The following is a 72089-nucleotide window of genomic DNA, read 5'->3' as shown; positions in this document are numbered from 1 at the left end:
ATGTTGGCTACCTGGTCGGGGGTTAAGGGAACGGTTTGGTAAAGGTCTTGCCCTTGTTCAGCGTTTAGAGGTCCTGCTTGGGACCTGGGTCAAATTTAGTAGGATCTCCTTCAATGCCCATAGGTATTGGATGGCGGGGATCCAAACTCTTTGACCCCCTCATAAGCTAACTACTATTAATACTATAACCCGGCTATTTAGGACTGTATCCCTGCTGACTCAGACTACTTAGCCGAGGGTAACGTCACCGCCAAAAGCGGGGCCTACCATAATTTGCATTAATAACTTAATTCATTATCTTTCAATAATCCAACCCTTTAGGATTGTATCCTTGCTGACTCAAACTACTGGGTTGAGGGTAACGTCACCTCCGAAAAAGGGGCCTACTACAATAACTAAGATAATCTCTTAAACAAGTGCAAAAGTGCGAAAATAATCAAAGGTTATACTAATACACGTGTCGGATCCAAGTGATTCATCTTGTCTATCTGTTTTTATTTTATTTTATTTTTCAGCATTTAGTTAGTTTTTATTTTTCTTAGTTTAAAACATTTTTCTAACTTTTTGATTTGATTAGACGTTGAGGATAAACCGGTATTAAAAGCTCTTGTGTCCTTGGACGACCTCGGTATCTTACCAACACTATACTACGTCTACGATGGGTGCACTTGCCCATATGTGTGTTTAGTGTTAGTAAATATCGTGTTTTATAAATTTAAAACTTGGCTAAAAGTGTAAAAAGGGCTTAAAAATATATCTAAATTATATACACACCGACACGCATCAAGTTTTTGGCGCCGTTGCCGGGGACACAAGGATTTTAAGAAAGCTTAAAATCAACGGCCTAATCAGTTTTTCAAAACCTTTTCAAAACGCGCGCATTTTTCTGCATTTTAGTTTAGTTTTTGCATTTACAGTAGCCTGAACACGGGGTCGTGCTCGCTGAACACGCCCCCGTGCTGCATATTTTAGAGTAGATACCCAGATACAGAGTCTAAACACGGGGCCGTGCTCGCTGAACACGCCCCCGTGCTCAACGTGACCAGTTAATTTAATTAAAACGCCCAGATACAGTCCCTGAACACGGGGCCGTGTTCACCCAACACGGGGCCGTGTCCAGCTTCTGTTTCCGTCTTATTTTTGTTTTCTGGTCCCGAGACTCAGTTGTAGTCTGTTGAGTGATTCCTATGGATCAATACTCAAGAGATTACAACTACACCTATGATGAGGATGATTATAGAGGTAATTATTGCACTAATTGTCGTAATACACACTCGGTTCAATATAATACTTCATATCAACCATCCAATTCATACAACCATTATGAGGAGCCCAGGTACGAGCCATCAACTTCATACACATCCTATGAAGACCAAAGGTATGAACCTCCTCCCTCATACTCATATTTTGATGAACCAATGTATGAGCCTTCATACTCATACTTTGAAGATTCAACATATGAGCCACCACCTTCATACACTTATTATGAGGAACCATGGCGTGAACAACCCACCTCATATGAGTACTATGAAGAACAAAGTTTCGACCCTTATCCATCATATACTTATAATGAAGAACAATGGTGTGAACCATCTACTTCATATGAGTACTATGAGGAACCAAGGAGCGAACAACCGGATTCAAGCTTTGAGGATCCAAATTCTTTCAACCTCACCGAAGTGACCAATAGGATATTAGAACACATTAAAACTATCGAACGTTGCATAAGAGAATCTCGCGCAAGGGAAGAGGAATCCCGCGCGGGAGAAGAGTTAAAAAGTAATAATAACGTAGAGGTAGTTAAAAATGTAAAAATGGAAGAACAAGAAAGTGAAAAACAAACACATGAGTTAAACAACGAAAATGGTGAGTCCGATAATGTTAAAATTCAAGAAGAGTCTAATTTAGAGGAAATTATTCTCTTATCACCTACTTTCGAAAACCATTGTTTAATAACCCCTCATGCCAAGTTTTTAAAAGAGTTAAACACTAGTGCTAAAATCAAAGAAATGGTAAGTGTTAAGTTAACTAATGATCAAACCTCGCTAATAAAAGAAGATCCTTTTGAAATTAACATCACACCGGTTCCATGTTTCTTTCAAAATTCGTTTATTAGTAATGTCACTATTGATAAAGATCTTTGTGTTAACATAATGCCTAACTACATTTTTGAAAAGTTAAGTATTAGTGATTTTACTCCACTTCAAATACCCATTTTTCTATCCGACCGAAAAGTAATGAAATCAATCGGTGTAGTCGAAGATATTTTGATTCAAACAAATCAAATGGTAATCCCAACCGACTTCGTCATCTTAGATGATGCCCCCTAGTCTTGGGAAAACCTTTTGTACAAACTCACAAAGCTTTGAAAAACCGGAAATTCAACACTCTAACTCTTCAATTAGGGGCATTCAAAAGGAGCATAGATCTTGAGCGCTCAATGAAATATCCTTTTGGCAACAATGACCCCCTAATTGAAGATGAAGCTGAACCACCTGATACAAACCACGAGGAAGACCACTTTGTCGATGAAGAGGTAGCCATAGAACAAACTTTTAAGGTTCTTGATCTAAATGAGCCACAAAATAAGGTGTCTCCTAAAGACCCACCTATCGAGCTCAAAGAACTCCCTAAGGGTTTGGAATATGCTTTTCTAGGCAAAGATGGTAGTCTACCTGTAATTATTTCGTCTAAATTAACTAGCTTAGAAAAAGAAAAATTAGTTAACCTACTTAAAAAACACAAAAATGCGATCGCTTGGAAGCTTGTAGATATTAAGGGAATAAGTCCTTCCATGTGCACGCACAAAATTTTAATGAATGATGACTACAAAACGGTGATTCAACCACAACGAAGAGTGAACCCCAATGTTCAAGAAGTGGTTAAAAATGAAGTCATCAAACTACTCGACGCCGGACTAATCTACCCTATCTCCGATAGCCCGTGGGTAAGTCCCGTCCAAGTAGTCCCAAAGAAAGGAGGTATGACGGTAATAACTAACGAGAAAAATGAATTAATACCCACAAGAACCGTCACAGGATGGAGAGTCTGTATAGACTACAGGAGATTAAATGAAGCAACAAGGAAAGACCACTTTCCTTTGCCCTTCATTGATCAAATGTTAGAAAGATTATCCGGTCATAAATTTTATTGTTTCTTAGATGGTTTTTCAGGTTACTTTCAAATACCGATAGCACCAGAAGACCAAGAGAAAACAACTTTCACATGCCCCTACGGAACTTTTGCATATCGACGCATGCCATTCGGTCTATGTAATGCGCCTGCAACATTCCAACGTTGTATGGTCGCCATTTTCCATGATATGATTGAAAAAACCATGGAAGTCTTCATGGATGACTTTTCCATCTTCGGAGACTCATATGATCAATGCCTCGATAATCTTGAACGAATGCTATCCCGATGTGAGGAAACTAACCTCGCCCTTAACTGGGAAAAATGCCATTTCATGGTAACAGAGGGAATAGTACTCGGACATAAAATCTCAAGCGAAGGAATGGAAGTTGATCGAGCAAAAATCGAGACCATATCTCGATTACCTCCTCCATCCTCCGTGCGAGCAATCAGAAGTTTCCTAGGGCATGCCGGATTCTATAGAAGGTTTATCAAAGACTTTTCGAAAATTTCAAGACCTCTAACAAAATTGCTTGAAAAAGATGCACCCTTCATCTTTGACAAGGAATGCAATCAAGCATTTCTGACCCTCAAGGAAATGCTAGTCAATGCACCTATCATGATAGCACCAGATTGGAAATTTCCTTTCGAAATCATGTGCGATGCAAGCGACTTTGCTGTTGGAGCAGTCTTGGGACAAAGAAAAGAAAAACATTTCCACCCAATTTATTATGCTAGTAAAACTCTAAATGATGCACAAGAAAATTATACAACTACAGAAAAAGAGCTACTAGCGGTGGTGTTTGCTTTTGATAAATTTCGTTCTTATCTTGTTCTTTCTAAAACAATAGTTTATACAGACCATGCAGCCATCAGGTACCTCTTCAAGAAGCAAGACGCAAAACCCCGTTTGATAAGGTGGATTCTACTCCTCCAAGAATTCGACATCGAAATCAAGGACAAAAGAGGAGCAGAAAACACTGCTGCAGATCACCTCTCACGCTTAGAAGACCCAGCTTTGGAGACAACCAGGGACGAGCAAATCAACGAAAAATTTCCCACGGAGTCCCTGGAAATGATGGAAAGCAGACAAGAACCATGGTATGCCGACTACGCTAATTTCTTAGCCAGCGGTATAGTCACCAAAGGATGGCCACATCATCAAAGAAAGAAATTCTTTGCTGATGTAAAGCATTACTTTTGGGAAGACCCCTATCTTTTCAAAATGTGTGCCGATCAACTCATCCGAAGGTGTGTCCATGGTAATGAAGCACGAAGAATACTCCGTCATTGTCATGAAGGTCCATACGGAGGACATCATGGTGCCTCAAGTACCGCGAGAAAGGTATTTGATTCTGGATTTTACTGGCCAACCATTTACAAGGATGCACAAAACCTTGTAAAGACATGTGATGCCTGCCAAAGATCGGGTAATATTTCTTCCAAAAATGAAATGCCTCAAAATGGCATTCTCGTTTGTGAAATCTTTGATGTGTGGGGACTCGATTTCATGGGACCTTTCCCGCCTTCAAAAGGAAACAAATATATACTCGTGGCGGTCGATTACTTGTCTAAATGGGCAGAGGCCGAAGCTCTTCCAACAAATGATGGAAGAGTAGTAGTAAAATTCCTAAAAAAATTGTTCTCACGTTTCGGCACACCAAAGGCATTAATAAGTGATAGAGGTACCCATTTTTGTAATCATCAACTCGAAAAAATCTTAACAAGATATGGGGTCTATCACCGGGTCTCAACAGCATATCATCCTCAAACAAATGGGCAAGCCGAAGTGACTAATCGAGGTTTAAAACGAATACTTGAGAAAACCGTAGGGATAAATAAAAAAGAATGGGCTGACAAACTAGATGACGCTTTATGGGCTTTTCGAACCGCTTATAAAACCACTATAGGCACAACCCCATATAAACTAGTCTATGGAAAAAGTTGTCACTTGCCAGTAGAAATCGCTCACAAAGCCTACTGGGCAATAAAAAACGTAAACTTAGATTTAGAAGTTGCCGGTAAGAATCGATTTTGTCAAATAAATGAATTAGAAGAACTTAGGAATTATGCATATTCTAACTCCGAAATTTATAAGGAAAGAATGAAAAATTTGCATGATAAATATATTAAATCTAATGAATTTCGGATTGGAGATCAAGTTCTACTGTTCAACTCGCGACTTCGATTGTTTCCGGGTAAATTAAAATCTAGGTGGTCGGGACCTTTTTCAGTCACCCATGTTTTTCCACACGGTGCAGTAGAAATTAAAACTCGAAATGGAACACCATTCAAAGTCAATGGCCAACGGCTGAAACTCTACAGGGGATCCATTGAGGATGAGGAAGAGGAAATCGCACTTCAAACGGTCAACGAATAAACTCATACCCGACATGTTACAGGTAAGTATACATTCGAAATTGGTAAAATCATCTAACCATTATTCGGAGATAAGGGGCATGCACACAAGCACGTTAAAAAAAAAAAAAAAAAAAAAAAAAAAATTAAAAATTTTCACCCGGCATGGGGCCGTGTTCGCTGAACACGGGGCCGTGTCGAGGCGACTGTCGGGATAAAACCCTCTTTTTCTATCAGTTACACCATTCCACACGCCCCGTTTCGCCGAGAACTCTCTGGTTTAGAGCGATTTTCTGCCGATTTCGAACGTTACCACCAAGCCTAACAACGTCAAGGTATGATTCTATCCTTCTTAGTAGTTAGATTAGTTACTTGCATGTAGTTAAAACATCAAAAATTGGGGGAAATCTAGGGTTCTTCATGTTCATCCGGATCGAACTCAAAATTTTTGATGAAAATTGTTAGTAGTAGTTTAGAGTAGAGTAATAGGAAGTAAATAGCCATGTATTGTTGATAGATTTGTCCGATTACCAACTAAAAACACAAACCCTTGTTCTTGAACCGAAAAACTCAAAATTGAAGGGGTAAATGGTTTGATTTTGGAAAAATGACACTTAGGGTTTCATTTTCGGGGGAAACCGCTGCTATTAGGCTAAAAATTTTCAGATTTTCGAAACCGGGACGAAAAAATGAAAAATAGGTGTTACAGACGCCTGAACACGGGGCCGTGTTCGCTGAACACGGGGCCGTGTCCAGCCCACTGTTTGCAGTTTTCAACCCGAATTTCCATGTTTCGCACTAACTTTTGTTGTATTCTTTTCAGATGTCCAAATTCACACGGTTCAATGCCAGCGAACTTGACGCTAGGGCTCGCTATGAGGTCCTACAAACAAGGCCCGAAGAATATCCAAGGCGGGCATGTACCGATCTTCTGACAATGGTAAACCAACTGGACCGCTTCAACAACATAGTGACGGGTCCACTGCACGTTGCATTGACTACCCGACTTCGGTCGGTCCACCAATGCACATTGGAGTTCTATAGCACGTTCATCTTCAGCTCGAGACGCGAACCGTTTGATCACGAGGCGGTCGAGTTTCGATGTGGGGGTGTGATGCGTGTTAGTGTGTATATATTTTTGATGTATTTTTAAGCCCTTTTTACACTTTTAGCCAAGTTTTAAATTTATAAAACACGATATTTACTAACACTAAACACACATATGGGCAAGTGCACCCATCGTGGACGTAGTATAGTGTTGGTAAGATACCGAGGTCGTCCAAGGACACAAGAGCTTTTAATACCGGTTTATCCTCAACGTCTAATCAAATCAAAAAGTTAGAAAAATGTTTTAAACTAAGAAAAATAAAAACTAACTAAATGCTGAAAAATAAAATAAAATAAAAAACAGATAGACAAGATGAATCACTTGGATCCGACAAGTGTATTAGTATAACCTTTGATTATTTTCGCACTTTTGCACTTGTTTAAGAGATTATCTTAGTTATTGTAGTAGGCCCCTTTTTCGGAGGTGACGTTACCCTCAACCCAGTAGTTTGAGTCAGCAAGGATACAATCCTAAAGGGTTGGATTATTGAAAGATAATGAATTAAGTTATTAATGCAAATTATGGTAGGCCCCGCTTTTGGCGGTGACGTTACCCTCGGCTAAGTAGTCTGAGTCAGCAGGGATACAGTCCTAAATAGCCGGGTTATAGTATTAATAGTAGTTAGCTTATGAGGGGGTCAAAGAGTTTGGATCCCCGCCATCCAATACCTATGGGCATTGAAGGAGATCCTACTAAATTTGACCCAGGTCCCAAGCAGGACCTCTAAACGCTGAACAAGGGCAAGACCTTTACCAAACCGTTCCCTTAACCCCCGACCAGGTAGCCAACATACCTCCATATAGACCGTGGAGATATGAATGGTGAAAATCTTTTATTTTATATAGACAGTAAAATAATGCCAAGACACCACGGACAAACGATAAGGAAAGATCACCTTCAACATAAGTAACTAGTTATTAAAGTCATTAATACAAAACCAAATAAAAAGTGCAAAAGATTAAAAATAAAAAGTATTATACTAAACACTTGTCTTCACCAAGTGATGTAAGAGACTTAGGCAAACATGGCCTTGATTGTCAAGAACTCTTACGATCAATCTTGGATCCCGAGACGACTCACACACTCTATGATGGACAATGGATGATGGTGGTGGATGATGGTGTTATGGTGGTGGTGGGTGGTGGATGAAGTGTGAGAGAGGTGGTGTGCCAAGGGATGAGAGAGAATGAAACCAAGCTCCTCTATTTATAGGCTGAACAGAACGCTGGACACGGCCCCGTGTTCGCTGAACACGGCCCCGTGCCCGTCTGACATTCTCTCTCTTCATTAATTGTAATTGCGAATTACAATTAATGCGCCTGCTGTACTTTCAACACGCCCCCGTGTCCGCTGGGCACGGCCCCGTGGTGAGCAATGGAAGCTTCTACTGGTTTGTCTTTTCTGCTGCTTCCTGGGCACGCCCCCGTGTTCGCTGGACACGGGGCGTGTTCAGGCTCTGTTCTCTTCTCTTTGTCTTGGGAGGTGCCGTGGAGGGTCCGGGCAGTCCACTTTTGTTCCTTTTCTTGTATTTATGGTAGAATTAGTGGTCTTTTTGCTTCTTTTGTGATTTTGAGCTCATTTCATCCTGAAAATACAAAAGGAAGACAAAAACACTCTTTTTCCAACATTAGTACTTAAAAAGGGTTAGTTTTATGCCTTAATTGATGTGTTTTATATGTTGCATTTTACACACATCAGGGTGTGACCTATAGGACCTCCATGGCGCAGTTCGGATCAATCATTGGGCTGTACAAAGACGAAGAAGCGGGGAACGAAGAGAATACCGGGGGATTGCGAGATTTGGACGCAACAGAACGCCAAGCCGCATGGGCTCAAATCGGTGAGGGGATCTACAACTCCAGCAGCACAAAGAGTACCAAACTGAGAGACCCGTTATACCGCTACATCCACAGGCTCCTCACGTACTCGCTGAACCAACGCCATGACAGTAGTGGCGTTGTTGGGGTTAGAGATTTGGTTGTCCTTCACTGCATCCACAACCGGAAGCCTCTCGATGTTCCTTACCTCCTACTGCGGAACATGCACTTGAACCGCCTTGCCTCTGCTCCTACACCAATCTTCTTCGGGGGATGGGTGTACCGTCTTTTCAAGCACTTCGCGAACATCCCGAAGTCCTTCGAAAGGGGCCCATGGTCGGGACGGGTTGATTACCATATCTGTCGGGCCATGAACTTGCTCTATGAAGCGGAGGACGGGACGGTGAGCTTTCAAAGGACGCAAGGCTACGCATGGAACCCGCAAGAGGCTCTAGTTCTTCATGCACCACCTCCACAGTACCAATTCCCTCCCCAAGGCGAACAGGGTCAATCCTCCTCTCAAGGAGGCGGTTTTCCTAATTTCCAAAGTTTGCATGATCTTTTGCAGGAAAACCTCATGTGCACCCGGAACACCTACAACCTCGCCAACAACACACACCTCCGGGTAGGAGCTATCGAACGAAGCGTCAACGACATACAAGATGACATCGGTAGCATCCGGGAGTACATGGCGAGGCAGGGAGGCGGAGGTGAAGACAGTGATGAAGATATGGAGTAGGAGGCCGGGAGGAGCAAAGGGCTAGCTGGTTATGAGCCCACAGGTTTGATTACCCTTCCTATCGAACAATTCATGGCCTGCGTGCCATTTGTCAAGACAATTTACTTTCCTTAACTCTTTTCTTTTTATTTTTACTTTGTTTTTACTTTGTGTTGGATAATGTTTAACTATGGTAAGATTAGGATGTTTGGTGCTTGGTTGGATGGTATTGAATGCTTGAACAGGTGCAATGCAAGGGTTAGAATGCTAAACATTAGCACTCGCAGCCCTAGGAGGAAGAAACCGGGAGAAAACCATATTTTTCTGGCTAACAGACTATCCACACGGGGACGTGTTCAGCCGACACGCCCCCGTGTTCATCTCCCAGTACTGCTGTTTGGCTACTGACCTGCAGATTTTTGTCGGACACGTGGCCGTGTTCACCCAACACGCCCCCGTGTTCACCCTCTGTAAGTTTTTCGTTACTGGCAGTTCAACACGGGGCCGTGTTCAATAAACACGGGGCCGTGTCCAGAGCGCCAGTAACACAAATCTTTGTTTTTAAACACACTTTTACATATTCTAATCAACCAAAAACTCTATTTTTGGACACATTGAGGACAATGTGTAATTTAAGTGTGGGGGGGATGCTAAAACCTTGGAATTTTGCAAAATCCTAAAACAAGCCTTACACAAAACTCTATTGGAACCGCTAAACACCCCAAATTTTTTTTCAAAAACTTTTTCATTTTTTTTTATTTACTTGTCTTAGTTTAAGTTGGGAATAACAAGTCATAAAAGGGTTATATTTTTACAAACTTACAACCGATAGCGTCGTGATAAAAAGAACTAACAAAAGAAAATTATGAAACGGTATAACAAGTCTAGCTAAAATTCGATTATATATGCTTGGTCACATTAAAAACCCATTCCCACAAAAAGTGAGTTTTGAGCCTTTATTGAGCATAAAAATACACATATTTAGATTAAATGCTCATTTTTCGTTTCTTGTGTGAATAGCCGCTCGGTCTTTACAAATCTAGAACTTGCCACGACGATACATTCCCGGTCCTTACCAACTTAAACCCAAGTAAGTAAATGATGGAGGCATTAGGACTAACTATTTTTCTTTCAAAACCATTATTTTTCATTTTTTTTACCTACCCAAAATCCCCCTAGAAAACCCCTTTGAGCCTAAACCTTTCATTTCATTACCCCCAAAACAATTTTCTACCCACCAAAAACCTTTTTCATTTTTTCACTTTTATTTTAGTAACAAACTCGGTTTTTCATAAACATACCTTTACGTGATCAAAAAAAAAAAAAAAAAAAAAAAAAATATGATGAAGTCAAAAACAAACATAAGCTACAAAAAGCTTGTTTGGAGAAATACTTCAAAAATAAATGTCACCAAAAATAAGGTATTTTACGAAAACCGACACTTGTTACGATTTTCGCCCTTTTTACTAACCACTAACCAACCACCCACCTTTAAACCCAAGCCTTCACCCCAAAAGACCTCTTGATATTTACAAAGGTAAAAAGTTAAAAAGGAGGAGGATTGATCGCTTGGCAAGCATATGGAAAATGTAAATCCGTGCCGCTCTCGAGCGATTCACTTAAATATACACCTTCGGCCGAGTGATTGAGTGATCTCCCGTGAGGTATGTGAACTTGTATATAAATGGAATTTTAATAAGGCATGCTATGCCAAATTTAGTAATTTATCTTATGAAAAGTTCAAAATAAACCATGACGAATAAGATTGTAAATAAAATAAAAATAGAACCTATACAAACCTTAGATTCCCGACACTCTAGGACAAGTTAAAAAACTTCTCTTCTACCTATTCCATTTGGGAGTGTAAGCCACATTAAAAGAGTTTTGCTTGAGGACAAGCAAAAGTTCAAGTGTGGGGGTATTTGATGTGTGTAAAATGCAACATATAAAACACATCAATTAAGGCATAAAACTAACCCTTTTTAAGTACTAATGTTGGAAAAAGAGTGTTTTTGTCTTCCTTTTGTATTTTCAGGATGAAATGAGCTCAAAATCACAAAAGAAGCAAAAAGACTACTAAATCTACCATAAATACAAGAAAAGGAACAAAAGTGAACTGCCCGGACCCTCAACGGCACCTCCCAAGACAAAGAGAAGAGAAACAGAGCCTGAACACGCCCCGTGTCCAGTGAACACGGGGGCGTGCCCAGGAAGCAGCAGAAAAGACAAACCAGTAGAAGCTTCCATTGCTCACCACGGGGCCGTGCCCAGCGGACACGGGGGCGTGTTGAAAGTACAGCAGGCGCATTAATTGTAATTCGCAATTACAATTAATGAAGAGAGAGAATGTCAGACGGGCACGGGGCCGTGTTCAGCGAACACGGGGCCGTGTCCAGCGTTCTGTTCAGCCTATAAATAGAGGAGCTTGGCTTCATTCTCTCTCATCCCTTGGCACACCACCTCTTGTCACACCCCAACCAATGGCGGAAACATCGGGATGAGACGAAGTGTGAAGATTGCTCGAGACATCATAACGCTATTTGTGACAATAATTTAATAATCCAAATTTCATTTCCAAAATAAATGTCAAAACATTACAAGAAAAGCAAATAACAACATTGTTCAACATAACATAAACAAAATTGATACAACACTTTAAACCTAAACGTCTAAGTGAGTATTTAGGCATCCTTGCTATCCGTTTTCATTTCATCATCATCAACCTGTAACATGTTTAAAAATACAATTCAATGCAAAAGCAAAGGCGAGTATACAAGTTTGGTACGTACATAGCATAAGATAAAAAGTGTGAACAATTCCTCATGGCAAGCATATGATTCAAGATAAACATTAAATATGGCATGTGTCTAACATATCAAACCAAGAAAACGCAATATGCTCAAGACATAACCTCAAGTTTACGGGCGGGTCGTTAATCCTATAGCGCTTCATATGTCAAGGTTTGGCTCGTACGAAGTTAATGATAAGTTCAACACATAAGAATAACCCAAGTTTAAAGTATCAAGTCATCACGTATACAAGCATGTTATAGGAACGTTCATGTGTTTAACAAAGTGTTCATGTGTAAGTTAATAGGTAAACATGTTACACCCCAAAAGTGGTAAAAGTAAAAAGGGGGAAATACGAGTATACTCACAAATTTGCATAAGCTTTCCGATTATCCAATATGACGAAGTTGATAAGGTTAGGAGGTTGAATGTGTTTGTGTAGAGATTTAGGAAGTTAAAACACAAGAATATAGGTATTCGAAAATAATCATTCTTTACACCAAGTACTTGTTCTTGACACTATGAAACCTCAAGGGTTAATGTTTTCATGAGTAATATACTCATTAGAATCGTGACAAGTCTTATGTCTTAGATGATGTTATTCTAATATCTTGACGAATGAACACAAGTCCACCATCAAGGGTTCGAATAGTATATATATGTATAAGTATTATATGTATTATTTAGTCCAATAATCAAGCATGAGGTAGAAGGTTAATCTTCATTTAGGTACCTCTATTGTGTCATAGAAATCATGTAGGAGGTAGGAAGAACAAGCTTCCATTTAGGTACCTCTTATGGTTCACCACTACACTTGATGTAAAAACATACAAGGAGGGTCATGAACTAATATTAATACAAGAATAAGAAACAACTACACTATGAGAAATCATCAAATCATGTGGGGATTCTATGTTGGATAACCCAAGTTGATCCATAATCACTCCTTCATCAAGCTTGAAGCTTGAACATGACTTGTAGGTCAAAAACCCTAAACAAAACAGAAAGTATTTGAGGATTATCCTCTGATTTTGTATGTCTCAACCTTGTTTTTAAGCCTAACTAACCATAGGAGTGGTTATAAGCATAAGGACATAGGTTTGAGTGAGTTAAACTCATGTCTAAACAAAGATTAATGAAAACAAACTTAAACAGTGGACTTTGAAGCCTTTTTGCCGGAGTTCCAGGGACTTGTTTGCTGTGAAACACCCCTAGAATCAAGGCCAAGGTCAAGCCAAGCGTTCTGGAAAAAGAATGGACCAAAACGGATAAGAAATGAAGAAGTTATGCCCACTTTAGTGAAGGCTGCACAATCTGGACGAACCTGTGATTTCAGCTGCGTTTTTTTTTAGTTTTATAGTGATTAGAGTGTTGCAAAAGTGGGAAAGTGCTTGGAGGAAGTTTGGTTTATATAGAGGATGGATTAGGGTTAGTGTTAAGGGTGTAATAAATGCAAGTGGTTGGAAGATTGAAGCCAAAAATATGGACCAAAGAAATTGGCCAGCCGTGTATGGGCTGGGAGTGGTCTTCGGCCACAATCCTCCCACTATTTTTTTTTAATGATGTTTTTTATATATTAGTGTATAATGTATTAATTAATGTATTAAAGAAATGTGAACATATGATTATGTAAAGAATCAGGGACCACAAAAGTTGATATGCCCAAAATGGGCTACGGTTTACATACGGCCACCAGGCCCTTTTTTTTGTTTTTGTTATTATCTTTTTTTTTTTGTTTTTGGCACAATAGGTTTGGTTATAATAATCTATATCATGTATCATTTAGATATATAATTAAGTATTAAAACATTAAATTAAATAAGTTTGAATAAAATAAAGTATGGGTTGCGTATGGTGAACGTATAATCAAGTGTGTGTAGGAAATAAACGTCTAAAGTCATGTATTTCTTTACGAGAAGCACAGATATGTATTGAATGAATGTATGTATCAAATGTATAAACGAATTTAAATGTGCAAGCATGGATAAATAAACAAAGTGTAATTTGTATGAAATAAATAAATTTTATTACGATCGAATTTACGAATTACGAAAATGTAAGTTTCCAAAAGTAGGTATATGAACAATCTTTCCAATTAAAGTAAGTTTCAAAAAGCGAGGCGTTACACCTCTCTCACACTTCATCCACCACCCACCACCACCATAACACCATCATCCACCACCATCATCCATTGTCCATCATAGAGTGTGTGAGTCGTCTCGGGATCCAAGATTGATCGTAAGAGTTCTTGACAATCAAGGCCATGTTTGCCTAAGTCTCTTACATCACTTGGTGAAGACAAGTGTTTAGTATAACACTTTTTATTTTTAATCTTTTGCACTTTTTATTTGGTTTTGTATTAATGACTTTAATAACTAGTTATTTATGTTGAAGGTGATCTTTCCTTATCGTTTGTCCGTGGTGTCTTGGCATTATTTTACTGTCTATATAAAATAAAAGATTTTCACCATTCATATCTCCACGGTCTATATGGAGGTATGTTGGCTACCTGGTCGGGGGTTAAGGGAACGGTTTGGTAAAGGTCTTGCCCTTGTTCAGCGTTTAGAGGTCCTGCTTGGGACCTGGGTCAAATTTAGTAGGATCTCCTTCAATGCCCATAGGTATTGGATGGCGGGGATCCAAACTCTTTGACCCCCTCATAAGCTAACTACTATTAATACTATAACCCGGCTATTTAGGACTGTATCCCTGCTGACTCAGACTACTTAGCCGAGGGTAACGTCACCGCCAAAAGCGGGGCCTACCATAATTTGCATTAATAACTTAATTCATTATCTTTCAATAATCCAACCCTTTAGGATTGTATCCTTGCTGACTCAAACTACTGGGTTGAGGGTAACGTCACCTCCGAAAAAGGGGCCTACTACAATAACTAAGATAATCTCTTAAACAAGTGCAAAAGTGCGAAAATAATCAAAGGTTATACTAATACACGTGTCGGATCCAAGTGATTCATCTTGTCTATCTGTTTTTATTTTATTTTATTTTTCAGCATTTAGTTAGTTTTTATTTTTCTTAGTTTAAAACATTTTTCTAACTTTTTGATTTGATTAGACGTTGAGGATAAACCGGTATTAAAAGCTCTTGTGTCCTTGGACGACCTCGGTATCTTACCAACACTATACTACGTCTACGATGGGTGCACTTGCCCATATGTGTGTTTAGTGTTAGTAAATATCGTGTTTTATAAATTTAAAACTTGGCTAAAAGTGTAAAAAGGGCTTAAAAATATATCTAAATTATATACACACCGACACGCATCATATTCTGTGGAGTACTTATTAATAATCGAGGTTTAATCGCATGTTTAATCGCTAATCGACTTATCGCTAATCGCATCGCTATCGCATTCGCAACTCGAATTATGTGTTCTGGATATTGTTTTACGTGTGTGTGCCATTATGTGTTACTTGTGCATGTTATGTTTATGTTGAGGTGTTAACTGCAATCGCAATTCTATCGCTTCTCAATCAAATCGCAACGCTAAACGCAAGTAATTATAGTGATTGTATGTTAGATATAGTAGTTAGGTTATTTGTCTAACTAAGGGGTAATACTATCGCGTCGCTCACTCGAATCGCATCGCAATGCTCAACACGCGAATCGAAACGACAAAACTCAAACACGCCGAACACCTGGAACGAATGGCCAACCGATCGAGTGGCCATCTGATCGGATTGCCATCCGATCGAACCGCCATCCGATCGGTGTCCAATCGGACACTTGTGCACTTTCCTCTTTTGGAAACCCTATAAATACCCGACAGCTCTCCCATTCGACCAACAACACTCAAGCCCTCTTTCTCCCGATTTCTCGCGATTCTTATAAGTTTTCAACTCAAATCTTGTACTTCTATGATCTACACGTACTTCTTCATCATTTTAATCTTTGAATCTTAACTTTTAACCATGAAATCAACGGATTTGAGGTGTTCTAGGGTGATGTCATCATGGAGTTGTTATGAACTTTAAGATTTGGCTTCATTCCACCAAGAACAACTTAGATCTGAAAGATTTCCACATGAATAAACAATGATTTTGCATAGATCTAAACATTTTCAAAGTTGAAAGGATTTAAAGTTAGTTTTCCAACTTTCTTTCAACTCTTTTACACTCAATGCACTTAAAACCGGTAGAACCGGAGCTCGTTCTGATCTTCTACTCTTTCTTATTGATGAGTTGGTTCAAGATCTGGTTACTATCAAGGAGACAACCGATTTCGGGTTAAACAAGAACAACCTTCACGAACCAGTAAAATGATCGGATTTGGGTGATTCCTGTTCGATCGGACGACTTGGGACTTGACGAGGTTCTGTTGTTTAGTACGTCGTCAAACCGTCTCGAACAAACCACAAACTTTCAAAATAATCAAGTTCAAAACGATCAGATGCGTTGGGACGGATTGTCGTCTGATCGGATTGCACTTGAGGATCAACACTTAAACAATTTTCAACATGTTCAACGGATTGCTATCCGATTGGATTGCTATCGATCGAGTGACCATCCTGCTGTGAACTTGTTCTCACTTAGTGTCCTGCCAATCGGATCGCTATCCGATCGAACGACCGTTCGATCGATCGACCTGAATGGTAGATGTCACACCCTCAAATAAATACGGAGTATTACCGCGAGGCGTGTGACGACCAGGATCTTAGCCACTAATTATTTTGAACGGATTAGTTATTGTTTAAAACATTAGCATAATTAGTGACCTAATTTAAATTTCTCAAAACATAGTTTAAGTTCACAGCGGAAAGGGGAAGGAAACGCATCATAATTGAAACCACAAGTTTATTAACATGTTACTTACGAACCACGCACTCCATCCGATTGCAACATCCGTCCAAATCTGTATCGAGCAACATGCAAAGCATGCAGTAGAGTGTCAACATAACGTTGGCGAGTTCACGTGTTTGCAGTTTTCCAGTTTTAATTCCAAAAACTTGTTTTAACCAGTTAATTTACCCGTTTATACATGCCATGGGGAGCTACCCCATATGTAAGCGACTAAACTGTTTTTCCAATACCGAATACTAGGTAACCGTACGTTTCTGCAGAATGCCCCGATGTCAATGTTCTATCATCATTGACGGATGCCAGAGTCCATTAGTTCACTCCCGATCCCATACACGGGCACGGTGTGAGGTTGGTAAGACCTAAATAGCGCTATCAACTAATAACCCGTTCGCCTGGCCCCGGCGACTAATCGGTATTAAGTAGTAGGGACTTAAGTGATAGAGTTTCGTTTAGTGTTGCTTGTTGCATTCCGTATAAACCGTAAATAACCAAAAGTTCCCAGTAACAAGGGAAGAAAAGTAAGTTTGTATCCCTCACAGGGGGATAGTGTTGTTACCCTTATCCCACACAAGGAGATAGAAATACCGTATCCCGCATAAGGAGATAGTAAGCAATTCCAAACCAGGAATAGAAATACCGTATCCCGCACAAGGAGATAGTAAGCAATTCCAAACCAGGAATAGTTGTTTCGTTCCGTTTCCCAACCACCGGGAACGCATGCTTTAAGTAAAAGTAGTGAACTCACCTTTGCCTTGCTCGGTAGTCAATTTACTTGTGTTACGTTGGTCAATCATACCCTATTATGGTTATTAAATATTTATTAGGTTCGTATGCAAGTAGTGTCATGTAAAATCCTACACGTATCTAACACATAGCATGCATGTCATACAAGCATACACAACATTGGGCCTATTCTAGCATGTAAACAGTTGAATAGTAACAATTAGACATTAATACTAGCACACAGTCCACAACATCAGTTACCACATAGTACATAAGGCACACCAATGTTATTGAGCCTGTCCTAATCACCTAACCAGTCAACCAGTAGCGGCATGTAGTAAAGTTAAACACACAGTCCAAGCACGTCAATACACCTTGTGGCCCAATAACTAAGTCAAGCAGCCCAATCGAGGCCGGGTGGTCTCGACTCGGGAACAAGAGGTCTCGAGTCGCTACCACGAGTTCCTGAGTCGCAACAGCTGGTCTCGAGTTGTGCAGTTTTGAGTCGCAACCTTGAGTCGAGATCAGGAGATCTTCGAGTCGCAACCAGCTGGGTCTCGAGTCTCCTGTTGTACGTTGTTCAGTCTCGAGTTGCGAATAGAAAGGTCTCGAGTCGCAACCTTACGGTCTCGACTCGTAACCACCACCGATGCTTCTAGACCCCTTATCCAAAATGGTACTATCCAATCAGGTTCCCTTAACATGTTCCACCATACCGTACAATCATCAAATCGGATCAAACCAACATATTTCAAATATTTATGGTATCTTCAAATAGTTCATCCATATCAGCATATTATACACATTCAGCGCCCAGCTCAAGAACATAATCAGTTCACAACAATCAGCATACCTTCTATAGAACAGAAACATGTACACACCTAATCTATATAGTGAACACCCATGTATACTATCATTTAGCATAGAACAACTTCAAATCTCATTGTATAATATCAGTTAATCACCCAAAAACAACCTTAGTACAAAACGGTCAACACACCTGAGTTTCTAGAAATTGCAATGAACACTAATAATGTGAACCTCCACATATTACTGATATAATAAATAAACCACATAGAATTTCAAAAACACCTTACTGGTCACGAATCACAATTTGTAGCTCAACCCAAGATTAAGACACGAGAAACAAAATAAAAGTAAACTGACCAATGGTTCTAAACGGATGGTTGTGGGCGTGACCCGAGACACGGACTTTTCTCGAGCTGAACCGAACTCACACTCGCAACAGATCTGGCCATCATGTACAAGGTCAAGACTCGCAAATATACAATTAATTTCAGACGTATCACTTACTGACCGAGAGTTTTAGAGAGGATTAGGTGTGATGCACAGTTGTGGGGTTTTCTCCTCCACTGTTTTCACGTGACTAAGACCCGAGACAAAACTCGTAACTGTAACACCTCGAATTTTTGTGTCCAATAATGTGTTAACACGTGTCATTTGATTACACGTGGCATTGATATTAAATAAAGGACTAATATTGACAAACCTTGAAAGTATATAAGTTCGAGGGTTATAAATGTCAAACAAGGGTAAATATACTGTATAGTAACCCTAAATGGTGCTGGTACCTTCAAACGAATAAATCACGGATCGTACGGAAGCAAAACGCGGAAGAAAGTGAGAGATTACAAGCTACAGGGGTTAACTGTGTCAACATGTTTTATTATACCTCTGAGTGACCCTTTAACGCTCCCGAGGCTTTGTAACAGTATTATACGCTCACTAGAACATACTGTGTAAATTTCGCGAAGTTCCGTTTTAAAACGAGAAAGTTATAATCAAATTCGTATGAGAAGGGTTAAAAGCGTCAATAATGAAAGTTAAGACCTTCTGAATAATTAATAAACTAAATGGGGACTTAACAAAACGGGTAAATAACACAAGGTCCTTAGTTGTAATTAACCGAGGGCCAAACCGCAAAGTTACCCCTTCAAACCCGAAAGGTCAGGTAAATCATTACGAAAGATTTTGTTATTAATTACCGGATTCTGATAATCATTACAAAAGATTTTAAAAAACCTGAAATTTTAACCTCTCGCGACCCGCGTAAGGATTAGGCTTAAGTTGAGGCGGGCCGCGAGCCACCTAAGATACGCGCCTGAAGTTTGAATCTCAGGCGACCCGCGTACAAATGCATGGCAACTCCCATGCGGGCCGCATTAGACGCCCAGATGCAGAATGTTTGTAGTTTCTTGCCTTTTGAGCTTGTGAACGATCAAAACGCCAATAAATGAGGCATGGGCACCCTATACTCGACCCATAGCTCTATGGGACACCTGCCCATCATCCATGATCAGTGTAGATTGTTGTGTAATGATCTTGAAGGCTTTGTTGCACTATAAATAGCCACATTTGGCTCATAACATTCACACAACTCAAACACTCAACTACTGATCATTCTAAAGCTCCCAAGCATTCCTCTCTGCTCTCTAAGCAAGATACAACTTCTGTAAGTCGTTCAAGTCCATTTTCGTCTTATATTTCCATAGATTTAGCTTATAAACTCAACCGTCGTAACTAACGGTTGTCATAACGATAATTCACAAATGGTCCAGTGAATTGTCGGATCAAAAGTAGTTTTGAGTTGGTATTTATGTGGGTAATAAACCCCTAAAAGGGTTCCCTCTGATCATCACTCTAACTATGTTAAATGTCGAGTCAAACGTACACTTAAAAAGTCAACAGAAAGCTATTTTGCCGTTTTGTACATAATCTGTAATGTATACGTTATGAAACCTGTTTTGGCACTCATAAAACATGATATTAAGTATATAAACTTGTTTACGCTCGTTTGAATCGACCATTTGCTATATTGACCCGGTTCGGAGCCGAATGTCGCAAAAGTTTGACTTTTGCTTTGACTTCAGTTCTGACCCGTTTTAGTGAGGTATAGATATGCCTTAGGACTCTCTTAGGACCAGGTTACATGATGGTATAAACCTTTGTGATCGGTTCACGAGTTATCCGAGTCTTTTGCGCATTTCCGTTAATCGCCTAAAAGTTGACCGTAACGCCATTTTGAAAATAAAACGAGTATTTCGGACACGTGAACGGACCAGAACCTTGCTTAATAAATTATAAGCATGTCCTTAAAGTTTCACGTCAATCCGAGGTCTAGAATGAGAGTTATGCTAAATAGCGCGATTAAAATAAACTTTTGTAATAAAAGGCGCAATTAGCATAACACCTATCTAAACCAAGATTTCGTCACCAAAACTTTTACCCACTGTTATAAAATAATATTTTGGGAATTTTAGATATTTTTAATAATTTTTACCTTGCTCATAACCTGCGGTTATGGCTACGGTTCGGTAAATACCGAATATGCCCTTTTCGGCCAAAACTTGAGTTCTACAAGGTCTTTTGACCCGATTCCAGTTGCTACTGAATTTAAATAATAAATAAAGTATTTTAGACTTTATAAACTGTTCGGGAAACTCAGATTTCCTGTAGAACTCGAAAAGCTCTTTAAAAGTCTTTAAAATGACCGGAAAACCCCTACGGGGCGTAATATTAACTTAAACTCGTTACGGGCATCACGGAAGGTATCCTACTAATACCACAACCTCTTTAAGGCATATTGACTTAGGAAATAAGCGTAAGACTCTCATGGTTAACCGTTTCGCCTATTGCGCGCACGGTTCGGCTTATGAAACTAGTTTTCATAAATTAGCCGATACGGGTCAAATTATATTATTTGAACCCCAAAATCCAGAGTGTGAACCTTGAACCCATATAAAACAAGTCTCTGAACTTGTTTGGGGCAGAATCACATTCCATTCTCGGTTTTCGCCTTTTCGCGCGATTAAACCATATTTATATTCCGGAACCAACCGGTCTAGGCTACGGCCAATATAAAGACCCGTTAGGATTCTAAGAGGTTAATGAAAACCTTCGTTCCAGATTAGGAGCCCAGTAAAAGCTATCGGTGATTTAATCAAACTAAGGAATAATACTTGCAAAGGTAAATACTTTAACTTATTTCCCCTATACGGGCTTGGGTTACGGTATGTTAATACCGCTTGATTGAGCATTATATTTTTCCATCGCTTAGGTGGTTAATTAAATAATATGATCGGCTCATTTAAACAGTTTTGTTTCTTAAAAGCCTTTGGGGGGTTTAATGACCGTTGTCCCGGATATCCTTGGCATCATTTTACGAAATGGCCACGACCATCGACATCCCGGTGTAGGCGTACACCCGGTATATATTGTCGACATTAAATTAAAAGACGTAGCCGTTGGTTTTTATACTACGGCTTTACGCAATGTGGTGTGTCTATAAATCTTTAACCCGGCACGACCCGGGCTACTGAACGCATAAAAGAACATGTAATACGTTCACAAGATTTTAATAATTTTCCCAAGTTATAAAAGAGTTTGTGCCTTGTGCATTCAAATCAATTTTAATAAACATTTTCAAATGTGTCAGTTGAATGTATTTACCAGTGTAAACTGACGTATTTTCCCCAAAAAGATTAAGTGCAGGTACTATACGAAATGGGCTGGTATTAGCTTCCTAAGCATCACGAATAGTCTCGCAAACTCGATGCCGTATCTGAATGAACAATATTTTATTATTATTTTGATCCGCTGTGGATATATTCGACTCCTGTAATACATTTGATATTACAACCAGAGGTTGAAGTATATATTTATCTTTAAGCTTCCGCTGTGCATTTATATAATTGTGTGGTTTGACTATATTGTTGCCAACTACGTCACGGTAATCCCCCACCGGGCCCACCGGTGATACACGTGGAAATCGGGGTGTGACAGGTTGGTATCAGAGCCAACGTTGAGCGAATTAAACACTATCCTAATGTGTTTAATCTCAATGACACAATTGCACATACTTGAGTCTAGACAAGAACTTAGGACAAATTCGAATTGTTATTCCAATTTTGTCTTTTTCCTTTATTATTGGTATTTAAAGTCTTATAAAGCAGGAAAAATGCCGCCCGTAATATTCCGAGGAAGAGGAGGGGAAGAAGAGGCAGAGGAGATATCGTGACACATCACGATCACGAAGCTGGACCTTCTGGTACAAGACCTCCTTCAATGACAAGGAGCGAAGAACCACAACGACGAAGAGATCTTTACGAACCTGCGAGGCATTCCACCTCGCACAGCTCGACGCCATCCTACCGGCACTCCTTTGGGCCAAATTCAGAGAATGATCCCAACAACCCGCAACCTTCCTTCATACCTCTACAACGTTCGGTATCGCACCGAAATTACGACGACCCTACTCCATACTTCATAGGTCAGTTTAATCCAACTGACTACATACAGGAACCTTCAGGCTTTGTTCCATTAGGGCCACAGGATCACTTCTCCGAAGACCATATGGATGAAGATACTGATCCAACAGAACCTGCTCGTGGTACGCCCACGCATCCGATAAAAGTCTCTGATGGGTCATCCTTCCATGGCACACCCTATCAGGGACCAGATAGTTTCCAAGCGTTGTTCGACCGACATGAGTGGTACTACACACCACCTCAACAGACATCACAACAACCGCGACACCCACAGGATCCCTCTGAGGATTCACGCTTTGTGGCAGTTACGCCACCACCTCCGCCACCGGCGCAACCAGTAATGCCTGATCCGCCAAGGCGTAGGAGGACGAATGCTCGTATGTCCACACGAGGAGGAGGGGGTATCCACTTCAGCACCCCTCGACACTCTAGTAGTAGCCACTATCCGCCACTACAAGAAGAAGGACCTTCAAGTCTTATACAGGAGGCGAACTCCGCACAGCTGCACCAAATTCGCCACCATTTGGGTACGACCAACCCATACCTGCTTACACGGGTCCAACGGCTTACAACCCGTTCGAACCGTCACAAGCACAATACAACTACAATTATGAACGCGACCCATATGTGGTGTCGGCTAGATATAATGCACGCTACCCTGACGGAGCTCATGGGAACATGGGACCACCGGACTACTCAGCTCATGGGTATCCAATACCTCCCAGACCCCCAGTTCCGCAACACGCGCCCCAACCACGTTTCTCTCCTCCTGAACAGGAAGAAATACTCCATCGACTAGATCGTGTGGAGAGAGAGTTCGAGGAAGAGAAAAAGAGCCACCGAGGATTTCTCAAGGGCTTAGCGAACCTATTAAAGGGCAAAAAGAAGAAACATGACCACTAGCCCTTAATAGATGTACTAATGTAATTTCTACTTTGAAATAAGTCCCTGCGTGGACATTTATCGTATTTCAGTCCCTACGTGGACTTATCTTTTAGTCCTTGCATGGACACCTATCTTATATCAGTCCCTGCGTGGACTTGTCACTTATTTTAAACCTCTACAGAGGTATGTACTATTTGAAAGACCCGTTTAGGGCAATATGTGATTGTATTTGAGATTATAGAATGTATGTTATGAGTTTTGTTTTAATATGTATGAAATAAATCAAAACCATTCCTTTTAAATTGATCTGCCTAAATAAAGAATCTTACGAGTGAAACCTAGCCTGGTGTCTTTTAAGATCCGGCCAAGATGGTAGGGCTTAATTAAAAGATTCAGATTCCCTGTTAACCGCTGCAAGCATGTTAACAATCATGGCAGATGTGATTCGTTAAAATCACGCATGTCATTCTTATACAATAATCCTTTAAGGATTTCAAAACCCAACTAAATGATTTATAAATCGTGGGTCAAATCACCAATGAAGGTGATCAATCTTATTAAAACATCCATTAGTGATGTAGTGCCTACGGGCCAATCTTATTAAAACATCCATTAGTGATGTAGTGCCTACGGGCCAATCTTATTAAAACATCCATTAGTGATGTAGTGCCTACGGGCCAAATCTTATTAAATCATCCATTAAGTGATGTAGTGCCTACGGGTCAACCATATTAAAACATCCATTAGAGGTGTAGTGCCTATGGGCCGTAATAATTGTCTTATAAAGACAAAAGACAGTGGTGGTCTATGACTCCCTGCCAGAAAAGGGGTAAGAGAACTACGGTTCAAACCTCTATGCCTTTGATTCTCTGAAATCTCGGCTAATGTTATAAAACATCCTCGTGATTAGGCTTTATGCCGCCAATATTATTGATATAGCTAAATTAGGATGTATTCAAATCCTAAAACTAAGTGAGTAATAAGTTAACCAAATATGGTCTCTGTTACCATGGTTAACGAATTGTCATAAAAGACAATTCCATAATAAGCTTCTAAATAAATTTTTGTTATCTTCTGTAACAGATTCAAGTTACAATGGCGGATCCCAATGGAGAGAATAGCCATACTAATGAAGATGACTACGACAATGCGCCAGTGCATCTGACAGGCGCACAGCTAAAGGCTCTAATTGACAATGTTGTCCAGGCAGCTCTTGATCGTCAATACACTGAGTCTCGTAGCAGATCTGTAACAAAACCACCCTCCAAACCAAAGACACACTCCAAACCACCCTCTCAACCCAAAAAGGATGACGACAATCACTCGTCAGCTGAAAATAGTATTCGACGTGAACGAGAGTACACTGATGCATCTGGTGCCAAGGGTTGCACCTACAAGTATTTTGTATCTTGTAAGCCCCGGGAATTTACGGGGGAGAAAGGTGCTGTTGATTGTATCACCTGGCTAGATGAGATGGACACTATTGTGGACATCAGTGGGTGCGCAGAGAAGGATGTGGTGAAGTTTGTGTCCCGGTCATTTAAGGGCGAGGCCCTGGCATGGTGGAGAGCGTTGGTGCAGGCATCAGGTAAGTCTGCTTTATACAAGAATACGTGGGAGGAATTTATTGCTCTCATTAAGGAAAACTACTGCCCTCAGCATGAGGTTGAGAAGATTGAGGCTGACTTTGTGTCACTGGTGATGACGAACCTGGACTGCCAGGCTTATTTGACGAGCTTCAATACGATGTCTCGCCTGGTTCCGTACCTTGTGACACCGGAGTCTAGAAGAATTGCCCGTTTCATTGGGGGCTTGGAGCCTGCGATAAAGGCGAGTGTAAAGGCCTCCCGGCCGACGACCTTCAGGTCAGTTACTGACCTCTCCTTGTCTCTCACTTTAGACGCGGTCCGTCTGAGGACCCTAAGGAGCAAGGAGGCTGAGAAAAGGAAACGTGAGGATGATACCTCACGAAGGTCAGGGAAGAAGCACCGTGGAAACGGTGAAGGCAAAAGAGGGTCGGAGGCGAAGAAAGATGGGCAAGCTGGTGAAAGGCCCAACTGCAAAATCTGCAAGAAACCCCACTCTGGGAAGTGCAGGTTTGCATCGAATTCACAGTCACAACCAAAGACTTTTTCCTGTGGACTATGCAAGTCCAAGGATCATAAGACTGTGGATTGCAAGAAAATCAAAGACACAACCTGCTATGGTTGTAATGAAAAGGGGCATATCAAGAGCAACTGCCCTAAGAACGCCAAAAAGGCGGAGGAGACCAAGAAGTCAAATGCGAGAGTCTTTCGCATGGATGCAAAGGAGGCGGTTCAGGACGACAATGTGCTTACAGGTACTTTTCTCGTAAATAATATATTTGCAAGAATACTATTCGATTCTGGCGCCGATAAATCCTTTGTAGACCAGAAATTTTGTAAACTATTGAACATGCCGATCAAAACCCTAGATATGAAATACGAGGTAGAGTTAGCAGACGGCACGATAGAAACCGTCTCCACTATTCTAGAGGGATGTGAAATGTCCATTAGGAACCATTCTTTTCCTCTATCTCCACTTCCCTTCAAACTAGCGGGTTTCGACATAGTTCTAGGCATGGACTGGTTATCCCATAATCAGGCCCAAATCATTTGCGGCAAAAGGCATATAGTATTAAAGACTCCGAGTGGTGAATCGCTTACCATTCGAGGAGATACGCAGTACGGATTGCCCGAGGACGTATCTATGCTCAAAGCTTCTAGGTGTTTGAACAGGGGCTGTGTCATTTACATGGCTCAGGTGATAATTGAAGAACCGAAGCCGAAGATCGAGGATCTTCCTGTCATTTCTGAATACCCCGGGGTTTTTCCTGAAGAACTACCTGGTTTGCCACCAGATAGACAAGTGGAATTCAGAATAGATATCATACCAGGAGCAGCTCCTATAGCTAGAGCACCTTACAGGCTAGCTCCTACTGAAATGAAGGAACTAAGGACCCAGTTGGATGAACTGTTGGCAAAAGGTTTTATCAGACCTAGTTCGTCTCCCTGGGGAGCACCTGTCCTATTTGTAAAGAAGAAGGACGGATCGATGCGGTTGTGCATTGATTATCGAGAGCTAAACAAAGTTACCATAAAGAACAGATATCCTTTGCCAAGGATCGACGATCTGTTCGACCAGCTGCAGGGAGCAAGCTATTTTTCGAAGATCGACTTGAGGTCGGGCTATCATCAGCTAAAGGTCAGAGATGAAGATGTACACAAGACAGCATTTAGGACTCGCTATGGTCATTACGAGTTCCTAGTGATGCCTTTTGGGCTCACAAATGCACCGGCTGCGTTCATGGATCTCATGAATCGCGTCTGCAAGCCGTATTTGGACAAATTTGTCATCGTCTTCATCGACGATATTCTTATATATTCCAAAAGCCAAGCTGACCACGAGAAGCACCTCCGTTGCATTCTCGAATTACTACAGCGTGAGAAACTCTACGCCAAATTCTCGAAATGTGAATTCTGGCTACGAGAGGTTCAGTTTTTAGGTCACGTTGTGAGTGAGCGTGGTATCCAAGTGGATCCCGCTAAGGTAGAGGCAGTCATGAACTGGCAAGAGCCAAAGACGCCTACCGAAATTCGTAGTTTCCTGGGGTTAGCAGGATACTACAGGAGGTTTATTGAAAATTTTTCAAGGATTGCTGCGCCCCTGACTTCCTTAACCAAGAAGAAAGAAAAGTTTGTTTGGGGCCCAAAGCAGCAAGAGTCCTTCGAAGTTCTGAAGCAGAAGCTAAGCAACGCACCTGTGTTGACACTACCTGAAGGTGCAGATGAATTCGTAGTCTACTGTGATGCATCACACACAGGCATGGGGTGTGTGCTTATGCAGAAGGGCAAGGTGATTGCCTATGCTTCAAGGCAATTAAAGGTGCACGAAAAGAATTACACCACCCATGATTTGGAGTTGGGTGCCATTGTATTTGCACTAAAATTGTGGAGGCATTACCTTTATGGTATTAAATTTGTGATTTATTCTGATCACAAAAGCCTCCAGCACCTGTTCAATCAGAAAGAGTTGAACATGAGGCAGCGTCGTTGGATGGAAACCTTGAATGACTATGATTGCGAGATCAGGTACCATCCCGGCAAAGCGAATGTAGTCGCTGATGCCTTGAGCAGGAAAGAAAGGGTAAAACCTATTAGAATCAATGCCAAGAGCATTGAGGTCAAAAACAATTTAATTGAAAAGATATTAGCTGCGCAGCGAGAGGCTGTGTTGGAAGCTAATTATCCTAATGAAAAGTTAGGAGTAACTGAGGAGTAGTTGACTCTTAGCAAGGATGGAATCCTTAGACTGAACGGACGTATATGGGTTCCGATTTATGGAGGGCTACGAGATGTTATCCTCCAGGAAGCCCATAGTTCCAAATATTATGTCCATCCTGGTGCAGACAAGATGTATCATGACTTAAAGGCAAACTATTGGTGGATAGGCTTGAAAAAGTCTGTGGCCGCCCATGTAGCAAAGTGCTTGACTTGTGCTCAAGTCAAAGCCGAACACCAAAAGCCGTCGGGCTTGCTACAACAGCCTGAACTTCCCGAGTGGAAGTGGGAATGTGTAACGATGGATTTTATTACCAAGTTACCAAAAACCAGGAAAGGAAACGACACGATATGGGTCATAGTCGATAGGCTGACTAAATCAGCTCACTTCTTACCCATCAAGGAGGCGTATAGCTCTGACATGTTAGCCCAACTTTATGTTGATAAGATTGTAGCTTTACACGGCATACCTGTGACTATTATCTCCGACAGGGATACCAGGTACACGTCTCACTTCTGGAAGAGTTTCCAGCAATCTTTGGGCACGCGTTTGAACTTCAGTACGGCTTACCATCCACAGACGGACGGTCAGAGTGAGCGTACTATACAAACGCTAGAAGATATGCTTCGTGCATGTGCGATAGATTTAGGTGATAACTGGGATAAGAACCTACCCCTAATCGAATTCTCCTACAATAATAGCTACCATACCAGCATAAAGGTTGCGCCTTTCGAGGCATTATACGGTAGGAAATGTAGATCGCCTGTTTGTTGGGCGGAAGTAGGAGAGGTCCAATTATCGGGACCAGAGATAGTTTTCCAGACAACGGACAAGATTGTCCAGATACGGGAACGTCTCAAGGCTGCCCGTGATAGGCAGAAAAGCTACGCTGATCCAAAGCGTAAGGACCTTCACTTTGATGTAGGTGAAAAGGTGTTGCTTAAAGTGTCGCCCTGGAAAGGGGTGATGCGTTTCGGCAAGAAGGGAAAGCTGAGTCCGAGGTACATAGGACCTTTTGAGGTCATTGAACGTGTCGGGTCAGTTGCCTATAAGTTGAACTTGCCTGAAGAGCTCAATGGAATTCACAACATGCTCCACATCTGCAATCTCAAAAAGTGCTTCCCCGATGAATCATTGGTGATTCCACACACAGATGTGCATATAGATGAGAGCTTAAAGTTTATAGAAAAACCTTTGTCGATTGAAGATCGACAGGTGAAGAAGCTTCGAAGAAAGCACGTACCGATTGTAAAAGTCAAATGGGATGCTCGTAGAGGTCCCGAATATACGTGGGAAGTCGAAGACACAATGAAAGAAAAATACCCCTATTTATTTGAGTAAATCTCGGGTCGAGATTTATTTTAAGGGGGTGAGGATGTAACACCTCGAATTTTTGTGTCCAATAATGTGTTAACACGTGTCATTTGATTACACGTGGCATTGATATTAAATAAAGGACTAATATTGACAAACCTTGAAAGTATATAAATTCGAGGGTTATAAATGTCAAACAAGGGTAAATATATTGTATAGTAACCCTAAATGGTGCTGGTACCTTCAAACGAATAAATCACGGATCGTACGGAAGCGAAACGCGGAAGAAAGTGAGAGATTACAAGCTACAGGGGTTAACTGTGTCAACATGTTTTATTATACCTCTGAGTGACCCTTTAACGCTCCCGAGGCTTTGTAACAGTATTATACGCTCACTAGAACATACTGTGTAAATTTCGCGAAGTTCCGTTTTAAAACGAGAAAGTTATAATCAAATTCGTATGAGAAGGGTTAAAAGCGTCAATAATAAAAGTTAAGACCTTCTGAATAATTAATAAACTAAATGGGGACTTAACAAAACGGGTAAATAACACAAGGTCCTTAGTTGTAATTAACCGAGGGCCAAACCGCAAAGTTACCCCTTCAAACCCGAAAGGTCAGGTAAATCATTACGAAAGATTTCGTTATTAATTACCGGATTCTGATAATCATTACAAAAGATTTTAAAAAACCTGAAATTTTAACCTCTCGCGACCCGCGTAAGGATTAGGCTTAAGTTGAGGCGGGCCGCGAGCCACCTAAGATACGCGCCTGAAGTTTGAATCTCAGGCGACCCGCGTACAAATGCATGGCAACTCCCATGCGGGCCGCATTAGACGCCCAGATGCAGAATGTTTGTAGTTTCTTGCCTTTTGAGCTTGTGAACGATCAAAACGCCAATAAATGAGGCATGGGCACCCTATACTCGACCCATAGCTCTATGGGACACCTGCCCATCATCCATGATCAGTGTAGATTGTTGTGTAATGATCTTGAAGGCTTTGTTGCACTATAAATAGCCACATTTGGCTCATAACATTCACACAACTCAAACACTCAACTACTGATCATTCTAAAGCTCCCAAGCATTCCTCTCTGCTCTCTAAGCAAGATACAACTTCTGTAAGTCGTTCAAGTCCATTTTGGTCTTATATTTCCATAGATTTAGCTTATAAACTCAACCGTCGTAACTAACGGTTGTCATAACGATAATTCACAAATGGTCCAGTGAATTGTCGGATCAAAAGTAGTTTTGAGTTGGTATTTATGTGGGTAATAAACCCCTAAAAGGGTTCCCTCTGATCACCACTCTAACTATGTCAAATGTCGAGTCAAACGTACACTTAAAAAGTCAACAGAAAGCTATTTTGTCGTTTTGTACATAATCTGTAATGTATACGTTATGAAACCTGTTTTGGCACTCATAAAACATGATATTAAGTATATAAACTTGTTTACGCTCGTTTGAATCGACCATTTGCTATATTGACCCAGTTCGGAGCCGAATGTCGCAAAAGTTTGACTTTTGCTTTGACTTCAGTTCTGACCCGTTTTAGTGAGGTATAGATATGCCTTAGGACTCTCTTAGGACCAGGTTACATGATGGTATAAACCTCTGTGATCGGTTCACGAGTTATCCGAGTCTTTTGCGCATTTCCGTTAATCGCCTAAAAGTTGACCGTAACGCCATTTTGAAAATAAAACGAGTATTTCGGACACGTGAACGGACCAGAACCTTGCTTAATAAATTATAAGCATGTCCTTAAAGTTCCACGTCAATCCGAGGTCTAGAATGAGAGTTATGCTAAATAGCGCGATTAAAATAAACTTTTGTAATAAAAGGCGCAATTAGCATAACACCTATCTAAACCAAGATTTCGTCACCAAAACTTTTACCCACTGTTATAAAATAATATTTTGGGAATTTTAGAGATTTTTAATAATTTTTACCTTGCTCATAACCTGCGGTTATGGCTACGGTTCGGTGAATACCGAATATGCCCTTTTCGGCCAAAACTTGAGTTCTACAAGGTCTTTTGACCCGATTCCAGTTGCTACTGATTTTAAATAATAAATAAAGTATTTTAGACTTTATAAACTGTTCGGGAAACTCAGATTTCCTGTAGAACTCGAAAAGCTCTTTAAAAGTCTTTAAAATGACCGGAAAACCCCTACGGGGCGTAATATTAACTTAAACTCGTTACGGGCATCACGGAAGGTATCCTACTAATACCACAACCTCTTTAAGGCATATTGACTTAGGAAATAAGCGTAAGACTCTCATGGTTAACCGTTTCGCCTATTGCGCGCACGGTTCGGCTTATGAAACTAGTTTTCATAAATTAGCCGATACGGGTCAAATTATATTATTTGAACCCCAAAATCCAGAGTGTGAACCTTGAACCCATATAAAACAAGTCTCTGAACTTGTTTGGGGCAGAATCACATTCCATTCTCGGTTTTCGCCTTTTCGCGCGATTAAACCATATTTATATTCCGGAACCAACCGGTCTAGGCTACGGCCAATATAAAGACCCGTTAGGATTCTAAGAGGTTAATGAAAACCTTCGTTCCAGATTAGGAGCCCAGTAAAAGCTATCGGTGATTTAATCAAACTAAGGAATAATACTTGCAAAGGTAAATACTTTAACTTATTTCCCCTATACGGGCTTGGGTTACGGTATGTTAATACCGCTTGATTGAGCATTATATTTTTCCATCGCTTAGGTGGTTAATTAAATAATATGATCGGCTCATTTAAACAGTTTTGTTTCTTAAAAGCCTTTGGGGGGTTTAATGACCGTTGTCCCGGATATCCTTGGCATCATTTTACGAAATGGCCACGACCATCGACATCCCGGTGTAGGCGTACACCCGGTATATATTGTCGACATTAAATTAAAAGACGTAGCCGTTGGTTTTTATACTACGGCTTTACGCAATGTGGTGTGTCTATAAATCTTTAACCCGGCACGACCCGGGCTACTGAACGCATAAAAGAACATGTAATACGTTCACAAGATTTTAATAATTTTCCCAAGTTATAAAAGAGTTTGTGCCTTGTGCATTCAAATCAATTTTAATAAACATTTTCAAATGTGTCAGTTGAATGTATTTACCAGTGTAAACTGACGTATTTTCCCCAAAAAGATTAAGTGCATGTACTATACGAAATGGGCTGGTATTAGCTTCCTAAGCATCACAAATAGTCTCGCAAACTCGATGCCGTATCTGAATGAACAATATTTTATTATTATTTTGATCCGCTGTGGATATATTCGACTCCTGTAATACATTTGATATTACAACTAGAGGTTGAAGTATATATTTATCTTTAAGCTTCCGCTGTGCATTTATATAATTGTGTGGTTTGACTATATTGTTGCCAACTACGTCACGGTAATCCCCCACCGGGCCCACCGGTGATACACGTGGAAATCGGGGTGTGACAGTAACCGTGCACCATCGCGCCGCCGTCACCGCCGTTCACGGTGGTGGTGATCTGCTGTATATTCAAGAGAGAGAGAGGAGAGTGAAGGGAGGGTGTGTTGGTGAGTAGATGGTGCAAGAGGAAAGAAGGGTTTTCAGGGGGGTTTGGCTTGCCGTGAAACAACGCCGGAGAGTTGGTCGGAAAAGCTCCGGTCATCGGAGTTGCAGGGGAGAAGGGGAAGGTGAAGGTGAGTGGGTTGCGTACGGGAGAGAGGAAGGAGGAGTGTAACACCTCGAATTTTTGAGTCCAATAATGTGTTAACACGTGTCATTTGATTACACGTGGCATTGATATTAAATAAAGGACTAATTTTGGCAAACCTTGAAAGTATGTAAATTCGAGGGTTATAAATGTCAACAAAGGGTAAATATACTGTACAGTAACCCTAAATGGTGCTTATACCTTCAAACGAATAAATCATGAATCGTACGGAAGCGAAACGCGGAAGAAAGTGAGAGATTACAAGTTACAGGGGTTAACTGTGTCAACATGTTTAATTATACCTCTGAGTGGCCCTTTAACATTCCCAAGGCTTTGTAACGGTATTATACACTCACTAGAATGTAATATATAAATTTCGCGAAGTTTCGTTATGAAACAAGAAAGTTACGATCAAATTCGTAGGAGAAGGGTTAAAAGCGTCAATAATGAAAGTTAAGGCTTTCTGAATAATTAATAAACAAACCGGGGATTTAATAACGCGGGTAAATAACATGAGGTCCTTAGTTGTAATTAACCGAGGGCCAAACCGCAAAGTTACCCCTTCAAACCCGAAAGGTCAGGTAAATCATTACGAAAGATTTCGTTATTAATTACCAGATTCTGATAATCATTTCAAAATATTTAAAAATCCTGAAATTTTAACCTCTCGCGACCCGCGTAAGGGATTGGGTTAAGTTAAGGCGGGCCGCGAGCCACCTAAGATACGCGCCTGATATTTGAATCTCAGGCGACCCGCATTGAACATGCATGGAACTCCCATGCGGGCCGCGTGGGACGCCCAGATGCAGAAACTTTGTGTTTCTTGCCTTTTGAGCATTATGAACGATCAAACCTCAATAAATGAAGCATGGGCACCCTACACTTGACCCATAGCTCCAGGGGACACATGCCCATCATCCCTGGCCTGTTGTAGGTGTTTGTGATGATCCTAGATGCTTGGCTTCACTATAAATAGCCACATTATGCACACAACTTTCACCACAACACAAACTCATTCATCTGATCATTCCAAGAGCTCTCTAGCATTCTCTTCTGCTCTCTAAGCAAGATATAACTTCTGTAAGTCGTTCATACCCATTGTGGTCTTACATTTCCATAGTTCTAGCTTATAAACTCAACCGTCGTAACTAACGGTTGTCATAGCGATAAATCACAAATGGTCCAGTGAATTGTCGGATCAAAAGTAGTTTTGAGTTGGTATTTATGTGGGTAATAAACTCCTAAAAGGGTTCCCTCTGATCACCACTCTAACTATGTCAAATATCGAGTCAAACGCGCACTTAAAAAGTCAACAGAAAGTCATTTTGCCGTTTTCTACATAATCTGTAATGTATACGTTATGAAACCTGTTTTGATGTTCATAAAACATGATATTAAGCATATAAACTTGTTTGCGCTCGTTTGAATCGACCATTTGCTATATTGACCCGGTTCGGAGCCGAATGTCGCAAAAGTTTGACTTTTGCATTGACTTCAGTTCTGACCCGTTTTAGTGAGGTATAGATATACCTTAGGACTCTCTTAGGACCAGGTTACATGATGGTATAAACCTCTGTGATCGGTTCATGAGTTATCCAAGTCTTTTGCGCATTTCCGTTAATCGCCTAAAAGTTGACCGTAACGCCATTTTGAAAATAAAACGAGTATTTCGGACACGTGAACGGACCAGAACCTTGCTTATTAAATTATAAGCATGTCCTTAAAGTTTCACGTCAATCCGAGGTCTAGAATGAGAGTTATGCTAAAAAGCGCAATTAAAGTAAACTTTAGTAATTAACGGCGCAATTAGCATAACACCCATCTAAACCAAGATTTCGTCTCCAAAACTTTTACCCACTGTAGTAAAATAATATTTTTGGAATTTTAAAGATTTTTAATAATTTTTACCTTGCTCATAACCTGCGGTTATGGCTAAAGTTCGGTAAATACCAAATATGCCCTTTTTGGCCAAAACATGAGTTCTACAAGGTCTTTTGACCCGATTCCAGTTGCTACTGATTTTAAATAATAAATAAAGTATTTTAGACTTTACAAACTGTTCGGGAAACTCAGATTTCCTGTAGAACTCGAAAAGCCCTTTAAAAGTCTTTAAAATGACCGAAAAAACCCTACGGGGCGTAATATTAACTTAAACTCGTTACGGGCATCACGGAAGGTATCCTACTGATACCACAACCTCTTTAAGGCATATTGACTCACGAAATAAGCGTAAGACTCTCATGGTTAACCGTTTCGCCTATTGCGCGCACGGTTCGGCTTATGAAACTAGTTTTCATAAATTAGCCGATACGGGTCAAATTATATTATTTGGACCCCAAAATCCAGAGTGTGAACCTTAGACCTATATAAAACAAGTCTCTGAACTTGTTGGGTCAGAATCACGCTCCATTCTCGGTTTTCGCCTTTTTGCGCGATTAAACCGTATTCACATATCGGAACCAACCGGTCTAGGCTACGGCCATTATAAAGACTCGTTAGGATTCTAAGAGGTTAATTAAAACCTTCGTTCCAGATTAGGAGCCCAGTAAAAGCTATCGGTGATTTAATCAAACTAAGGAATAATACTTGCAAAGGTAAATACTTTAACTTATTTCCCCTATACGGGCTTGGGTTACGGTATGTTAATACCGCTTGATTGAGCATTATATTTTTCCATCGCTTAGGTGGTTAATTAAATAATATGATCGGCTCATTTAAACAGTTTTGTTTCTTAAAAGCCTTTGGGGGGTTTAATGACCGTTGTCCCGGATATCCTTGGCATCATTTTACGAAATGGCCACGACCATCGACATCCCGGTGTAGGCGTACACCCGGTATATATTGTCGACATTAAATTAAAAGACGTAGCCGTTGGTTTTTATACTACGGTTTTACGCAATGTGGTGTGTCTATAAATCTTTAACCCGGCACGACCCGGGCTACTGAACGCATAAAAGAACATGTAAAACGTTCACAAGATTTTAATAATTTTCCCAAGTTATAAAAGAGTTTGTGCCTTGTGCATTCAAATCAAATTTTAATAAACATTTTCAAATGTGTCAGTTGAATGTATTTACCAGTGTAAACTGACGTATTTTCCCCAAAAAGATTAAGTGCAGGTACTATACGAAATTTGGCTGGTATAAGCTTCCTAAGCATCACGAATAGTCTCGCAAACTCGATGCCGTATCTGAATGAACAATATTTATTTATTTTGATCCGCTGTGGATACATTCGACTTCTGTAATACATTTGATATTACAACCAGAGGTTGAAGTATATATTATCTTTAAAGCTTCCGCTGTGTATTTATATAATTGTGTGGTTTGATTATATTGTTGCCAACATCGTCACGGTAATCCCCCACCGGGCCCACCGGTGAGACACGTGGAAATCGGGGTGTGACAAGGAGGGTGTCGCTAAGGTTGTGATGTGGCCCGAGCTGGTTCGCCGGAAAATGAGGCGCTAGAATATGCTCCGGTCGCCGGAAGTGTTAGAGAGATGAGGGGTGTCTCGTTTGTGTGTGCGGCTGCTCATTTGAAGGGAGCATTAGGGTTTTTGCCCAAAAAGAAGGAGGGGGAAGGGGTTTAAGCTAGTTAAATAGTGTAGGGTTTGGATCGGTTAGGTTGGGCCTAGCCCAAGTGTGTGGATCCACCTAATACTAGGTGTCGCCAAGCCCGAACACTCGGTTTAAATTATAGAAAGTTATTTTATGTATGATTCGTGTTATCCGATAGACAACTCGTATTTCTCGTTGCTGGTTATTAATAACGATAATAATAATGAGAATAACAGTAATAAGAATAATAATAGTAATAATAATAATAATAATAATAATAATAATAATAATTATTATAATAATAATAATAATAATAATAATAATAATAATAATAATAATAATAATAATAATCACAGGCTCGTCTCTCGACGATCAGGACCAAGAGTTCGAGTTGTCACAGTAGAGATACTTCTCTGTTTTCAAATTGCTACAACGAAAACTTCAAAGCCATCATACACAAACACATTCTTACCAAACGAATGACCATCCGATCGGATTGCCATCCGATCAGATTGTCGTTCGACACTTGGTCACTTTTCACCGTTTACGCACCGCTCTTCGCTTATGCTATTGTTAAAGTCCAGGCTAATCACTCTAGGGCTCCCTTCAATCCAACTCCATCGCTGTGAGTATACTCGATCCCTTTTTTATTTATGCACTTTTGGGTGTTACATACGTTACTTATTCTAAATCACATCAATCACACAACGCAAACACTATTTATACGCTGACTGTTACTGCATGATACGTGTTACTCGATGAATGCTTGTATGTTATGTTAACACAGTGATTGTTGCCTGACGCCTTAGCAACGATAGTACTATTTGTTTGGACTCAGCATCTGTCGTGGATAGGGGTTGTTAAGGTTACCTCTCACATGTCACTGGTAGGGCTGTAAACGAGCCGAGTCGAGCCGAGCTAGACCCAGCTCGAGCTCGGCTCGAACTCGATTCGAGCTGGCTCGGCTCGAGCTCGAATTTCAAATCGAGCTGAGATTTGAGGCTCGAGCTCGACTCGATTCGAATTCGAGCTAGCTCGGCTCGGCTCGATCTAGCTCGAACTAACAAAGAATCGCAAAATTTACTACTTAAAAAGCCCTTAAAATGAATTTCTTCATAGATTAAGGACTATAATTGCCATTTAGTTTAACCATATGGCTAACTATGCAAGTATAAATAGTTAATTCATTTTGTACATTGTCTTTACCTTCTTTTATAGGGGAGAAACTCCCTTAGTTTTAGTTTTCTAAGCGATGTGGGACAAGGATGTAAACCTTATCGAGCCAGCTCACGAGCTCACGAGCCGAGCCAGGCCAAGCTCGAGCTCGGCTTGTTTACAAATCGAGCCGAGCCGAGCTGGCTCGTTTACAATCGAGCCAGTTTCGAGCCGAGCTTTCTTCGAGCTTTTTTCGAGCGAGTTTCGAGCGAGCTGCGAGCCACGAGTTTTTTGAACACCCCTAGTCACTGGTGGTGATATGTGTTGCGCATTATACAACTCGCAGTCTAGTCTGTGCATATTTCATTGTCGATAGCCTACTAGTTTCGCATTATACGTGTTACATGCTGGTTGTGCGTAGACGCTTTCGAACTTTAATATATCTATTAAACTTGTATGCTCACCTTTACACTATGTGTATTGACCTCTATTTTAACGTATGTGACAGGTGCTTAGGGTGTTTGCTTGCTGTTTGGTGAAATCGAGCTAGGATGGAGTCTAGAAACAAACTAAATAAAATATGAGTTGTCGGAATGGATATTTTGTCTTTGAGAACAACTTCTGTAATAGCTGTTTTTATTTTATATGTTTGTGGTATGGGACATGAACCTTTAATATATTATAACAAATAGTTGTTATGGATTCTCCTAGACAATCTGTTTCGCTCAGTGCCATGCCCCGATGTTTCCGTCATCGGTTGGGGTGTGACATGAACCGTTAACCAAAATCAAACCGAAGACCGACAAAACCAAACCAAAATCAAACCGAAATCGAATTAACTGAAAATCGATTAACAGATTTTTTGGTATATCGGTTAACTGAAATTAACCGAACATAACTGAATCATATAAATATTAATATATTTCTAGCTTTTATACATCCATGTCATGTTTTATACTTCCATTTCTTGTGTTTATACCTCTATTTTTTTATTTATACATCAAATTCATGTATTTCTATATCAATTTTATGTATTTATAACTCCATTACATGTATTTCCAAACAAAATATTTTAGCTAATGTTTGGTTTGGTTTGGTTATTAACTGAAATTAACCGAATTGAACCGAAAACTGACAGATTAACTGAATAAACCCAAACTGATTACGATGACTTCGGTTGCAGTTACAGATAATACTAATAACCGAACCATACACACCCTACCACCAACTCAGATAAATGCAAACTGAATTTACAAAGAGTTAATTACTGTTTTCGTCCCTGTGGTTTGTCAAAAATCACTATTTCAGTCCATTAGTTTAAAAATTGCGATTTCAGTCCCTGTGGTTTCACTTTCGTAACCATTTCAGTCCACCTCGTAACCATTTCAGTCCCTGTACTTAACAGAATAATGGATTGAAATGGTTACGAAAGTGAAACTACAGGGACTGAAATGGTTACGAAAGTGAAACCACAGGGACTGAAATCGCAATTTTTAAACTAATGGACTGAAATAGTAATTTTTGACAAACCACAGGGACGAAAACAGTAATTAACTCATTTACAAATCACAAAAATACTAAAATGTTACAAAACGATTCTAGAGGGTGTAGATGTGAAAACATTTTCCCCAAAAATAGAATTGGCAAGATTCACCCCTACATAAAACCTACCTTTCAGTAGATCATTTGGTTTTCTACAACGGAAGCGACGTCTGCGAGACTTCAAACAAGGCTTCTTTAACACATGTTCTGATTTCTGTACTGGTAATCTTCATTGTTTGATTTCTTTATTCTTTATATTTTTGTTGTTTCTTGATGAGTTGTTGCAACCCATTTCAGTTCTATAACACTACTATATGTATAATTATAGCGGCTTCGACACAATGAATTCAAGCCCTAGAAAAACCCTTGTTTGATTATTGTTTGTTCGTTAATAATGCGCATCAATTGGTTTGATTGACTGCAACTTTGATTTCACATACGATTTGTGGGATTCTTACCGTTTTCTTATACAACACTTTACGGAAATAAGAACCTCATCTGAAGAAGGAATCTGAAGAAGGAAGTGGCTTAGACTATCCACTATCACAACCCAACCCAACCCAATATTTCAATAAAATACTAATTTCTCTTTCTTCCACCTATACAACACAACCCAATTCAAATTTTCACCCACAATCACAACCAAACCTAAACTAATATTTTATTAAATAAAAATGAATTATAGTTATTATTTGCAAGGAAAAAGACAAAAAAAATAATTAAATATTAATATAAGTGGTTGCAACCTTGGGTTGTGTACACAACCTGGTTGTGAGAAATAATGAATTATTAAATTAAAAAATTGCTTGTTTTTTTGTCTTATTATCCACATGGCAACCGTTTGGAGAGTTTGATCACCATAGTGAATAGTCTTATGGAAGCCATGTTTTGCAAATGAAAATCATGTTAACAAGAAAGAGAGAGTAAATAAAAAAAAACTCAAAATAATTTAACTATGTCAGGTAAAAACAGATTAATTTTTTTATCACGAGAGCCATGGCTAATTAAAAATAAAATAACCCTAAAATAAAGCAGCCTTCATCCTCTTGTCTATCTCCCCTGTTCGCTCCTCCATCTTCTAAACCTAAAAAACAGCCGACGACGACAGATCTTCTTTCATTCGCAGGGAAGGAAGGTAAGGTTCAATCAGCCTGCAAGCAGGTAAGCTTCGATTAGCCACCATTTCTTCTCTATTACATTTGAATTGAATTTGCATAAAAAGTTAACTTTCAATCATTTATCGGTCATATGCTTTATTGATAGTTTTGGATCATCTGTAGGTTAGGGTTCAGTATCCTCTTTCTTGGCTATCTTATATTTTGTCTTTTTTTTTTTTAATTATTGAATGTATTTGTATGTAATTTATTCTAGGTGATTGTCTTTACAGTGCTTGTTTTAGGGTTTTATGATCAATTTTATCATATTTTAGTTTCATGACCATTGTGTTACATCTCTTTACTAATTTCAGACTCTGATTTATTTGATTTAATAACTCCAGAAGCCTAGTATTTATACTAATTCTGTATCTTGATGTTGTTCCAGAATTTGCAACTAATCAACCATGAGACGGAGCTTGGGAAAGCTTTCACACCCCGCTATCGGACACACTAGTAGAAAAGCTCTTCTCTTGTCCTCACCGTTTGACTTTTCCACACACGCCGGAGGAAATAGCGGTGGTGGTGGTGGCGGTAGAGGTCGGGGCCGCGGCTCCGATTTCCCCAAATTCAGTTTTGTAAACTCCGGACCTAATGAGAGTGAGGAAACACGTCCCGATGACGAGACACCGTTTCGGGCCCCGCTTGGTCATGGTCGCGGCAAACCGCTCCCGCCCCCTCCGAACGTTTCCCGATTTTCTTCTCCCGATCCGCCAAGTGGCGGTAGTGTCGCCGGTCGTGGTCGTGGCGCTGGCATCGTACCACCACCGTCTCCGTTTGAGGAAAGTTTAAAACCGAGGGAACCGATATTCTTCCGCAAGGAAGGAGACGTAACATTACCGCCAAAAGCACCAACCGAAGATCGATCCGGGAACCAAGAAAAGAGTAACCTCCCGTCAGGTATTTTGTCGGTTCTATCTGGTGCGGGCCGTGGACGGCCCACACCACCAATGACACATGAAGCTAGTGAGAAGGTTAACGAAGTTAACCGCCATATTCGACCTAGAAAACCCGTGGGCCAAGAAACTCGACCCGCAGAACCGCGGGCCCCGTCTCCTAAGATGAGTAGAGAGGAGGCGGTAAACAAGGCAAAGAGTGTTCTTTCAAGGGATGACAATGGTATTGATGGTGGGGCCCGAGGAGGATCTAGAGTGGCGGCAAGAGGTGACGGTGGCGGGAGAGGGCAACGGGGTCGGTTTAGTGATAGGGGGCGGGGGCGAGGCAGGGGTAGGGGTAGGCAGATGTCGAATCGTGATGACGATGACAATGAAGAAGACGAGGCAGAAACCGAGGCTGATAAAGCTAACGAGGAGAAGCTGAGAAAATATCTCGGGGACGAAAAAATGGATATGTTGGTTCAAGCGTTTGAAGAAGCTGGTGCGAACGTTTTACCTTCACCTGAAGAAGATGCTTATGTTGATGCTATGCATACCAATCTTATGGTATTTTAGTTATAAAATAATATGAAGTATTGTTTGGTAACATGTTTAATTGTAACTAACTTGCGTTATCGTTAATGCCTACAGTTGGAATGTGAACCGGAATACTTGATGGCTGAGTTTGATTCTAATCCCGACATTGACGAGACACCACCCGTTCCTCTTCGAGATGCACTTGAGAAAATGAAGCCATTTTTAATGGCTTATGAAAACATTCAAACTGAAAAAGAATGGCAGGTTAGTGCTTAGTCAACGTTCTACCTCAATTTCCGCTACTTGAAAACAAACCTCTATGTTCTAGTTCTAATATTGATTCATATATGGTTTCATCTGTACGCTTATAGGCATGGTTGTAGAAATCGCTAGTCGGTCGGTGAGGTGAGGACTGGCGATTAATTGAGATTAACCGGGGATTAATCGGATATAATCGGGATTAATTGTAATTAATCGAGATTAATCGGGGATTAATCGGTGCCTAGTCGGGATTTTTACAACCATGCTTATAGGTACACTTTTGGGTGACTTTGACTTTACCCTTTAAGAGTTAACAACATCAGATAGAAAATTAACTATACACCTTTTTCTGATTTTAGCAACGAACGTAAAAGAAGGCGTAAAATAGAAACTAAGTAGCAAATAGCTGATTTTAGCAGCAGAGGTTTATATTAAGGGAATTGGCCTGTAATAATCCCAACTAGACGTCGTTGGCCATTGCCAGTCCCACCTTTGAATATTCCTCATGCCGGTCCCACCTTTCACTTATTTTTCCTCCACCGGTCTTCAGTTAAAAAAACTTAACGGAGTTAAGTTTTTTTCTGAATTACAAGCTGACGTTTTAGGGTTTTTGATTAGAACGAGGATACAAGTTGAATGCTGTAAAACTTACCTTGAAATTGTGCTCCAAACGATGAAAACGGTGCTTCAATTCGGGTGTTTAAACTTCCAATTAACAAAAATCAAGTCGTTTGGAGCATCGCTTCGAGGTAAGTTTTACATCAATAGACTCGTATCCTCGTTCTGATCCAAAGCCCTAATACGTCAGTTTGTAATTCAGAAAACAACTTAACTCCGTTAAGCTTTTTTAACTGAGGACCAGTGGAGGAAAATAGGTGAAAGGTGGGACTGGCATGGGGAATATTCAAAGGTGGGACCTTTCAATGGCCAATGACGTCTAGTTGGGATTATTAAAGGCCAATTCCCCTTTATATTATTACCTATTGTAGTAACTAGCAACGAGTGACATGTTCAGCCGGTAACTATACACTTTTTGCTGATTTTTTAGAAATTACCTGACACGAGATTCTATTTTCGTTATATTTATCTGCCACATAACATCTGATCTGACATTAAATGATTTTTTTTTTTTTGTAATTGGTGAATCCACCAATATTTCAGGATGTTTTGGAAGAGACAATGAAGCATGTCCCGTTAATGAAAGAACTTGTAGATCATTATAGTGGACCAAACAGGTCAACTGCTAAAAAACAAGGGGAGGAACTTGAAAGAGTCGCAAAAACTTTGCCTGCAAGTGCACCTCAGTCCGTAAAACGTTTTACCGATAGAGCTGTTCTTTCTCTACAGGTCAGTCATTTTTTAATATAGTGACTAAATTTTAGTGTCATTCGTTTAATTAGTAAAACTAGGGTTAAGACCCGCCCGCGTTGCGGCGCGGGTATATCGTAAACATTGAATGGATTAGTTCAAACGTTATACGATACATTAACCATATGAAAACACACATTTCGACGTATCCAGTTGAACTCAGTGTAACCTGTATAAGCATTGTCATTGGATCAAACGTAAAGTAAATGGAATTCATATTGAACAATAACTTGAGTTTATACGAAAAGGTATATAAAAATATGCACGTAAAAATAGTTTCTTTAAACGAAAACGTATTATATTTGACCTGACTCGTCTATAAAAAAGTTTACGTCGGAATGTAGAAGAAATCATAGTTATACATACCCGTACATAAAAATATGCACGTAAAAAATAGTTTTTAAGTAAAGTAAGTATAGGGGTAAACCGAAACAAAATATTAGTAAAAAATTTAATAGGTTAAAAACGTTCGTAAAACCGTGCCAAGTAGCACCAATGCCACAACGACGTCGACTCTCAACATCGTAAAAATAAAATAGATAAAATGGTAAAAATTACACTGAACGAAAAGGAGACTAAAATCGTTGAACCACGCACACCCGTTACAGTGTGTTAATGCGAAGAAATTAACCAGAAACGTAAAACGTAGAAAATAATAACTTAGTCGATATAGGACCCGCCCGTTGCGGCGAAGTTTTCAAAAGGGAAAAAATGGACGCGTTGCGACGAGCAATGTTTTAAATACCGGTATGAACCGGCCGGTTATACCGGTTAAACCGGATACCGGACACGTGCCCGGTACGATAAAGGCCGATAAAACCCAAATACGGTATGTCTTATGTACCGCCGGTAAATCCGGTTCTACCGGTCCAAACCATTGAACCGGTTTGCGTTATCTTAAAATTTGATATTTTTAATTATAAAAAAATACGATATTAAGGTAATACCGACTTTCAATTGTTGGTAATTAACCTAGTTTTAATCGCTATTGAAATTGTTACTCACATCATCTAATGTAATATTGTTTATAAGTAATAAAAATGCTCTTAAAAATGTATAACATTTTACAAGAAAACAATTGTTTTTAGATAAAACCATAATCAGTTATATAAATCTTAATCAAGATTGGATTGTTTTTTAGATTTATTTGTATTTTATGGAATTATAGTGTTAACTAATGACCCGGTTGAACCGCTCGGTACAACCCGGTTCAACCGGTTGAACCATTTTAGAGCCTAACACGGTATGAATAAAAAAACGGTTTTTAAAACATTGGCGACGAGTCTGTCAAATATGGAAAAATAGAGCAAAAACGTTGAACCTCACATGCACGCTATGACAAGTTAACTCGCAAAATTTAGAACGAAACGTAAAACGAAAAACTTGCGAAAGATAAAAAGTATGGGGGACCAAAGTTGTAAATAATATAGTGTTGTGTTAAATTACAAAAGAAGAAAAAAGTTTGAGTTAAAAGTAAAAACTTCAAATGGGTTAAAATGTAAAAGATAAAACTTTAAGGTTGAAAGTGGAACATCAAGTTTTTTTTTTTTTTTTTTTTTTTTTTTTTTTTTTGAAAAAGTCTCCAAGCATGGGATACAAGTCATGATGCACAAGAAAGTTACTAATTTATATATGGAATAATAAAACCTACTTTGACCATTTTTCTATCATACGAGTCAAACCTATTTGCATCAAAACAAGTCGGTCTGTGTTTTATTCAGTTACTAATGGACCTGATGTCTAAAACTAAAATGCAGAGCAACCCTGGATGGGGATTCAACAGAAAATGCCAATTTATGGATAAGCTGGTTTGGGAGGTTTCTCAGAGTTACAAATGAGGACGCTGTAATTTGTCGCGTTCTGATAATTTGGCGTACGGTAAGATCAAGTTATTTCAGTTTGTTCACTTTTGAATAGGTAAAACAGAGCGGGTTCGCATGAGTTAATGATCTTTTATTTCATCATAATTTTTTGTGTTCTGTAATAATCCTTGATAGAGTTATGCTTGATTCAAGAGCGGCAGCAAGCCGTCAATAACACCTTAAGCCTGGTTCCTATTTAGAATCGTCGTTGGTTGATGTAGGTTTGGTTAAACTGTATACAAACTAAATTAATGTTGATTGCTTTTACTATGTGACATAGTCTTGTGACACTTTTAAGTTTTAACAAACCATTTTAACTAAAACCGTTACACTTACTCTCACACTTTGAATGATTTGAGAGGTTTAATTTAGTTTGATTTGAGATGTTTAATTCAGTTGAACATGTTTTTTAATAGACTTTTCTGTTTTAATTGTATGTAAAATATGTGAAGAAATCGAATATGATTAAGGTTTTTTATATTATATATGACTACAAAAAGCAACTACGGTCACCAACAATTCACTCCCACCCCTTCGCGCAACTAACATTTAATTCCCCTTCGCGCAACTAACATTTAATTTCCATCCCCTTCGTACCGCTTCGCACACACCTCTTCGTACATATACAAATATCAAACATTTATATTTTATATATATATTTCATTTCTATTATCCCATCGATAATACCATAACTGCAACCAAAATCCTTTCAAAATCTACTTTTCTTTCTCACACTTCTTCATTTCCATACGAACAAGTTCACAATCTTACAGTTTCATTTTTCTTCTTCATCCTTCAATGATTTTTCGTTCGATTATACTTATCATTTTACCATTAAATTTGTTGTCCTCACTCTCCCCCAATTCTATCTCCCTGTCCACAAACACACATACATAAAAATTAAGAATTCTTTAAACAATGACGTTATCATTCTGTTGTTAACTCTTCAGTTTTATATAAGGTATGGAAATCTGGGTTATATTATTGGGGGTATATAGGAACGCAGATTCAATAAGGAAATACGGAAATTATGAAAGAATCATATGACTAAATCAATTGAACCAAATTTGAAAGTTACTTTTGATAGCGATAGCGATTCACCGCATGAAATCATATATACATATATATATAGAGAAAGTATAATGTACTTCAGGGCTTAACCTACATTAACATACATGACAAAAAATATAACGTGCGTTATTATCATAGAACGTGCGTGATTATAGTCTCATGCGTGATTATGTGGTCCCATGCGTGATTATGTGGTCCCATACGTGATTATGTGGTCCCATGCGTGATTATACCCCTGATCCAACGGTTACCATTGTCTCCTACGTGATTTATGATAAGGCTTTTTGTATGTTAACCTTACTCTATATATATATATATATATAAAGAGAGAGAGAGAGACTTACCAACTTGGATTATGTCCCTTTGGTTTAAAAGTTGCGCCGGTTGAAATGATACAAGGAAGCGGTTGAACTTATATAGGCATGGATGGTGCCTTTTCTAACCGTTGCGATATTGATCCGGCAACCCTTTGAAAAGTTGCGATGTATATAAATCATGTTGGTTCAAAACAAATAATTTCTTTGTCGAAGCGATGCGACTTTTTCATGATTCATGTTGGTTCAAAACAAAATTGGTGTGTGTCGAACACTCAAAGTGATGCACCTTTTCAAAGAAACGGAATGTCGGTTTATGAACACTCATGTTGGTTATAAAAAAAAAAAAGAATCACCTTGAAAATAAACAAATGAAATGGTATTTTTTTTAATATGTACTCATGCTGGTTCGCAATGAATGATCGATTAAATGCATTAATTTGCAAAAAAAAAAAAAAAAAAAAAACACGTTAGTCATTTTCGTTATTTATCATTTTCTTTTCTGTTATTTTATTTATCATAAAAGATACACATATGTTATAAATTTGTTTCTTATGCTTTAGTATGGGGTTGTAGGCTAGAGTTAGGCAAAATGAAAAAAATGTTTTGCAGAAACTTAAAACGTTTCGCATCTCATATAGCAATACAAAAGACATTAATAATCAACATCCCGCCGCAACGTGTAGGTTGGCGTGAACTCGTTGATATACAATAAGAGCATCTCGAGGGATGCTCTCAAAATCGAATAAGCGTCACCCATGTCCAGAGGCTGCCCCTCTAAGCTAAACATGTGCTCGTGCTCGTACTCACCTCCTCTTTCCTCCCATTACTAACATAATTTGAGGGGCGGCGTTTGTTCTCATAAACTCTTCTACTGAACCTCGACGAAGTTTGTTCTCATAAACTCTTCTATTGAACCTCGACGAAGTTTGTTCTCATACTCTCTTTTCCTCTACATTAGGCGGTGTTTCCTCTCTCTCTCTCTCTCTCTCTCTCACACACACACACACACATGAGCTCAAAAACGTTCCAAAAATGGCTTTTGAGACGGCCTAGATTTCTTTTTTCCTGGGCAGTGTATAAGGTACAAAAAAGAATGCCCGTATGTCGGCAGGATTTTTCGAGTTCGAGAAAAGGTCCCATCCTTCAAATCATGATTGGGTCGACCAAGCCAGATCATGAGCGAATAGAAAAGAAAGATAGAATGCCCTTTTCGACCCGAGTCACAAATTGATCTAGTAGTGTACGTAGTTTGATCAATTTATCCCTGGAAAGTTTACGTAGTTTGATCAGTTTATCCCTGGTTTTTAGAGCATGCCACATGAAAGTCAACATGCATTGTAATTCTCTTTAGTATTACATGCTTTCATAGTGTAACCATGTATTTTTGTTTTATTTGTAATTGATGTGGTGAATCTTAAATTAATGCGACTGTTTTGTTATCTCACTCGTTACTGCAATGAAGTTGGTGAAAAATATCTTTTTTTAAATTTTTTGTTGAAGTCATTCATTAACTTCATATTTTCAATCACAAGCCTTAAGCTTATTTAGTAGAATCAAGACAAAGCTATTACCTCCATTCCACAACAGCTTTTGTCCCTTAGGCTCACCGAGCACGTCATGACTTTGATAGATGCATGGTCATCCAATAAAAGAAGATGACGACGAGGGTCATCTAGTGGTCTCCCTAGTCTGGGCTTGTTGACCTCAACTGGATGTTGGGCCCAAGCCCACAATAGCATTTTTACTAACTAGCTGATAGAGATCCGATTCTGATTAATAGGAATATAGATTGGAATTGAAATTGATACGAAGAAGATAATACAAAGATAGCTAACACATAAGTGTTCCCAGGGCCTAGCCCTCTCTCACTGCACAAATGCAGGAGCCCTAATTGATCTAACAAACTTCTTCCTACCTATCATGACCTCATTTATTCCTATTCATAGAATTATAAGTTGCACTTAACCCCCTTCTAGAATAGACAAATGACAATTAACTATAAACCTGATTATGATTCCTATCACTAGCCTTAAGATAACTTGGTCAAAGGCATTCACTTTTCCCGCTCACGCCCGGAGTATCAGAACACTGTTCCGGCAGAGCATGTGTGATGTGACTATTCCTTTACATTGAATGCTCCAAAGACCGCCGGTTGTGCTAACGACTTGTCCCTGCAAGGAATGGGTGGTTTTTTTAAAGGCGAAGCATAATATTAAATGTGGGGATCCCAGAAGATCCTGCAGAGGAAACAACCTATTAGAAGAAACGATTAAACTTAATTTATGATATGTATATGTACTTATATTCGTATTAGCTAGAACTCGGATCATAATGATAAGTTATGGTGGGTATAATAAGCGGGTATATTCGAAACTGCCTATGACAGTTTTCCCGCCTCAATTAACCGCCATAATTTGCTAAGTATATAAATGTAAGGACCTAACCGGCACCAAGACATTCAATCTTTCCGATAATTGTTTGTCCATTCATTCGTTATTGTTTGTTCAAGTATGTCAAGTATGTCCGCTGTCAACAAGCGTTTACATCATCAGAATGATGATGATGATCTGATTAAACAAAGTTCAACCCCAACATGTGGTATCAGAGCCACGGTGACAACCCTTCCATGCCAACACTGTCAAGATGAAGAAACCAGACTGCAAAAGAGAAATCATCGGACAAAATTGTGTTATTACTGTCATCGTCCAGGCCACTTCATATACGACTGCAAATCAAAGGAAAATGATGAAAACACACAACTTGTCTCTCAAGCGGTAAATGCAGGGATACGAAAACAAAGGGAATCTGTAGAAGAAAGGAACGAGATGATAGTGACAGGATCAGAGGGCGGTACATGGGGAGACATATGGTATGTTAGTCTTTCATTTACACAACACTATGCCGGTAATCTAAATGTTTTCAAGCGTATAAAACATTTAGTGGGGGTTGAAACCAACTCGGGGGAAAACGATTTCCTGTTTATGCGGGGCATAGGGGTTGTAGAAGTCAAGTCCAATAATGAAAGGTTGTTGATTCAGGGTGTCTTATACACACCGGAATTAGATAGAAACGTACTCAGTCTAAATCAGTTAACAATGCAAGGATTTACGGTTAAAAAGGATGGAGATACTTGCAAAATATTTCCTATGTTCTCATCTCCTATCAATAACACTGTAAACGAAATAACGGGGCTGTCGAAGGAAGATGAATTAGGCCTAAAAGAAAAACAAAAGGTGATAAGGTTGAATGATGTAAATGAAAAATACAAAGAGGAATACCTTAATTCCTATTTTGAAGATTTACACGTTTCCTCCGATGAAACGGATTGGAGTGTGATGATTATAAGGGCTTTGGAATTCAATGATTTCAAAGATTGTGTAAATCTGTTAAATATGTTAGAGGATGGCAAGTTTGTGTTCCATTACAAGTATGAACTAGAAAAGAAGTTCGACGAAATGGTGTCTTGGTTTGTTATAACTTTCCTGGGTATAACCACAAGGCCAATGCCACCGGTGATGACCGAGAACAGAAAAGTAGACTTGCTGAGTCTGTACATGATTGTGGAACGGGATGGTGGTTATAACAGTGTAACCGAAGATAATCTCTGGCCGATTATCGCTAAAGACATGGGCTTTGAATACAAGGATGGTGAATACATGCGGACCGTTTATGCCATGTATTTAGATATCCTAGTATATTATTACAAGTTTAAAGACGTGCAAACAAGAGCCAACAACTCAGAAAGAATGAAGGGAAGGGAAGATGTACCTGAATGCAGTCTCGGAAGGAGCACAAGTGCTGAAGAAATCAAGGAGGTAACTGGAATGGAATCCTATGCGCTGTATGCTGAAAACAGTTGGGAAGGAGCATGGAATGCACACAAGAAAAGAAGAAAATTCAACTTTGATCATGCAAGAAAAGCTGTTGAAGAAGCAAATGCAAGTGTTCTTAAGGGTGTTACCAAACGTAATTAAGTTTAGGGGGAAGTATTAGAAGAAACGATTAAACTTAATTTATGATATGTATATGTACTTATATTCGTATTAGCTAGAACTCGGATCATAATGATAAGTTATGGTGGGTATAATAAGCGGGTATATTCGAAACTGCCTATGACAGTTTTCCCGCCTCAATTAACCGCCATAATTTGCTAAGTATATAAATGTAAGGACCGGCAACATTAACCGGCACCAAGACATTCAATCTTTCCGATAATTGTTTGTCCATTCATTCGTTATTGTTTGTTCAAGTATGTCAAGTATGTCCGCTGTCAACAAGCGTTTACATCATCAGAATGATGATGATGATCTGATTAAACAAAGTTCAACCCCAACACAACCCTCTGAGTAATACCCGGACATTCTTATTGTCCGAAAAGGTATCTAGTGGTCTCAGGCAGAAAGGCACATGCCTCGTATGAAGAGTTCCATTCATATAAGCAAGAGAGAAGATCACCACGAACAAGAAACTGAGAAAAGTCTTTAAAGGACACTGAATTCTAACATTCAATTCTGAGATCTCAACTATAACGCCGGAGCTTGGTCACGGATCCTCCCCCCCTCCCCCCGGGCTTTCTGTGACGAGGCTAACGGTGTTCTCTTTTGTAGGTTGGTGAACGCTAGTGAATCCCCGACAACAGACACATAATCCGTTCATTTGGGATTCGACAAAAGCAAGGTTGAATACTCGAAGACACACTACTATGTATAAAGGAGTTAAAGGCCTAGTGTTTGTATGGTTAAATGTTTCAATGTTGTCCAAGTACATGCCAACATAGGGCCGTTTCTGAAAATCACAAAAAAAAAAAAAAAGATAACAATAATAATTTGGCCCTCTGCGAGATAAAAAAATTTGGTTCATAAATTCAGACCCTTTAAGATTTTTTTTAAAACATACAAAATTTTTTTAAGATATATATATTGGGCCCTATTTCGATTTGGGCCCAAAGTGATCGCCCACCCGGCACATGCTCTGGGCCAGCCCTGTGCCAACATACGTATCATCTCACAATTGAAGACTTCAAATGTTGTCCCCATTGAAAAATAGAAAAATGCATCAATATGAGTATAGATGGAAGAACAACATAATGCTGAACATGTATTTATTTTTACAGCCTGTGTATGTCGCTCTCGTTCATTTTTATCTATCTTATGTTTCTTTGTAAAGATGTGGTGACGAATCTAGGAATTTAAAAAAAAAAGTTTTTAGAGATGGGTTTCTTCTCGTGGATGTCCAGCCCCAAGCCTTATAATCCGCCCATGACATGATGTATCACTTTTTGAATGCCTATTTACAAGTGATTTCGCACCTTATTTCGATCATGTAAAGCCAAAGCATTTACTTAGGTAGACAATGTTCTGTTTATCTTAATAACAAAACGATTATAGCGTAGAATGTAGATTGGAGGGTTTTATTATTCTTGCGAAATTCATTTAAAAGATCTTATTTGAAGTAAGTTAACATAAAATAGAGAAGAAGGGAAACAAACAGTGGATCTTAATCCAAATAAAAAAAGAATATTGGTTTTTAATAATTAAAGTATATTATTCGAAGGTTACCAATTCGGACCCGTTTTAACCCGATAAGATTGTCCTTTGATGTACAATCACCTTTAAAAAAACATTTTTTTTACCAACCCGACCCGACCCGAAACCCGTTCTGACCCGAAACCGCTCTGACCCGAACCTGTTCCGACCCGAACCCGTTTTGACCCGAACCAAAACAACCCTTTTTTACTTGACCCGTTTCGACCTCAACCCGTTTCGACCCATGAACCGACCCGACCCGTTTGCCAGGTCTATTGAGTATTTAGGATTACTCAACTCAGGAACCTTGTTTGGGGTAATATTGGTATTAATCTGGAGTATCTTGGGAGCTGTGCTTGATCGAAGATCCAGGAAGTGAAACCCTAATTTAGGGTTTGCTTTTTGAACATCTTCTGTGAATCTTGGAGTTAATTCCAGAGCAAACTAACTAGTATCTCTTAGTGGTTTTCTTTCGATCTGTAGCTTCTAACCCTAGAAGGTTACAGCTCTGATCTTCTTTGGAGTTATACGCTTACTATGAGATTGTTCCCTCTCTCTTTTTATTTTTCTGTTACATTGCATTAAGTGTGTCTAGGCATTCATTGTTGCCGGGCTAGTTGGACCGGTGGTTGATCGAGTCTTGGTGCTGTTTGACACCGATATTTTACTAAGGGACCGATATATCACCGATATAACCGATATATCACCGATATTTATATCTTTGGATGATGTTATGGAAGAGCTTGGACTTGGTCCAAACGGCGGTCTTTTGTATTGCATGGAGTATCCTTCCCACTTGTTTTCACTGTGTTTTATTTTAAAAAATATTTTTTGAGGCTGCGATTTTGACTCGTTTATCATTATATGGGTCAACTTAGGTTATATTTATAATTTATCTCGGGTAAACTACAATTTTGAACTCCTTAAATCTCACTAATTAGACATCTTGAAGAAAATCTGGACGAGTGGTTAAACGAAGAGCTGGAAAATTTCATGGAAGATGATTATCTAGTATTTGACTGCCCGGGTATCGCTTAGAGGACCCGGGGTGGGAGATTTGATCACGCGTTATAAGATTTCAACGCCGTTATACACGGCCGCCCCCCCTACACATCACGCGTTAATAAGAAAACGCGTTAAACGTATAACGCGTTGAACTTGATCAATGAATGTGTATTAACTTATACATTGGGTATTAATACTTGTACATTGGAATCCCATCACTAGTGATACCACCCTCCTACATTTCTATCACTAGTGATAGAATATTGGTTGTACACATGGCATGACTTGATTGGATAGTGGGAGTGATAGATTCTATCACTAGTAAACCACCCCTAGTCCCCTTAATATGGCTTTTATATTAGCAACAAACCATATTTAAATCTATAGAAATTAACAAAGGAAACATTAACAACGATACGGATATGTATAATATTAGTATTTTTATTTTAAATTGTTACATTTTACAGGTCAGATAGAACTCTTTTCTCATGTTCCGGTTCTTAAAAATTTTGTTGAGCATTTGCAGCGTAAGAATTTCAATGTTTGTGCTGTCTACTTGCTTGATTCTCAGGTTTGTACTTGCTTTTGTTTTTTTATTTATTCATAATTCATTGGTACCCGTTTCCTTTTAATGGGTCAAATCGGGTTATGGGTTATCTCCAACGGGTCAAAACATATAAAATCAATAAATAAAGTTAGCTTAAAAGGAAAAGCGTTAAATGTGACCTAGTTGCCCAAGTGTATTTACAATGCATAAAACCTCAAAAACCATTCATTAATAAATCTTGATTATCATTAAAATAATATGATTTTGCTTATCACTCGTTAACTATTTGTACTCTAGTTTATTACGGATGTGACGAAGTTTATTAGTGGTTGTATGGCTTCACTCTCCGCAATGGTTCAACTTGAATTACCTCATGTTAACATCCTCTCGAAAATGGACCTCGTGACTCGAAAAAGAGACATCGAAGAGTTAGTTAGTTTCTATCTTAATTACAATATTATTTTATTATATTTCAGTTGTAATCAAACTAACTTCTCATTTATATATTAGTTACTTGAACCCAGAGCCTCAGACTCTGCTGGCAGAACTGAATCAGCGCATGGGTCCTCAATTTCAAAAGCTTAATAAAGCCTTAATCGAATTGGTGAGTTCTAAATTCTCCGTTTTATAAAATAATAAACACGTATTTGAATTTTAATATAATCGCAAACTTTTATGGTGTTCCAGGTGGATCAGTATAGCATGGTGAGTTTTGTGCCACTTGATTTAAGGAAAGAAAGCAGGTAAATTATCATATACTTAATAATCTTTATAGCATGTGAGCTTGCAGTTTTGTATCTCTTTATATAGTTATTAGTTATTTTAATTCTATTTAATATATTGGTTATTAAATTAGTGTGGCCTTTCTTTAACTTGTTTACAGCATACAATATGTTCTTTCACAAATTGACAACTGCATTCAATTCGGAGAAGATGCTGATGTGAAGATTAAGGATTTTGACGAAGATGAAGAAGATCAGGACTAGAATGCGTGTCATCTTTTAAGGTTCATCACAACTGATTCGTGTCCTTTTGGCATAATTGAATGATGTCTATACTTACCAGTAATATGACCGATTTGTGTAGCATTTTTCTGACAACACGCAATTAGAGTTTTTTTTTTTGGGTAAGGGGTTACCCCGGTGATTCTATATATTGATCATTTATGATTGGGTTTAAATGCTCTAATCTCCCGTTACAAGCTAATGACTACAATTTTGTTATTGTAGTTGACAAAGTTCGTACTATAGTCCCCTACTTTGAATCGTTTACAAGTATGACCTCTATACGCTAATCCCTTGTTATAAGCTAACAATTACAAGCGAATGACTACAATTATTGCTATCGTACTTGACGAAGTTCATACTACAGTCCTACTTTGAAATATTTACAAGAATGAACCCTCGTACTTTCATCTATCAGTAACTACCATAACAAACCATAAGTATACGGTAGTGTGGTTTGAGTTTTAAGTTTGGTTGAGTGGGTTCACTTCTGGTTGTAAAAGACGTCGAAGCCGATATATTCTTGTTGATTTGGTACGCTTTAGTTTTGGTTATTTGGTTTTGTTCGTCTGGATTGAACCTTGGTTCAACAAATTTATAGGATCCGAAAGATTAAAACATGAGTGGCACTCACAACGCTCTCTTATGTGAAACGAGGCTAAAAATAACCTTTTGATAGATAATCAGCATCATCATCATAATCGGTAGATCCCACCCATAGCAAAGCTAAGTTAGGGTCTGAGAAGGGTTAGATATAGACAGCCTTACCTCTACCCCGTATAAATAGAGAGGCTGCTTCTAGTGAGTGTACAAAAACTACTTAATTTTGTAACCTTAAAGTGTACAAAAACTAGTTAATTTTTTGGATGTGCTATACATCTATTTTCATGTCAAATATTTATAAACGGGTATGAGATTAGATTAGTCATAACGTACCCAAATGTGCGAGAGCTTAATCGAAATGCGGTAAAGAGGTTTCTATCAGTGTTGTAAAAATCGCGATTAGGCGGCGACTAGTCAATGATTAATCGCTAGTCGGCCAGTAACTGAGTAATTTTTCGTTAATCAGTCCATTAATCGCTAGTCGGGCCTAGTCGGACCTAGTCGGCCAGCCAAAAATCGGTGATTCCTACCAGATTCCGGCAAAAAGCCTGTATATTCCCGTCAAAACCTCTAAATTCCGGCCAGTTTTCAACCAAAACATGTAAATTCCAAAGCATTTACTTAGGTAGACAATGTTCTGTTTATCTTAATAACAAAACGATTATAGTGTAGATTGGAGGATTTTGCAAAAATTCTTCCTATCAATTATTATAAAGGGATATTGGATTTAAATATCCCCAACTTTCACCAATTGGATGATACCACCCCCAACTTTAAATTTGTACCATACCACTCCCAACTTTCAACTTATTGACCGATACCACTCCCATGACTTTCCATGATTCCAAATTTCTTATTCAAACAACATACCGTAAGACTTTTGAAGCCGTGTTGTACATGATGTGTGTGAGTTTACAAGACCCCGTTGATTTTGTTTACATTATAATCAACTAATTTCACACATGTATCATTTCGTCGTTTCTATTCCTATCAAACGCAATAGTCAAAATTGCCGTCGTGTGAGTCATGACATATCCATAGATTGGATGGCATCGACGTACCAGGATACTTCCTACGTTATGTTTCAAATTGTATTTTTATAGTAATCGACACACATACAACTTAGTTATTTTTTTTACCAAAAAAATGTAAATTTTAATTTAATGTTTTTTCTTTCTTCAAAGGGTTAATGGATTTAAACATCCCCAACTATTGCCATTTGGCCGCTGGCACTCTCAACTTTGACTTTGACTTTGGCTCACACCACTCCCAACTTAACACTTAGGTTGCTGTGTCACTCCGTCGTTAAATAAACACTAACTGGGTTAGTTCTTTTGCTGACGTGGCATGCTGATGGATCCAAATTTGCTAACGTGGCACGGTGATGGATCCAAAAAACTATAAAATGGGACTAACAAGACTCGAACCCGCGTCCGTATAACCAAGAACCCATTAAATACACACTGACCACTTGAGCTAACTATGATTTGATGATGTATTGTATTTTGTGATATACATATATCGTGAAACGTTATAAGATTTATTATAAATACCCACACACAGATTCAGCAACCCATTTATCATCATCATTCCCAACCAAGACCTAATCAATCTACACATTCAAATCACCAAAATCTGGTACACCCCAACCGATGGCGGAATCATCGGGGCGCGGCACTGAGCGAAACAGATTGTCCAGAAGTTTCCATAAAAATTATCATTACTATTCAATTTAAAGTAACATGTCCCATACCATGTCTCAAACAGTAACAAATTATTACAGACAAAACCTAGGCAAATAATTCTGTTCCGACAACTCAGATTTAAATATAGCAATTGTTTATCTGCTTCTAGAGACCCTTGATTCAATTACTACAGACAACTATTTGTTGGACTGTAGAGCTTTATTCTAGCCTCGCTTTCCTAGCAGATAAGCATCCTAATTACCTGTCACATACGTTAAAATAAAAGTCAATACACATAGTGTAAAGGCGAGTATACAAGTTTGATGATAGCATATAGAGTTCGAAATAGTTTACACATAACCAGCACGTACACAGCGGAAAACGAAGCATGTTAATTATCGACATGGATCTATCGATACCAATGACTGCGGGTTGACTGCCCGAGGCAGTTCGTAATACATGATCACCACTGTAATCCATGCAAATAATTGTCCTTAACAACCCCCGCATGACCGGGTGCTGAGTCCAAACTATAGTACTATCGTCATTAAGGCAGGTAGACAACATTCCAAGCGTAAACATAACAAACAAGCATTCATTAAGTCACGTGTAACATGCGGTAACGGTTAGCGTTTTAAAAGTATTGCGTAGTGTGTTCGATGTGTTTAGTATAAGTAACGTAGGTAACACCCAAAAGTGCATAAAGCAAAAAGGGATCGAGTATACTCACTGCGGTTGATGGATTGAAGGGAGCACTTGAGAGTAAGGTTAGCCTGAACAGTTCGATAGTATAACGATAAGCAATGCGTAAAACGGAAACAAGTGTCGATGGATCGGACAGATGGTCGATCGGATGGCTGACCGTTCGGTTGGCAGTCCGTTCGGACAGTTGTCCAGTCGGACGGGAGTCCGATCGGATGGCTGTTCGAGTGGATTGTTTATTCCTTTGAGTAGGATGTGTTTGTGTATGGTGGTTGACTTTTGAAGTTTTTGTTGTAGCATTTGAAAACCTTGAAGTATCTTTGCCTTTCAGGTCGGTCGATCGGACAATCGTTCGATCGGTCGTCAACCAGATCGGTTGGTACTTCAGTGAAGAACATGTCTTCAGCAAGAGGTCACTCGATCGGACAGTAGTTCGATCGGGTGGCATTTCCGTGCATCGAACATGTTGAAAAATCGATTAAGTATTTAAAGTCAAGTATCTCATGATTCGAAGAGTAATCCGATCGGATGGCAGTCCGATCGGACAGCAGTTCGTTCAATACTCAATCTTCAAGATAGGCTGGTTAAGTGTGGGACCCATGTGCTAGCCGATCGGCTGGCCAGTCGTTCAGCTGTCTGTCCGTTTGGACAGCAGTCTGATCGGACAGTGCCTTGTCCTGGTCGGCCTGTTCGTCTAACAATTGGTTGTTTTGATTGTTTGTCGTTTTAGCGAGGTATTTGAGAACGAGTCAAACAACTGAACCTCGTCACTACTTGGTCATCCTGTTCGGACAGGAATCACCCAAATCCGTCTAGCGAACGTTTCGGAACGGTGTTTCATGTTTAACCCGAAATCGGTGAACCTCGTGGTTAGAATCCGGATCTTAGGCCACACAACCACCGGAATGATTAGTAAGTTGGCACAAGCTCTGTTTCTACTGATTTTGAAGACATTGAGTCTAAAAGAGTTGAAAGAAGGTCGGAAATCCATCTGTCAATCTCTTTCACCGTGAATATGGTTAGATCTGTGAAAGATCTTTGTTTGTTTATGTGGAACTCGGTTAGATCCAAGTTATTCTTGGTGGATTGAGGCCAAAACATGAAGTTCTTCAAGAACACCATGATGACATCATCTTAGAACACTTGAATCTTGATGATTTCACGGTTAAAAGTTAAGATTTAAAAGATAGAAAGGTGTAGGAGTGCGTGTAGATCAAGAAAGTACAAGATTTATGACAAGATCTTACCGGAATCGCGAGAAATCCGGGAAAAGGTGGAGAGCACGAGCTGGTCGGTCAGAGGGTTTCCAAAAGTGGAAAGGATGACGAGCTGGTCCATTCGGACAGCAGTCCGATCGGCTGGCTGTTCGATCGGCTGGTAGCCTGATCGATCAGCTGCCTGATTCGAGTGTTCGGTGCGATGATTTTTGATATTACGATTTCGATTGCGAGTGATGCGAATACGATAGAGTTTCCTATTCAAATTACTTTTTAATCCCAACTATTCATATCGAGCACTATCCTTTCTCCACTAATTATCATGATTCGATTTCGATTGAGTTCGATTGCGATTCGGTTGATTGCCACATATAACCTAAATAAACACGCACAAGTAACACATAAGGCACACACACACGTATAACAGTAACCCAAAATGCGTATATTCGAGTTTGCGAGCGCGATGATTAGATTAGTTCGATTTTCACTTAATTAAATTTATCGCATTGTTACTTCCTATTATTCACAGTCGTAAAGAGGTTCGTATTGAGAAATATACTTCGATTACTTCGATTGTAATTAATTAATCCACATAATACAACTAACGTAAAAACATAAAATAGACTAACTACAATCAAAGAAGTCCAAAACAGGGATTGAGCAAGGAGAGACAAATTGCAATTAGCGATCTTTTCCTCCTTTGACTTTGACTTTCGAAACACTAGGGTGTTACAAAATCCAACACTCTTAAATGCACACAAACCTGATTCCAACAACCCAAACCCCCTCTACTCTCTCGATTTTGTCCGGCGACCAAAGTGACACTGGTGCCCCTCCCACTCCGGCGGTCGCACATCAACCCTCACACCCTCACTCAACCCTCTCTCTCTAATTCAGGTCCGGTGACCCGACCGACGACCTCTGTTTCTCCGGTCAAGCACACACCACAGAACCACTCCTCCGGCGAAGATTACCGGCGCCGCCGCTGGTGATGTTGTTGAAGATGAGGTGAAGACGATGACGTTTGTGAAGGCAACCACCGAACTCCCAGGTAAGCCCCTCTGTTCACTCTTTCTTTTAGATCTTGTTGATCCACGCATGTTCCGGCCGTTTTGTTTGTTCAGGAAGTAGCCGGGGGGGGGGGGGTTGATGGCGACGGTGATTGGTTTGGTTTTAGGAGGGTTGGGCTGTGATGGTGAGCCAGGTGGTGGTGGATACAGACGACAGAGACAAGCTCCGGCCGTCGGAAAACAGCGGCAACGGTGGTGAGGGGGTGGCTCAGTTTTGGAATGGAGCTTGGTTCAGTTTTGATACGCGCTGTTAGGCCCTAAAGTGTGAGACTGACACATCAAATTAACACAACGGGTTATGGTTACGAACTGGGCTTTACCGGGTTAGTTTATATTAGGATGTGGACCTTTATAGGTCACTTGGGCTAGCTTTAGGCCATGTGGGCCAAGCAAGCCCAAGGGGAGCCCATGTAGGGAAATGGGCTTGCCTAGGTATATAAACAAGTTTTCAACTTGTATTAGGTTTTGAACTTACAGAATTCCTAGAGAGAGCTAGAGGAATGCGATTGTTTGTAAGCACTTGTACTAGACGGTTTTGCTAGTTGATAGTAATAGAATCGTGTGCAAGCGTTTAAAGGTGATTCGTTGTGTTCTTCGTTTCTCATATTTTTCGGTTTTCTTGAATTATCTTGTGATTGGAATATTGGATTCCGCACTTTCACAAGATTAGGTTTGATATCATTGAAAGATCCGTTTCACGGGACTTACAAGTGGTATCAGAGCCATTAGAACCTGTTTCTAGGCTCGGTTTGATATCAAATATTCAAGATTTGAAATTTTTATTCTTCGCGTTCTTCGTAGTGTTCATCCGAATTTTATTGAAAATTCCTTTGTTTTGGTGATTTTGATCTTTTGAAAGGTGTTAACAGATTGTTCCAAAATTTTAAAATTTTCGAAATTATCCTTAAAAGATTTGATAAAATCAAAAATTGATTTAAGAAACCAAAAATCTCGGGATTTCATCTCTTTTAAGTGTTGAAAATTTTTGAAAAGGTTTCCTTTTTAATTCACGGTTGTTGTCATCCAGCTTACAATCACATTCCAATCCTCAACAAAGGTCTCGAGTCATATTTATCATATCCAAGGTCTCGAGTCACTCTCTGAGTCACAACTGTTTCTGTGGTCTCGAGTCATACATAATAGCTACAACGGTCTCGAGTCCCATCTTCTTCATAGGTCTCGAGTCTCATCTCTGCGGTCTCGACTCATCGTGTTCTTCGATTCCGAGTTGCAACCATCATCATCATCACAGTATCGAGTCAATCTGGTTTCCATATTGAGGTCTCGAGTCATCTCTCCGATTCCGATAGTTCACCGTCCGTCTTTGTTCACCATCTCCGATCATACTCATCATCACCTTCGCAGCTTTAACGAAAACTCGACATCGTTCCGACTCGCAACCGCTCTCAAGATCTCGACTCATCATTGGTCTCGACTCATCACGGTTTCGACTCATCTTGGTCTGGAGTTGTCACGAGTCGCAACCGGGTTACATCACCACCACTGTTACCTCCTGTTTCCATCATTCAAACTTCACCACTCGTCATATCTCCATCTCCGACGATTCGATCATCTCCGGCGACCACCACCTTCACCACTCTTCAACCGTCGTAATCACCATCAACCACCTCCACAATCATCGTTCAGCATCTCCGCTATCATCTTTCACTGTCCGACTCGCAAACACGGTTCCGAATCCGACATCTTCTGAGTCGCAACAAGTCACTCCGGTGAAAACCTGCAACCATCTCTCTACGATTCCGGGTCCGATCACCATTGTCAACACATCCCATCATTCATCTCCGGTCATCTTCTTCGTCGTCGTCTCTAATCCACTCATCACCGTCATCATCCTTCTCCGGTAGTCACCACCTGCAACGGTGATCTTGTTTTGAAAATTATAGTGGCGGCTTAAGATTGAAATTAGGGTTGCTGTTTGTTGTTTGGACGAAGAAGACGTCAGACGTTACATCTTGATATTTAGGTTTCATTTTATATATATTAATATTAATCATTAGGTTTAATAATATTAATAATAATATTATAATCATTTTACAATCATTCTTCTATATATTAAAATTCTTCTATATAAAATGAACAGTAAACAAAAATAGATATATATAAATAAAAATAGAAAATGAATAGCAATATTACTAAGGAATGAGCTGGTATCAGGTACCGGTATCAAATTTATTAAACCGAGTGTATTTTCGGTACCGGTTTGGCACCGGTATTCATCGGTTTTTGCCCTCAAATACCGGTGCCGTACCAGTACCGGTACCCGTACCGAGCCGTACCGTACTAGGTATATTCGGTACCGGTACCCACTTTTGGGGATTTGGGTAACGGTATTTTCCGTACCGGTTGGTACCGAGCTCATCAAATCATGTAGCAACGTAGCAATGCAAGTAATTGCACCGTTTAGATTACTTTTCATACACACAGTAAGTAAACTGTATTTCGTTTGAATGAGGTTTTATATACACAACTTATTTTGCTTTATTTTTTTGTCTTTTTCTGTAATGAATGAATTGTAGCATGTAAAATTAACTTGGATATTTAGATTATTGATGAGCAAATCGTAAACCGGTATCTTATCGGTACCAAATTTACTATACCAAATCATTTTTGGTACCAATTTGGTACCCACCTTTTGGCGTTTTCAGAATCGTTACTTTCGGTTCGACACTGGTCTAGCACCATACCTGTATTTATTGATTTTTACCTTCAAATACCATACCGTATTGTACCAAGCATTTTCGGTGCCGGTACCTAATTTCGATGATTTTCCGGATCGGTACTTTCGGTACCGTTACCGGTACTGAGCTCATCCATATTTTAACGTGTTAGCACCGTAATAACTGAACTGAAAACAACCGAATTTCCAATGTGTAGGACGTGTGGGTCCTATTATTATATATTAGGTTATTTAAAATCGTTTTCTTTAGGACGGAGTGACTATCCTTTTTACGACATTTTTATTTATGTTTTTATTCAGTATCTGCTTGCCGTTACTGACATGCGTTTTGCAGTCATTGGATCCCCGCCGCAACGCGCGGACGAAAAATCAACTAGTTACCTAATAATAATAATAATAATAATAATAATAATAATAATAGTTTTGTTATATTATTTAATTAATTAATTAAAAAAAGGGAGTTTATTTTATAATTTAAAAAAAAAAGGTTTGTTTGTTCGTGATAACGGTTTTGACAGATTTTTGAGGCGCGGTTCAGAAAACGGGCTCATTTGATCGCGTGCAAAGTATTTGAGTTAGAGAGTACACGGGTTCTCGTTTGGTTGGTGTTTTGAGGAGAAGAACAAAAGTATCAACCACCCACTGAAATTATGGCATTCATGTTTCACAAACCAGTGGCTCAAGAAATTACCAGAGAAGAGATACTTTCTGTCTTTTGCACTCCTGAATGTAGAGAAAGGGTTGAGGCATATCATTTACACAACGCTGAGCTAATACAAGATTATCAAGACATAAAAAATAAAAATTTTACTTTATCAAAGAATGAAAAGCTTTATAAAGATAAAATTGAAGCTCAGCGGAAAGACATCATCAAACTTAAGGATGATGTAAGTGTAAAAACAGCCCATTTCTTAGAGGCACAGGAGAAGGTATGCATTTTGATCAAAGAACTGGAAGATATCAGAGAAAGATATCAAATTAATGAACTTAACATTAAAAAGTATGATTCTTCCAGTAAATTGGTCAAAAATCTATGTGATCAGCAACTCGCATACAAGAAAAAGAAAGGGCGTGGTTTGGGTTACAATCAGACCCCTCCTCCATATAATGATAATTATACTTATCTGCCAATGACTGAGGAGGAGATGATGAATGAGAGTAAAATGACTTATGGTTCCAAAAACAACAAGTCGTCTTCTCATGACAGACAAGTTGAGAAACAGAAGTCTACTCCATTAAATTTTGTTTCCAAAGGCTCAATTGATCCTAACGTTTCGTCTTCGTGTGCAGATGATATTTCTGAAGTAAAGTGTGGAGATGTTCATGGGAGTGAACCAGTCGTTATTTCAAATATTTCTGAACCTTATTTTGAACCTTATTCTGAACAAACTGAATCTGACATTGCTTTTAGTCGTTCTTTATTTGCATCGTTTTCTGCTTATGTTTCGTCTTGTGAGCCTGTTGTTTTGGGCAAAACTGATAATGTTTGTGTTGATAATTTGAACAATAAGTGTGGTGATGTTTGTTTTTCAGCTAATGTGTGTGATTCTAATGTTTCTAACGTTTCAGTTAATGACAGTGTTACAGGTGAGGTCCCTCAGGACACATTCAGTGAAACCACTGAAACTCCTTCTCAAGAAAATCAAGAGTATCCTGATTCTTCTTTTGAATCAGTCTTAGTGGACGTCCCTAATGTTGAATCTAGTGGGACTCCATTGGAAACCGTAGCTGAAAGGAAATCTCAATTAGATTCACATGATACATGTGTTGATGAAACTTCTGCATCTTTAGAAGTTAAATCTGAACCAGATTTTGAAAAAGAAGATGTGGTCACTATAAATGAACAGTCACTAGAAAATGTCTCTGAAAAAGAAGTTAAAACAGAAACTGAATCGTCTTCTAAATGTCAAATGGTCCATGATCTACCAATCAAAGACTTCATGTTGGTAGAAAAGTGTGTTGCTTGCGCAAAAGGAAACGCTCATCGAAAGCCTCAAAAGTCCAAGTCTACACCTTCGACAAAAGTCGTGCTTGAATTAATACACATTGATCTTTTTGGTCCTGTAAATGTGGTGAGCATTGACAAGAAGGCGTATTATCTTGTGATCGTAGATGACTACTCTCGTTACACATGGGTATACTTTCTTAGTCACAAGAACGAGGCTGCGAGTTTGATCAAACAATTTGTTACTCTAGTTGAAAATCAAGCTACTACAAGGGTGAAAGCAATTCGATCAGACAATGGGACAGAATTCAAGAATATCACCTTAGATACATTCTGTGCAGAAAAGGGAATCGAACGACAGTACAGTGCACCACGAACTCCACAACAAAATGGAGTGGCTGAGAGACGAAATCGTACTCTTATAGAGGCGGCACGAACCATGCTGGCCGACTCAAAGCTTCCTAGTTTCTTCTGGGCCGAAGCAGTTAGCACGACTTGTTACATCCAGAATCATGCTTTAGTAAACAAATGTCATATGAAAACTCCTTACGAGATTCTGGAAGGACGTAAACCCTCGGTCTCACACTTCCGTAACTTTGGTTGTCCGTGTGTCTTGTTGCTCATGGACACTAATGGGAAGTTTGAGGTCAAAGGGGACGAATGTTTCTTTATTGGATACGCTAAAGGATCCTCCTATAGAGTGTACAATAAAGTAACTAAGAAAATCGTTGAGTCGTGCAACATTGAATGGCTCGAAGAAAATACTACGGACGCTAGAGTTGGTCCAGATTGGCTATATGATTATGCTGATTTGTTCAAATCCTTTAACATTTTGTCTAGTGTTTCCCTGATGCAGGTGTGTCAACTCCAAAACAACCAGTTTCGTTTGGTGATACAGAAGAAGAGTAACATGATGAAGCGAGCTCGCTAAATCATACATCGTTGGTACAGAAGAACTCAGAAAAGGCACATGGAACACAAGCAAAGCAATCAAAGCAATCTAAACCCATCAGATTAGCTACTGCTGCTGGATCTCAGAATCTCCATACATTGAAACGACAGACATGTTTCAACTGTGGAATTCCTGGACACATTGCTAGAAATTGTGTTCATCGTCCAAAAGTGCAACAAAAAACCAACACTCACTCTTGTGCTGGTGTTTGTGAGCCGGTTCACAACACGCAAAAGGAGCCAAAACGAGCAGATCAAAATCGAGGATATGGGAAGTCTGCTCATCAAGGACAAGGCAACAATAATCCTCACAAGGCTCGTGACAAGGTGAATGAACGATCCAATCAAGGAGAAAAGACGAAGAATGGTGCTCATAGCAAAAGGAGTTATGCAAACAGCAAATACAAGCACCCAAATTCGTCTACGTCTAAGAGTAAAGTGCAGGCGCATCCAACACAAAAAGGACCGGTTCGTCCTTCAGGACCTGCTAGAGCAAATCAAGCTGCTCAAAACGTCTTTCCGATAAAAAGACAGACTTGCTACAACTGTGGCATTGCGGGTCACATTGCTCGGAACTGCACAAATCGTCCCTACGTACCCTATTATATGCAAAATCAGAGGGTTACACCAAAGGATAACTACCATTCTAAGCCAATGAAGGTTTCTTCACCTAAGGCAATGAAGAATGTGAATCCGAAGGTTAAACCTTCTGTTGGGGATTGGAACGCTGCTAAAAACAAACGCAAGGCTGTTCAAGAACAAAAACGTTTTTCTAAAACTAACAAGCCTGAATCAGCTAAAGTTGCTCAACCGAAGGCAACGAATACGTTTGTTAAACCGAAACAGATTTGGAAACCCAAATCCAAAGCAGCAATGTCTCCAATCCTTGAAATTAAAGGGGACTTGTGTTTGAAAGAAGTGTCTTATTTTGATGCTTCAGGTAAACCCAGGACCACGATGGCCTGGGTACCAATGTCTTACTAATCTCCTTAATTTTCAGGAACAACCAAGGAGGAGCTGTTGACAATCTCTGGAATGTTGATAGCGGTTGTTCCAGAGATAAAAACGGGTAACATTTCACTGTTGCAAAAAGTTCAAATTTTTTTTACAGATGATATGTTTCCTTTGGAGGAGATTAGAGAAGTAAGATAAGATCAGCAAAAGGTACCGTTTAAATTCCGTACTCTAATTTGAATTTGATTAGTCTTCAATCTGATGACAGAACGGTTAAGCAAAAATATTTTTCTCTCTTTTTCTTAGTTTATAATTTTGTATATAAAGTGTCCTTTCTCTAGTAAATGGTAAATTTGCGCAAAAATACAAGATTTATGCACAAATTTAGGGGGGGAGAGGAACATATAGATAGATATAGAGTTTAGGGGGATAAAACTCAGAAAAGAAAAACACAAAAAGAGTTTGCTGTATACATATGTATTGCTTTAGGGGGAGAAAATGAGAAAAATACAAAAACATTAGAAAAACTAAAAAGCCAAAAAGATAAATTGCATGATATGGGAAGTGAAATAAATGTTCGTGTTAAAGGGTTTTGACTAACACATGTAAGGTGCCTTAGCTGAAAAGACTAGGATCTACTGCGATATGTCGATAGGCTTGACGCTCAAAATGATAAAAGATTCTAAGTGATATAAACATAACGAACTATGTACCATGTGGGTAACATACCAATGGCGTATGATTTTATGGTATTAAATCTTGCGTTGATAGATAGCCAACATCTGAGGTTTCGGGTCTTTATATTGTTGAATCATCCGGGGATATCTTGGCTGTCTTTCTGTCCAGAACTAAAATGTGTGCATGGCCCCAGGAAAGAAAGTCACTTGGAATTAGCTCATATCTATTTGAATGTCTGTATGTTGTCCCGATACACACAATTTTGATCTGATTCTGAAATCTTCTCTGTATGTAAGTCCCGTGAAACGGATCTTTCAATGATATCAAACCTAATCTTGTGAAAGTGCGGAATCCAATCACAAGATGATTCAAGAAAACCGAAAAATATGAGAAACGAAGAACACAACGAATCACCTTTAAACGCTTGCACACGATTCTATTACTATCAACTAGCAAAACCGTCTAGTACAAGTGCTTACAAACAATCGCATTCCTCTAGCTCTCTCTAGGAATTCTGTAACTCTGAAGTTCAAAACCTAATACAAGTTGAAAACTTGTTTATATACCTAGGCAAGCCCATTTCCCTACATGGGCTCCCCTTGGGCTTGCTTGGCCCACATGGCCTAAAGCTAGCCCAAGTGACCTATAAAGGTCCACATCCTAATATAAACTAACCCGGTAAAGCCCAGTTCGTAACCATAACCCGTTGTGTTAATTTGATGTGTCATTCTCACACTTTAGGGCCTAACAATCTCCCCCTAGACTGATGCCATCAAATTGTCTTCATAACTTGAATTCAGCAACGTCTTCAACGAAATCTATGGTTGACGCTATGCTGCAGATGTTGGGGAAGTTCTTGACTTCTGAACTCTCAGCACTGGGTCTCTTTCTTCAGATTTGTGGTTAGCTTCATATCAGGATCACGATCAGCATCTTCTTGAAAGTCTTTGTTAAAAAGAATGTGAGAGGAGGATTCTCAGCAGCTCTTTTCTTCTTCAATCTTTGTCTTCCAAGCGGGTTCACGGTACTTCTTCAAATGTACTTTCACTGTCAGACGGTATTTCGTATCCGATTCTTCTGACTCAGGTACATCTTGTTGTTGTGCTGCTTCAGGCTTCTTCGGTAACTAACAGCATCTCAGTCTTCATCAACCCCTGTTCTTGATTGAAATCAAGTTCTGCACATGCTCACAAACTCATAAGCAAACATTTCTTATGCAACAGGGAGAGTACCATATGAACACTAGGTACATCAAATTTCACAATTTAAATTCTTATAACTTTTGATGATCAGTCAAATCTTCAAGAACGGTTACAATTTTTAATTTTAAGAAAAACAATTAAAAACTCTATTTTTTGGATTTTTGAATTTTTCTATTTTTTTATTTTTTAATTTTAAGAACTTAAAACAAATAAAACTCAAAATATAAACAACTACCATAATATACAATTACAATTGCAATGGGATCAAAATTCGTTCTCGGGCAGACTAAGGAACACTTTTCAGTACGAGCCTAATCAAACTGGTCTATGCGATTGCCAATATGTTTGTCCACTTAAACTTTAACACTCAACTTTCAATTTTTCAACTTCGTGATATTCTTAAGGTAATATTATACTATTATACCCGTGTGTCCCATTCCAAGGCATACCCCCGCGATCAAGGTAAGCACAACGATTCATCGTAGTTGGTGAGTATACTGATGTCATCCTTTAAGATATCCTGACTGTGTCTAGGTCTGCATATAATCTGTTTTATCATGTTTTGATTTCTTAACAATGAACACCCAAATAAATACTAATCAAATCCCGGAAATGTAAACAGCACACTCTATCATGCAAGTATCTTCCCTACCACATATTTCACAAGTCCAATCCAGATTTCTGAAATCTTAACTGGGAGTAGGTTGAGAAGAGAAAAGAATAGATCTTTTGCAGAGATGATATAATATACAGATCAAACAAAATGCAACATATAAATTATATCAATTTTGGCATAAAACTAACCCTTTTTTAGTACTAATGTTGGAAAAAGTGTGCTTTTGTCTTCCTTTTGTATTTTTAGGATTAAATGAGCTCAAATTAACAAAAGAAGCAAAAAGACAGCAAAATCTAACATAAATACAAGAAAAGGAACAAAAGTGGATTGCCCGACCCCTCGACAGCATCTTCCTAAGCAAAACAAAGAAGGCAGAAGACTGAACACGCCCCGTGCTCAGCGAGCACGGGGCCGTGCCCAAGAAGCAGCAGAAAAGACAAACTAATAGAAGCTTCTATTGCCCACCACGGGGCAGTGCCCAGTGGACACGGGGGCGTGGTCAGAGTACTGCAGGCGCATTTATTGTAATTGCGAATTACAATTAATGAAGAGAGAGAGAGTGTCAGACGGACACGGGGCCGTGCCCAGCGGGCACAGGGCCGTGCTCAGGCTTCTGTTCAGCCTATAAATAGGAGTGCTTGGAGCCATTTCAACTCATCCCTTGGCACACTACCTCTCTCACACTTCACCCACCACCCACCACCACCATAACACCATCATCCACCACCATCATCCATTGTCCATCATAGATAGTGTGAGTCGTCTCGGGATCCAAGATTGATCGTAAGAGTTCTTGACAATCAAAGGCCATGTTTGCCTAAGTCTCTTACATCACTTGGTGAAGACATGTGTCTAGTGCAATACTTTTTATTTTTAATCTTTTGCACTTTTTATTTGGTTTTGTATTAATGACTTTAATAACTAGTTTCTTATGTTGAAGGTGATTCTTCCTTATCGTTTGTCCGTGGTGTCTTGACATTATTTTACTGTCTATATAAAATAAAAGATTTTCACCATTCATATCTCCACGGTCTATATGGAGGTATGTTGGCTACCTGGTCGGGGTTAAGGGAACGGTTTGGTAAGAGTCTTGCCCTTGTTCAGCGTTTAGAGGTCATGCAAGGGACCTGGGTCAAATTTAGTAGGATCTCCTTCAATACCCAAAGGTATTGGTTGGCGGGGATCCAAACTCTTTGACCCCCTCATAAGTTAAACTACTATTAATACTATAACCCGGCTATTTAAGACTGTATCCCTGCTGACTCAGACTACTTAGTCGAGGGTAACGTCACCTTCAAAAGAGGGGCCTACCATAATTTGCATTAATAACTTAATTAATTATCTTTCAATAATCCGACCCTTTAGGATTGTATCCTTGCTGACTCAAACTACTGGTTGAGGGTAACGTCACCTTCAAAAGAGGGGCCTACTACAATAACTAAGATAATCTCTTAAACAAGTGCAAAAGTGCGAAAATAATCAAAGGTTACACTATACACGAGTCGGATCCAAGTGATTCATCTTGTCTATCTGTTTTTATTTTTATTTTTATTTTTCAGCATTTAGTTAGTTTTATTTTCTTAGCTTTAAAATCTTTTCTAACATTTTGATTTGATTAGACGTTGAGGATAAACCGGTACTAAAAGCTCCTGTGTCCTTGGACGACCTCGGTATCTTACCAACACTATACTACGTCCACGATGGGTGCACTTGCCCATATGTGTGTGTAGTGTTAGTAAATATCGTGTTTTATAAATTTAAAACTTGGCTAAAAAGTGTAAAAAGGGCTTAAAATATATACCTAAAACATATACACACTAGCACGCATCAAGTTTTTGGCGCCGTTGCCGGAGACACAAGGATTTTAAGAAAGTTAGGAATCAACGGCCTAATCATTTTTTATTTTCTTTTTATTTTTTAGGATTTTTTTTAGTTTTTCAGTTTTTGCAGAGCTTAGCACGGGCCGTGCCTGGTCGGACACGGGCCGTGCCCAGCAGTGTTACTGGCAGTTTTTAGTTTTCCGAGTTACAGAAAGCTGACCACGGGGCCGTGTCGGTGCAACACGGGGCGTGTCCAACTCTCCAGTAACAGGGATCCGGAAAACAATCACTGTAATTCCGACCACGGGCCGTGTTCACTGAGCACGGGGCCGTGGTGAACCTTCTGACCAACATTCTTTTCTGTTTTTGTTGCAGGACTTGGAACCCGACGCCACCTCTACGTAGTGTATGAGCTCCAGTTCTAATAAAGACATAAAAGAACCTCTAGAAGAACCCGAACGCTTTCTCAGGAAAAGACTAAAAGCTAAAAACCAAGAGAAGGTTTCGGGGAACCTACTTCCAATGGCGGACCATCGTACCCTCATGGATTATCTACGACCCACCGTAGGTAATCTCGGCGCCGCTATCAATGCACCAAATGTTGAAGCCAATAACTTCAAACTTCGGCCGCATTTAATACAGATGCTTCAAAACTCTGCAACCTTCCATGGGCTTGCGGACGAGGATCCACATCTACATATTACTAATTTCTTAGAAATATGTGATACCTTTCGGATCAATGGAGCATCAAATGACGCCATCCGCCTCCGAATGTTTCCTTTTTCACTAAAAGACTGAGCAAAGGCTTGGCTTAACGCCCTCCCAGCTGGATCGGTAAAAACCTGGGATGAACTAGCCCAAAAATTTCTATATAAGTATTTCCCTCCCGCCAAAACGGCTAAATTAATGACTGAAATTAATACCTATTCACAAGAGGACGGGGAATCCTTATATGAAACTTGGGAAAGGTTCAAGGAGCTATTGTGAAAGTGTCCTCATCACGGTCTTGCGATATGGCAACAAGTATCCACTTTCTATAATGGGTTGTTGCCGCACACAAGACAAACACTTGACTCTAGCTCCGGGGGACTTCTAGGTAATCGCCGCCCGCATGAAATATATAATCAAATTGAGGAAATTGCTCAAACCAACTTCCAGTGGCACACTCCCCGAGGCAATAAATCTATTGCCCCGTGCGCCCATAAGGTTGATGAAAGCACCTCT

The 72089-nt window shown here is 39.5% G+C and overlaps 2 protein-coding genes and 1 non-coding gene across 4 annotated transcripts; 2 read left to right on the top strand and 1 right to left on the bottom strand.

Moving 5' to 3' along the window:
- Positions 1–40200: 40200 nt before the first annotated feature.
- On the top strand, positions 40201–45530 carry LOC110942076. Of its 2 annotated transcripts, none has more exons than XM_022183774.2 (5): positions 40201–40359; positions 40741–41794; positions 41879–42028; positions 43187–43372; positions 45151–45530. In XM_022183774.2, exons 2-5 carry the CDS (start codon positions 40760–40762, stop codon positions 45229–45231), a joined length of 1452 nt encoding a protein of 483 aa, XP_022039466.1. In that variant the 5' UTR covers positions 40201–40359; positions 40741–40759; the 3' UTR covers positions 45232–45530. The 2 variants fall into 2 exon arrangements, with proteins under 2 accessions (XP_022039466.1, XP_022039468.1); XM_022183776.2 differs by having other exon boundaries at positions 40220–40333.
- Positions 45531–51713: 6183 nt separating this feature from the next.
- LOC110944068 (GPN-loop GTPase 3) lies at positions 51714–54772 on the top strand. Its single transcript, XM_022185789.2, has 8 exons — positions 51714–51740; positions 52764–52951; positions 53110–53195; positions 53641–53744; positions 54018–54148; positions 54231–54324; positions 54408–54463; positions 54604–54772. The coding sequence occupies exons 1-8, from the start codon at positions 51714–51716 to the stop codon at positions 54704–54706; spliced, it is 789 nt and encodes a 262-aa protein (XP_022041481.1). The 3' UTR covers positions 54707–54772.
- Positions 54773–71765: 16993 nt separating this feature from the next.
- Positions 71766–71872, bottom strand: LOC118492699. Its single transcript, XR_004894701.1, has one exon. It is a non-coding gene; the product is annotated as a small nucleolar RNA R71 (small nucleolar RNA).
- Between the last annotated feature and the right edge of the window lie 217 nt (positions 71873–72089).

The sequence above is a fragment of the Helianthus annuus genome, chromosome 5 (genome assembly GCF_002127325.2).
Source record: "Helianthus annuus cultivar XRQ/B chromosome 5, HanXRQr2.0-SUNRISE, whole genome shotgun sequence".
Classification (NCBI taxonomy): domain Eukaryota; kingdom Viridiplantae; phylum Streptophyta; class Magnoliopsida; order Asterales; family Asteraceae; genus Helianthus; species Helianthus annuus.
Note: the sequence above shows the minus strand (reverse complement) of the source record. Positions and strands in the feature narration are given on the sequence as shown.

Bases quoted from the DNA above. Each gene is read 5' to 3' on its own strand.
- LOC110944068 (XM_022185789.2), top strand. From the start codon at position 51,714: ATGGAAGAACAACATAATGCTGAACAT. The intron at 51,741-52,763 runs GTATTTATTTTT...AAGTGTGTCTAG, and splicing joins AACAACATAATGCTGAACAT to GCATTCATTGTTGCCGGGCT. The intron at 54,325-54,407 runs GTGAGTTCTAAA...ATGGTGTTCCAG, and splicing joins ATAAAGCCTTAATCGAATTG to GTGGATCAGTATAGCATGGT.
- LOC110942076 (XM_022183774.2), top strand. From the start codon at position 40,760: ATGAGACGGAGCTTGGGAAAGCTTTCACACCCCGCTATCGGACACACT. The intron at 41,795-41,878 runs GTATTTTAGTTA...TAATGCCTACAG, and splicing joins CTATGCATACCAATCTTATG to TTGGAATGTGAACCGGAATA. The intron at 42,029-43,186 runs GTTAGTGCTTAG...CCAATATTTCAG, and splicing joins AAACTGAAAAAGAATGGCAG to GATGTTTTGGAAGAGACAAT.